We start from the raw sequence: 61,587 nt of genomic DNA, 5'->3' as shown, positions 1-61,587 counted from the left end.
GAGGCACCCTATGATTTTGGAAAATCAGATGTGACAAAAATCATGCTAAAAATATTTCAGCTGCAAAATATGATGCTTCACAAAATACCAGAAGGCCAGAAATAATTCACAAGGAAGCTTTCAAAATATTTCAAGAGCACTCATTATAAAATTGCACTCTGAATCATGAAAACCATAGGAGACAGAAGGGTCCCCAAATAAATTTAAAACTAACTGAAACTTTTTGTACATTAAAATTTAGAAAGAAGAAAAATGAAGAAAAACATTGAAGAGGCTTTCAAATATGCTTTCCTAATACAAAGAGGTCCCTGGGTGGATGTTCACACCTCCAGTTCAAAATTTTTATATATAAATTTTCAGAGAAAAGTGAGAAATTTAGGTGGGATCTTAAAGAACTTGTAAGATGTGCTACCCGAACAAACACTGTAACAATGGGATTTTAGTGTGTCATCATTTGTCTGCAGAGCCAGGTACGATGGCTTTGTGCTGCTTTGTTGCCATAAAGTAAAGCTTATGAACAGAAAATACCTTGAAAGTTGATTTTGCATTCACCCTTGACTGTGAGCACACACATGGTTAATCCCCCAGCTCAGCTGACAGTACTAATTCATTTCAGCTATGCTGCTCCACTGGCTGCATGGTCATGTGTGAAAAGCCAGTTCCTATTTTGTCTCAGGCAACTCCTTGACTCATTATTATTTTGCAAAAAGACCCAGTACTTCTGTTTCTGACTAATTCACTTAATTACAATCTTTTTATATGCTTTAACATGTCAGTTCCTCTGTGCCTTCAGAGCAGGCTGCATTTTTCACATGAAAGGAAGATTGAGATCCAGAAGAGAATTTTAGCTGTCTGCAGTCTATACTTTACAGCATCATTTCACAAGGCAGGAAGACGTTTAATGTTGCTCCTCCTGAAGCAGAGCAGTAAGGCAATATTAGAAACAATCTTGTAAGCCACACTTCAGTGTGCTACATTTGAAGTGCTCCAGAGCTGGCTCTGAGAAATACTGCAAAAGCAAGAAAATCATGTGCCAGGAAAGGGCAAAAGGCAAGCAAGAACTGAGAACCATTAAACTCACTATAGACTGCATTATTTTTGACTATTTATTTGTGACAATACCCCCTCCACTGCCTTTCTTCCACTGTGTGTTATTTCAAATGACAGCACGTAGAAAATATACTGCAGGACCCAATGCAATAACAGATTTTCAGAAAATTCTCATCTTACTGTACCAAATAAAGATGCAACCATTTAATGTAAGCGGGCCAAATTACATGGCTGAACAACTTAGGCCACCATGTGTTTAAAAGAGCCACAATAATTAACATGAAGTTTAAATTTGTAATTTTTAATCCCTTGCTACAATATACACTAAAAATTGTTCACATTTGTGCATGCCTTTCTAGGAAGCAAGCTGTCAACATAATTACCACATTTAAATATTATTTCTCAGATCAAATTGGTTTAAACCAAAGAAAGATATAGCAACTCACTAGTCTTCACTGTCTGCCGCTTCTGCATTAGCGTTGTGAAATGAGTTTTTCCTTTCAGCCTTTCTAGGTAGGAAACTCCAAGCTTTCCATTCCAACTTTCTACATGCACCCTGTAACAGCTGTTACAACGCCAATTAAATGTGCTACTGCTGTCCACGCTGTTCTTCAGCTAGAGCAGCCACACTAGGCTTCTGCAATTCATAGCAAGTCATGACAATAATGTTATTGTCTGTGGATAATCATCTGTGAGAACTGCTGACAGAGGGGAAGGAAAGACTCTCCATTATGTTAAATCCAGCTTGAAAGAGCCCAGAGGGAGGAAGAAGCACAGACTCATGGCCATGAGGTGCTTTCAGAGCACCCTACCATGCTCCATGCAGTATCTTCCCTCAGCTTTCCAAAGCTCTGACATGTCCAAGTATGGCCACACAGCAGGGCCAAAGTGCCTGTCTGCAGCAGCTGTTTCTTGGAGACTGTGTAATAAATTACCAGAGAGCCAGAAAGATTCTATTCTACAAGACAGAGGATGAGGGCAGAAAATGTTTCTTCTGTAAAATCACCCACATTGTGGAGAAAGCTTGGCTTGTCACAAGAGCCCGTGTTGTCTCAAGAGCATCAAGAGGAATCAGAAATTTAGATCTACAGGATGGTATGGTTAGACCTACAGGACAACCTTTACAGCTTGAAACTCTCCCACTCACCTTCAGTGGCATTTACTAATAAGTGAGAACTTTGTTGGTTTGAAGAATTTTTAAAACAGGTTTTCTTCTACAGGTATGTAGAGTAGTCAAAACAGAAGGGGAAGGATGCTGTGAAAAATTAAAGTGGAAAAGGAAAAGGAAAAGGAAAAGGAAAAGGAAAAGGAAAAGGAAAAGGAAAAGGAAAAGGAAAAGGAAAAGGAAAAGGAAAGAAAAGGAAAGGAAAGGAAAGAAAAGAAAAGAAAAGAAAAGAAAAGAAAAGAAAAGAAAAGAAAAGAAAAGAAAAGAAAAGAAAAGAAAAGAAAAGAAAAGAAAAGAAAAGAAAAGAAAAGAAAAGAAAAGAAAAGAAAAGAAAAGAAAAGAAAAGAAAAGAAAAGAAAAGAAAAGAAAAGAAAAGAAAAGAAAAGAAAAGAAAAGAAAAGAAAAGAAAAGAAAAGAAAAGAAAAGAAAGGAAAAGAAAAGAAAAAGAAAAGAAAAGGTGTTCTATGGGTATTTTCAGTTCAGTCAGAGAGAAAGGAGTTTCTAACCAGGCTAGAGCCTAGGAAAGAGTTGCAAAGGAATGTAAATAATTCTCTATCTCTCTTGTTATTCACATTGTTTATAGATATGCATCATTCTCTGCACACCAGAGATGTTTTTACTTTAAGACCAATAAATTAGTCTGCACAATGCTGTCTGTAAAAGAGAGATGTATTTGAAATAAAAGGTAGTAGCTGGAGTTCACATAATCTAGCCTTCTGAACTGGAGTTCTTTCGTTTCCATCCTGCCTCAACAGTGACAATGTTCTATTCCTTCACTGGTGCAGTTGTGCTGTTTTGCTTCAGCAATATGTTTCTTGCTGCTGTGAAATAGGACATTGATTGGAGAGAGTAGAAACAAGGAACCCAAAAAACCCTGAAATATCAGAATTAAGTATGTCAATTTTAGGAAATATCTAGTCTAGAATACTCCAAAGAGCATTTGATCTTTGTTTTTTTTTTTTCCTTTTCCCTCTCACTCACAGCTGTGAATATAGGTCTGGAAAAACAAGGGGTTAGTTGCAAAAAGAAAAAGATTAATTTTAGATGCTGCTTTATGACTCTTATTTTTGATTATCAGGTATGTAGCATATTTGCTCATATTTGCTTTTTCTTTGTCAAAGGAGAGGTCCAAATTCATTAACATACTGGACTTCTTTTATTCTACCCCAAAGAAGAAAAGCAGCCATAAACTCTGCTGAAGAGCACCTGATTACAGTGGCTTTGTATGGACAGAATGAAAAAAAATATCAGCAAGAATATATAAGTCAGGATGGACGTAAAAATCTATTTCTACTCTTAATAGATAATTTGCCATCCTAAAATGTTAAGTTTTAAATGGCAGATGCGCATCTTTACTTCTGACATAATTTCCATCTTTGATATAACATCGAAATACATCTTAAAATATACATAGTATGATTGTAGTTCAATTTTTTTTAAAGGTCACTTTTACCACCTTTCCAAATCTGTTGATGATTAAGCTTAAACACCAGAGGAATGATTCCTGTAATGACTTTGTCTGTTCAGTGTCTATTTCTCTCTACTTCCTGAGAGAAATCAAATCACAGGGAACATTTAAGTCTCTGGTCACATATGTGAAAAGTTCATAAGAGACTTCTGTATTTATTTTCCTAAGAGAAAAGGGATTCATCTCATCTGAATGACTCTGTTTATAAAGTGTTACATTCAAGGCATACAAAAGTCAATTCAAGTGTTCTGAATAACATTAATAGACTTAACATCAGGCCTTAAAATCATTTATGGGAGAACAAAGATGTCCCTGTATGCCTAGATTTTTAGATTGAAAGCTGTTGAACTTGTTCGTTGTGAATAAGTTGATGATTTAAACATAATGTTGTGCTTTCAACTTCAGATACAAGTCCAAGACATCTTGGATGGCCACTTCATCATTTTCTCCTCACCTCCCTTACTGTTACACTGTGCAGCCCAAAGACACTGTCAGGTCTATATGCAGCAACCTGGGGGAGTACTTACAAGGTATGTGTGTTATTCAGTTATTTTCTTTATAGTTTGCAGCACTTTTCCAGAGCTGTTAATGGAGCTGTCTGGGTACTGGCTCAGCCAGATCAAGAGCTGCTTACTTGTCTTTTTCTCTCTGCTGGATCATCTACATTTTCACAAGAAATAGAAACCAAAAAGTTCTCAAAACTTAGTGATTGAATACACTCACCTTTTAAAAAATGTAACACCTTGCAGATCTCAATGACAATCAGCAATGCAATGTAGAGATGCTTTAACTAGAATCCCCCCTTCACTAAAAGTCTCACAATATTTTAAAAAGTTTGGAAGGTTTTTAATTACCCTAGAAACAAAATAAAAAAAACAACTTTTTTTTCCTCTCTCCCAACAGGTAAGTGTCTTCATACCAATTTCAAGACACTATTTTCTTCAGGAAAGACACAGTCAGCAGACCATCAGCTTGCAGTGTTCAAGCAACAGAAATACATTGTTGGGAGCCCTTCCTGCTAGACTTCAGCTGTGCTGCCTATTTAATTACTTGATTTAATGATGCAATATTCCCTCTTGGACTCATCTGAAAGCAGCAATACAATATTTTGAGGACAGAATTTTAAGCAGACCTACACTGAAGTAGTAATGATGCCGGCAGTGCACGTGATTTACATAACCTTTGAATGTAGTTGAAAGTATTAGACTGCAAAGACTGAAGAGAGTTTCCAACAGACCAGGTGCAATCTTCACTTTGTAATTATTGGATCCCAAATCCCCAATACTGAACGAGTGTCAATCACCCTGAAAGCACCCTGAGTTAACAGCATGTGAAACTCAGATCTATTGGCAGGAAGGGTCTTTCACTGGATAGTCATCATTGCACTCTAACACTTGGATGCTGAAACCCTGGGAATTTCTTCCCTCTCATTCTTGCAGCTTCTAAAGGAGCAGATTTTCCTTTGTTTTTGAAACTCAGAGCCATTGTAGTTTATTAATCAGGCTTAATAGAGTTGCCATCAGACATGCAGAAACTCTGAGAGTCCTGGTGGTAGAAAGAGCCAAGTCAGAGCTTCACCTGACCATATTCAGTGTGACAGGACAGAGATATCTCATATGAACAGAACAATTATACCAAATATGAAATATAGATATAGGGCCTCCTGAAGAGGGAGTCATACACATACAAGTTTTGGCTCTTTGCTCAGCAAACTTGCCATAATCTACAGGCTTTTTGTCTTTTGTGTAGGACAGTGATAACCCTTAATTTCTAAATGTTTTTTTTTTTTTTTGGATTCTAGATCCCTCCTGTGTGGTGGGTACATATATCACCTATGTCGATGATATGGTATACATTGACACTGATTTCTGAAAACAGGACAGTCTTTCTGATTTTTACAGTAGGCTGATGCATTGCCCCAGTGACCATTTTCATTCTCCTTCAGTTTTTCACTAATAGGAATGGAATAACTATTTATTTTTTTAATAAAGTCCTATAACTGAATATTTATATATTTATATTAATAAATTCTATAGCATGAATAAACTCTGCAACACTGCGCTACCAATAATTTCTGTTACATAAGTATCACAGCATATTTATTTATTAAGAACTTAAGGATCAATAAGATTCATATGAATCTTGATTAAATATCTGCATTAAGGTAAAACACTTCACAATAATGTTAAAATGCACAGTACAAATGGTAACTGAAAATTTTCAATGCAATGAGGACAATCCTTCCTCTTAAGCCAAGTACATATGAATGTTAAACACTTCAAAAAATATAAAATGTGTCTATTGCTTGAAAAAAGGGAGTAAGAAAACAAATGGAATGTGTCAGGGCTGAAATTAATAATTTCTGAGATTAGAGTTCTATTTGGAGTCTTGTGTACAACCACTACACTCTTAAGCAGACCTGACTAACCTGCTTGGAGGAGGGAAAAAAAACCCAAAAAAACCCAACAAACTAGGAAAAGGAAGAAAATTCAATGGAATTTGGAATACAATGTATAATCTTTGTGCTGACAAAAATATTATTGCTGTTAATCTGTTTAAACAGGTTCATGGGTTACAAATTTCATTTGAAACAAATACCTTTAGCTTAAGTCAATGCACTGCAAAATATACTTTTTCATCTGTTAAAATTATAATTATCATTATTTTTTAGAAAATAGATTAATACAAAAGACACTGAGCTTCTTTTATTGGGACAATCGAGTAGTTTTTCTTTTTCTTCTTTTTGTTGTTTGCTTGGTTTTGCCATTTTTTAGAAACAAATAATAGTTCTGAAAGCCCAAAATTTGTCACTCACATTATCGCGTGATTTTATAAACTGAAGAAATTAAGGGAATAAGGGCCTGAAAAAAAAAATTATTAGCTCTGTTGACATAAGGAACACAACATTAAATACCTGGGGTTTACCACCAGCTTTATCACTTAAGAAAAAATCCTACATGGGTAGAAATATTTTTTTTTTCTTTCCAAATTACAACAGATATCCCTGAAGAAAGGCCAAATGACCCTGCCTTCCCATTTTAACTGCATATTGGCTCAGGCTCATTGCTAATCAGAGGTCATTTCTCTGAAACACAGGATTGTGGAACACAATCACTACTCCTGCTCTCAGGGCCTAACCCTTGCTCTAGAAGGGTGACATCACTGCCAAGCACCAGTAAACTGAAATAAGACCAAGCTGATTTCCTGTTACTTTGTGTACCTCCCTGAAAGATGCACTTTACAGTCCAAGTTCATTGCCTTGCAGGAAGAGGATGCTTATTTTTAGCAACATCCTTGAATGTTTTGACCAGTGTGCAGATATAGAAGCAGACAGGACAATTGCTAAATCTCATTGCTCTGAGGTTTTTTGTTACTGAAGAACAAAGTTAAATAGAATACAATGATAGATTTATATAGCACAATCAAGCATCAATGATGGTGAAAAAAATATAATCATCTTACGTTATTTTTGTTACCTTTCTATTAAAAAAAAAAAAGTAAGAAAACAAATTGAGGTCACAACTTATTTTTCTAAATGGTATGATTCACATCTACAGTTACGAAAACATTAAAAAATTCAGACTATGCAATCAAATCCTGCGGTAATGCAGACCAGATTCAGAAGATTTGACTTCAGAAACCTCCAGCAGCAAACCTGCACTTTTCCTTTTCTTCCCACACCAACAGCATCTGTTCTGCCATAGTATCTGCCATAAGATTCCTGAAAGGAATTCCATTCTGTTTCCCCAGAGTTTTCTTCATCCATCAGTTCAGAACCAGTATTTCCTGAATTGAGACAAAGACAGAAGTTGCAGATTCTCAGATTTGGCATTTGGCAGCTCAGAATTCACACTTCTGCGGTAGATTTCCTCTGCTTTGGGAAGTCTAAAGTATTTCACATGCTATAACTGCATGGACTCAGTACCTCTGAGGCCATTGAAGGACTCAAACACATCATCATCACCTTCCTCCCTCGGTCACAAACAGCCCCCCCAGCCCCATGATGGTGAGGCAAGGAGCAGGAGCAGCCCAGCATGGCTTGGGCTGGTTTGTGTGGGCAGGAGGATGTGCCAACAGCAGCTACCTGCTGGACACACATGGCAAGGATCAAAGCAAGCAGCTGTGGGAGAGGGACACCACAAAACACAAGTCATCCAGTATGGAAAACCCTATTACTCTCCCACTGGCATTTTCCCTGGCCTCCACACTCTACCTTCTTCCCACAAAACCACTCCAAGCTTCTAAGACTGCTTGTCCTGTACCAGGACAGCCCAACCCTGGTATGGATCCCAAATATTGACTTCCCCAGAAGAAGGAATACCAGTAGATTTTCCTGCTGTGCCCATGCCAAGTATTTTGCTGCCACCAGGAAGAGAAGCAGATCCCATAATCCCAGATGTGGTTGAGAAGAGCAACTCCGAGCAGAAGGGCATGTTTGCTCAAAGGATGATGTGGCTACTGTGATTAACGACAGAGGGAATTCTTACACCAGTGCAAAGGCAGCAATCCAATCCCTTCTGAGCATGCAACATGGAAAAAACAGGAATGGACCAGTAGTATCAAACCCTTCCTACAACAGACCCAGCCCAACACTCCCAACTGAGCTGCTTTTCCCACAGAAAAACCCATTCCAGGTTCCCATCTCTAGGCTATTATGAAAACAGAGATCATTCACACTGCACACAGGACACTGCCGTCCTCTACCTCTTCACGCCAAAGGATGTTTAGCAGTAGTTAGTAAATCATTTCAGTAAAAACCCTTCTCTGGATGGCCGATAGCTGAGTTGTTCACCTCCAGAGGAATTTGCTTCCTTCTGGCTCTGCCATAAATGACTCCTGTCACGATTTTTTCTTAGTTGAGTTATACTGACACCAGGGTACCAGTTGTGCGGCTCCTCGGGGCCTCTGAGACTCCCTTGATGGAGGAAAACTTCTTTTTAATAATTTTGTGTTAAAATTGAGACATGTGAAACTTTTTTTTTAAGTAGTTAGCAACAGGCATTTTACTTAAATAAATCTGCTTCTTGCAATCTGTGCTGCTTGCTATCAGGTATAGCCAAGGTGAGTGTGAGACAAGTAATCCATGAGCACAGGTGAATGAGAGACACACTCCAAAAAAAGCTGGAGTTGGTATTGCAGCTGAACCACTTCACAGCCCAGGCAAGTCCCTGCAAAGCACAAGCAAGAACAGCATGGTAACAAGCCAGTCTGCACGTACTTGGAAGGAGGACTTAAATGTACCCACAATGATCCTTACAAAAGGTAGCAGAGATACAATTCTCCACAGATTCTTTCTATTTTCAAGGTGTGATACAAGTGTTATGTTTTCCTCTAATGGATATAAAAAGCATATCATGCTGGAACAGGTCTGGCAATTTCAGTTTCAGTTACCAGCTGGTTTTAGTACCAGCTTTTATGAATCCTTGAAAAAGATGTTCAATTTTGCTTTAACAGGATTGCTGACAGATCATATTGTAAAGTGTTAGTACATAACATTTACTACCTTGCATCTGGGCTTGAGAACACTATATCTGAAGAGAAGCTATGAAATCTATTTTCTATGGAGAATTTAATACCACTCTGAAGTCAGCTATTTTTAATCAGAGAGAAAAATATGATAAAACCAACTAATTTAAGATAAGGTTCATATAAACATGTTTTCTAAAAGGAGATAAGCACACTTTTTCCCAGAAGAAGATTCTAGAACTAGTTTTTAAAGTAGTATTTCACCCTCTTTGGAAATTTTAGACTGCTTTTCTAACCTATGCCTTTAAAGAAAGGCTGAGTACCTTTCCAGGACATGAGGGTAATTAAATACTAAACACATGATCTGTACTACATCACTGCAGCTCAGAGAACCAGATCTCAGAAATGGCTGAGGGATAATAGTGCAGTTTTAGAGATGTCTAAAGAGTATGATTATCTCATACTCACCTGATCTGCCACAGACTTCACATGTAAGAAATGTATTATGACTGAGGTATGCTACGAAATGGTCTTTCAGAGATTCTACAGAAGTCAGTTGGCTTTTGTTTTCAGTAACAGAGTAATACTTTATGCCATTTCCATCAGTGGAAAAGAAGTTCTAGTTTGTTCTTACAAAAAATATCTTCAACACATGATAGCAATATTACAAAATGAAAAGGGACTGTTTTACAGGTAGAAGGACCCTTCTCATCTATACTGGATATGGTATTGTTTATATAATCATTCATAATAAATAAAAAACAACTGAACTCAGAATGAAAGGGGGATTTTAAAATATACAGAAGCATCCAGTTGCTAGAATTACATTATGTTATTGCTTATGACAGCATTTGGATTTTATTGCTTCAGACTAAAGAGAGACCATCTTAAATGCCCACTAGATACTAAATACCATGCTAAAAAGTTATGCTACTAAACCATTACACATCAGCCAATATCCATTATAAGTCCTGCTGTGTTAAAAGGTGGATGCTCACTTGACTTACTGGCCAGCATGGGGCTTTGTTGGTCATCACAGGTAAGTCAGCACTAGATTAGCTGGTCATCCTCTAACCTTAGTGGAAGCAGAATTCAGCTGTGTAGGACAGACAACGCTGAACACAAAACTCCCATCTATGTTGCCAGCAAAGCAATGGGCAGCACTGTCAAGTATGTTTTAGCATTGTATTTTAGTTACAATACCTTTTGCTTGGATCTTGAGCGAAATTATCAACCACTGATGCTGGTTTTAAGGGATGAAATGTGATGTATTTTGATGTTTGTGAGGTTTTTTCCAAAAGAAGATTTGTATCCCTCTCCAGAGCAAGCTAGCATCTCAAGCTTATTTGCATCAGTGAAACCCTGTCTGACTAGTAAATCATGCACTAGTAAATCTGACTAGTAAACCTGCACATGCTGCAGACTCCTTTGGCTGTGATTCACTTTGTGAAATTGCTTATACCTCTGGAATAACTGTGGGGACATGAATACTTATTCCAGACAATTCACCTCAAATGATCATTTATGGGAACAGAGCAAAAAGACATTTGCATTTGTGGTCAGAGCAGACATTTGTGTAGGAAATGAGGCAACTTCCAATTCAGGATGAGTTTGTTCACTTTAAATGGCAAAGATCTAGAAAGTCTGGTTTTGGTAGTCCTCTAGCTTGTCTTGGACCATCACTGCTTCATCCCTGATTTAGCATGGTTTCACACTCGGCACTCCACTGCCTTGGATCAGACTGACCAGCTGTGTCTCCCACCATAAAACAGCAGCCAGCCAGGAGTTTTTGTTCCATCAGCAGTGTAAGAGTGACTGAAAACAACACTTTTAAAAGTACCCACTCCAGTAAAGCCAAATTATTACAGTTTATAGTGGGGCATAAAGCATTTACGAACACAACACAGTAAGTGCTCAGAAACAGGTGCTGAAACCTTCTTTGATCGTACATAAGACATGTAGCTTAGGAGTTGCATGGAGGACAGTCAGAGGCTGTGTACATGTAATTTTCAATAGCACAAGGCTTCAAGTGCAGTACTAAAACAGAAAAAGAAAACATTCATGACATTTCTAAACTGCAGAGGAAACAATTATTGTTGTCCATAATAATTGGTGTATCAGCAAGACTGCAAGTACTTGTGGGGATTTTTAACAGTATTTTTAACACAGCTGCAGTACTATAGAACATAATAAAGAGTGCAACAGAAAAAAAAATAAGGAAAGCACAGAAGGAAAAAAGACCTCTAAATTAAACCCACTAAATATTTAAACTCATAGCAGGACAATGAGAAAGCTTAGTATAGTTATTTGAGGTATTTTCCACATACTGTGTAAGATTATAGCTCTAGAAGAGAGATAGTGATGAAGGAAAACTTTTCAACAACGACAGTGCAAATTTTTTTTAAAGCATTACAAACTGCCATGGCCACAAAACCACACACTTACCTCTTGAGCTGAAGAGCCTTCAGGGAGCAGCTCAGACCTAAAGCAAAGATCCATTGAACAAAAGCTACTCATATATCCCACAGAACTACTGAGTTCTGTCACTCGGCTCTAGCTCTTCCTTTATCTACAGTCTTTGGCATCAGAAGCAAAATAATCCTGGTGACAAAATACGTTCTGACTATGCTGTTCCATGATTATCATTCTCTGTGGCATGACCTCCATGTTGTTTCACAGCAATAAAAAACCAAATCAGATATTAAATATTAATCAGTATAGGAGAATAAATGATTGTTCCTTCTCATCATACTTCGCATGGCATTTCTCCTTCAAAATTTCTGCCCCACTGGGCACATAACAAAGAATACAAGTGAAGAGGTGTGCTTACAGAATAGCTAACAGAGTACTTTACATTGGTATAATGAAATGCTATAAACATCACTTTGCTGTGCTTAAAGCACAGAAGCATGTGTCGATACAATAACTCAACAATTTTACGTTCCAGATCAAAGCTCATAAAGATATGCCTTAGAAGCCCAGCTTGTACCTCCTGGGCCATTGGAAAATTGACTTCCTAAGAGTCTCTTTTTGAACACAGCAAAGATTAATGGCTCTAAAGCAGAATAGTGGTTGGCAATGAGGCGAAGAAATGCTTTTATAGCAACCTTTAGTTAGAGCCAATTCAGGCAAGGGACAAACACCTTGCAAGGAAGCTGCATGCCTTCATTCAGCAATTTAAAAGTGTTCCATTATCCAGTTAAACTCCTGCAGTCCTGTTTCATCATTCAGCCTTTCCTCAGTGTGCCACCTGAATTCTTCTGGAATGAACACAGCATTCTGATTTTGTCTGTGTTTCCCTGGCCTAATAGCATCATGAGTTAATGAAGCATCAATTAACTATCCTTGTCTGACCAGAAATAGGACAGAGGCAAAAAGGGGTTTTAGTAATTTGTCAGTCTTCTTTTCAATCATTTTTTTTTTAAAGTGTATTAGATTGTTTAGTAATCTATAAGCCTCTCAAGTAATGTCTAATCTTTAGGAATGGAAAATTTTGAAGCTTGTTGGGATGATTGAAACTGGTATTTTTTAGTAAGACACTAATTTCATATTCCATCTCTATCCACCCTACCATAAGGAAATTAAACAAAAAAAAAAACAGCTTTCCACTTTTAAACCCTTTTCATTTATAAATAACTTCACAATTCAAGATACACAAGGAGAAATGGAAACTGATTCAAGAAAAAACTGTGAGAATGAATGGACTAAAAAACGCATTGTACAGAAAGTCTCCTCAGGCCAAATCCATCCATCTCAAAAGAGAAACAGCTGAAGGATGACCAACTCAGCTGGTAGCTCAAAAAATATTAATCTCAAATTGAATTAGACATTGCGAACTATTACAAATGTTATCTGTGGGGGGAAAAAAAGTCTGTAAGGATGATTTTGTTATGATCCAAAGCTGAAGAAGGGGGACAGCAATATTCTCACATACCAGACCACAACTGGTTCAGGTCCCCCCTCAGGATACTGACAGAGTTCAGCTTCAGTTCAGAGCAAGGAGCTGAGTAAGGGTCTCACTGAGACCTTCTGCTGAACTTCTTTTACTTAGTAAAAAATACACATATTTGTTGCAAAGGAACAAATTATTAGTATTGGTAACTGTGACCTAGATTCTAGTCTTTGCAGTATCATATAAATAAAATCAAATCAACAGGACAAGGTAAAAAAAAACTATTTCAGAGTATTCACTTACCCACAATGCCACAAGGATTTTCTCAGATTTCAGCAGGCCAAATGTAATTCAAAAATCAGACTGAGCTTGAGTCTTAGCATCACTACAGCCAGCTGAACATCCTTGCAACTGGACTACAGAAAATACTATTAGTGCCATCATCCCCTCACTTTTGTAGAAAGTATGCCAATGAGAAATACTACTTGGCATAGATCTATTTCAAAAATTGAGTTTCTGAAATGCTGGCATAACATGATGATGTGTGTGTTATTGGAAGAATGAAAGTCTTAGTTACCTAATATGCAATTTTAATTTTGCAGATTATTTCCTTAGTGATCATGCCTTCCTTACTTCTCAAAAGTACAAGTTTTGTTGTTTTAAATTACATGAACGACACATTTGGTAAAGGCTCAGAAAATATATTACTCCATGTCAGCTGACAGGCAATCACTTGAGAAACTCTTTTAACTCACTTAAAAAGCTGAACATTAAAGTGGAGCAAATTATGCATTTCTAGCAGGACTGCTCATTGCTTTCTGCAGTCCTTTTAAGGTAATGGAACAGGTAGCTCCTTCCAAAGCCTTTTCTGAAAGCCAGTTTATGTAAACAACCCATCTGCAGCAGCCACCACAGTTTGGCCTCGAACGACCTGAACATTTGTACTCCTGTAATTTAGGGTCCTACATATTTCATACAATTCCAGTATTTTTTTTCCTCTTGGCCAAGCATGTCGACTATCAGTGTACTGGATTAAAAACACCAGTGCTATCAGGAAGTGCTATCAGTTCTCTGCTGTAATTCCACAGGAGATACAAATGCTTCATTCTGTTTCTCTTACAGCCCAAGGAAGCACTATATTTCAACACTGGTCTTGGGAAGACTCACACAGAGCACTTGGAGTTCTCTATCCATCTTTATTTCAGAGTTATGGGGGGAAAAATGAAGTGATATAAAATACCTTGTTCCTGTCTCTGCACTTTAATATTTAAAACACTATAAAACTCAACCTCAGGATTTATCTTTCAGATCATCTTTGAAATGCTGCAACAATAAAATTTCTGGTGGTGAAGACAAAACTCATTCAAGACTAGCAAACTATTACTCTGCAGCAGTAGTAGCATTTCTTTCTGGCATAACTTTTAAGTAGAGGAAGATCTTGAAGGACTGAGAATGTGGATAGGACAAGATGCTCCAAGTGTACAACATACCAATAACTGTCTCCTATTAGCACCCAAATACATAATCTCTACTTGTAAAACTGTATTAAGCCCTGATGGCATTCAAATACAAGCTTAATAGACATCACAAGTGCACCTGTGTCCCTCCTCCTGCTCCTCCACTTCTCTTCACTGCTGGAGGGTGCTCCATGTCTCCTCTCCAGGAGGATCAGAGTGCCTCCTGCCCATTTCTTTTTGCTGAGTAGCTCAGAACCCTTTCCCTCTGTGGATGCCAGCCTGGTCAAGGAGAGAGAAATAGCAATCATTTCTCACAGTGGCTTGTGAAAATTTTTAGGGAGTTGTAGGCATGTGATAACTTAGTATAAACAATCTGCAGGTGGTGTTTTTCCACCTTGTTTTTCTGTTCTTCTCAAGGACAGTGTGTGAGATATTTTTATTAACTAGCCAATCAAGCAGAATGTATCCTATCAGTCTATAAATGCTGGAGAATCCTTTGTATTAAATGTTCTTTTTTCCTCTTGCAATTTGGTCTCGTCTGTTCTTGTGTCACACTTGGAGCAAGGGTGACATCCCTCAATATATGGAAGATCAGATCCCGTGGGCCTTTAACACACAGACATTAACAGCCTCACCTGGGAAAGGGATAAGTAGCTGAGCAACTGCACATAACTTGCCATTACTGTCTCCCTAGAGCTCCAGACAACAAAAGCAGGCAAGAATATACTGAAAAACAACTTTATACCACAGCACTCTCTCAAAGCTGCTTTCTTCAAAAGTTGGACAGAGCCGTGAGGACCATTGCTGAATATTTCCTTCAATGCTTTCCCAGAACATTAATCTCATATATGCCCAAGTGACTACAAACATCTTGAATTTTTTTTTTCTCAGTAGATGATAAAATTTATTACTTTCTTCCATTCCTTGTATTGAATCAGAGGGCCAAAGACTGAGAACTTGACAAACAATTAAATCAATAGGTAGAAAAACAAGGCAAACTAATGACTTTTAAGCCAAACAAACATAATTTGGTTATGAAAGATATGGGCAGAATCTATATGCAACAACTTCACAATTTGATCAAACATACTCATGTCCATGTGCAGTCCCTAACAAATTTAAAATATTTTCAATAATCTGTCCAGAATTATGAAGGATTAAAATCACATTTTTGCTAAATGCCAAAAATTAGTAGAAAGGCTATAATTAGAAACTGGATGTAACAAAGTATCATTGTTCACTTACAGACCTACTGGCCAAATTCAAATCTTCAAGAGGTGTTCTAATGTTTACAGCAATAAAATCACAATGTAATTTTTTCTTCTGGTTGTTGTGTTCAGTTTTACATTCTAAATCATGTAGTTGATAGCTATAGTTCACGGTTCTTTTAATAAATTCACCTCTATTTCTCATTAATAAGAATAGAAATATAAGTTTTGGCAATTCACATCAAGTCAAAGTTAATAGTATTCTCACAAAAAATCTGTTTTAATAAAGCTCTTGAAAGTTAGACAAGGTATTATAAGTTTATGATTTATAGAATCAAAACAGGAATAGCTTCATCTTTGTTTTAATCTATTAAAGCAATCCCGATTTACAGGACAAGTATTAACAGGACAAGTATTAACATTTTTTTAATCAAAGCTATTTAACATTCTCAGGATGACAGTTTCATAGCATTTTTAGAATAGACTTTGTGGGTTGGGTTTTTTTTAATCATAATTCAAGAGAATCACGACATTGGAACAGAGAAGAGTGAAAATTTGTGACCGTATCTCCCAGTATTTTTTCTCAGAGGAAGATTTTATAGTTCCTGAGACAAATTATTATCAAACTATGTACAAAATAGATGGTTTATTAATTTGATTTAGTCTAGAAAACTGTTATTTTTTTGACAAATGGAGAAAACCTAGAAGTATGTTTCTATTTGCAATGTATTCCCTCTCAGTCAATTGTACTGTACTGTCTCACAGTGCCTTCTGATCTGCAGGCAGGAGGACACTTGTAAGAAGTATTTGAGATGTGTGTATCACTGTGGAACTGTAAACTACAGAACTAAAAAGCTTCACCTGATCAGGTTCCTGGTTTCCTAGACTTTTCTTCATGCTTTTCTATACAAGCACATGCAGTTTTAAGTACACTTATTTTCTAATCAATCTGCATATTCTCACATTACCATATTAATAATAATCTTGAATCAGGCATCTGCATATTCTTTATCTGCAGAAGAAAGTCCAGATCAGCATATTCTACAGGTACCCATTCCTCAGATGTCAACACAAATAGCACAACCCGTGAGGGAAAGTACAGTGACACCACCTCTCCCCAGACTTCTCTTAGTGGGAGGATAGAAAAGGAGGAAGGCTAAGGTAGCTGGGAACAGCTAGTTCTGTGAAGCTGCAGTGACTTCCAGTGACAACGTGTTTGGTTTTAAATGCCTTTTGTTCCACTGCAATTAAGAGTCAATTTTCAGATAGCACATTCTTATCAGTACAGCCTTGCATGCATAAATCTTTCTTTTGTAACAGATGCTCTGACATTCCTTTCAGAATTGACACATAGCGCTAGAAAAGTACAGTTCTACAGACATGTATTTCTACAAGGGGGGCTCAGTTTTTCCTGTCCTAATACCCAGAAGGGAGTATGATAAAAAATGGTATAGCATTACACTGCCCTATATAGATCTCACCCTACTGACTTTTAAGAATAAGCTTAACTAAGCCTTAGATCAAATAAATTACTCCTACAATAAACTGCTCAATAATCCCGATCTCTGTTGTGTCAGGTAACAGTCAAAAGTCTTCTCACTACCACAAAAAAGAAGACACAAGCAGAGCAGCCCAACCAGAAGCACCTCGTATGTAATCATGACCAAATTTGCAAAGCACTGCTTCCAAATACAGTAGGGACAAAAAGCTTGATAAATACATTTTAACAGCCATTTTTAAGTACAGCATATTTTCATAACTTGGAAATATCTATAACTAAGTAAAACTCTGGTCTGGTTCCCTCTATGTCAAGCCAGCTTCTTTGCAAGTACTCTAGAGATAAAAAACACAAAATTGTTTTCTTGCAGCTATGCAACTGAAATTTCAATATTGCTGTTCATCTAGAGTCCAAAAACTCAACAATTTTGCAAAAACTACAAGCAATGCTTATAGTCCATGACTGATTAAGTTCCTCTTTTACTAGTCTCATTCGCCGACCGTGAGTGCACTTCCACAGGCTATGAATTATTCAAGGATAGGTGCTTAAAGACTCTTGTTGCACCTTCTACACTTTTTAAAAAATGAAATATAGTCAAGGCTGTGAAGCTTACAACCCTGGCATTACTCTTTGACCCACAGGATCTTAGTTGCTAATATGAACTATAACAACTTCAAGACACATTCACACAGTAGGATAGCCAGCATCTTGGCAGGGTTTCCTTTTTGCTTGATTTGAAGCAGACAATTATCCTTTAATTTTCCCCAATTCTGAATGCACACCAGCAACCGTGCTGTTCAGCATGCTGGAGATAGATCTCTTTTGCTCCCTAAGGTTGAATGTACACTTTAAATCATGAAGCTGCTAATTGCCTACATGGAACCAGAAACAGCAAACCAGCAAATCTACATTGTTCCCATGCTGTGATCCTGGACCTTGTTTTAGTTAAAGAAAGATTACTACATTTAACACCAAATTAACCTCCAGATTCCATAGGTGGCATAATGAAGCCAAATAGCAAATTTTCCAAACCATGCTTACACACTGTTAAACATCTTAAAATAACTACATGTTTAATGACACCTGCATTTTACTGAGACTTCAACCACAGATGTGCACAAGACCACGGGACTGGAGAAGTCTCCACAAAGGTCTGGTTTTTTACATTTGGTACATTTACAATATCCTGAAGGAATTTCTTAGGTAATAGAGAGAGCTTCTTTGTGTCATGCTGGAGAAAGCAGTTTGCCTGCACACTCTGCAAGAAGAAAGCAGAGGAATGGGAAACTGGAAAAGAGCTCAGGCTGCTGAGGGCCCAGGCCATCCCCCTTGGTGTGCTACCTGCAGCATTTCCTCCATTTTCTGCAGTGCTCTGACAGAGAAGCAGTTCCTGATGGAACAGAGATGTGGAGCCTTATTACGGCTGCAGTGAAAATTAAGTGTATGGCTCTCACCACAACTGCATGGTAATCTGCTTGGAGCTTTTCTTAGAGCAGTGGCCTAGGCAGCCAACTTTATCTCTGGACAAAGATTGATCTAGCAGTGCAGCACCTCTACAAGGAAACACCTCTGCTGGCTATGCATCAGGTCAGAAAAAACAAGATTATCTATTGACTAGCAAGGCAAATTAGTTCACAATTTTGTTCTGTTAGTATACAAATACTTCATGAACCACTAGTTACAAAATTCCAAAAATTCTCCAAATGAAGGTGCTAAGAAAAGTATTAATTAATTAAAAAACCTAATGCTTCTAGCACAAAGTTTTTACGTTTACTCTTGACTTCCTATCTTCTCATTTTTACTACCTAGTTGCCTCCACAGAATGGATGCAAAAAGATTTCCATCAGCACATTTAATGAAAAACATTTCTTTCAAGCAAGGCACAAAATTTAGATTTATTTAGTTTGATTAATCCCAATTTTTGTTTTACATTAAGTACAAAAACCAGCTGGAACGTAGGTGTAAATACAATTCCACAAAGTAGTTCAGTGAGATTTAAAAATCATATCCAGAACCATAAAGCACACTTAAAAGCAGCCCAGGATATACAGATTGCTTACCATAACTGCTGAAAGAGCTCATAATGTATCAACATATTTAACAACCTCCAGCAATAACTTATCTCCTTTCTAATCTTTCATTTTAAATGCATTTAGCAATTCTGTACCTAACAAAGAAAGCATTAAAAAATGAAAAGGGCAGGTAAGTTTTACTCAAGCAGAGGCCTAACTTAAACACATACACAATCAAAATTTAAACAACAAAACAATGACTTTAATATTTTTAACATTTCCAAGAACATAAATGCTAAGATAACATAGAAAAATAGCCACAGGCCCCAAGACTTATTTACTTCTCAAAGAACTTGATGGTGTACTGTAGCTGCCTGAAATATTTTAACAATTATAGAAAATTGTATCTCCAGGTTTGGTACGTTCATGTTTTCTAGATGACAACATACATTTAAAACAACCATCAACTTATTTACAGTTACAAGCTTATTCTGTTTAAAAACTGTATTTAAAAAATCAGTTTTGGCACTATCCCTAAGGCAATGGATGATAGGTACCTAAGACAGCAAATCACATATTGAAAGCATAACCAGAAGAAAATAATCTTTAACTTATAAGAAACTGTGAAGCTATAATTAAAGAAGAAATTAAAGAATCAGCACTTCTAAGTCACTAAAACACCCTACCCAAAACATTGAAGATTCTGCTATATGCAACAGGAATCTGCTTTAATCTGTGGAGCTCCCTTGTCTTGTGGGGAAACTCAATTTTTCTATGGTTAAGTTATCCAACTAGTTTTATTACCAGAAAATAGCAAAAAGTTTAAGGAGAACAAGAATTTATGTTTTAAGTGAGGAGAAAAAACATTACTGTGAACTCCAGCCTTTGCTGTCTATTTAAAACACCCCAAAGGTTAATTTTTCCATTCAATCCACTGAGTAAAGACCACAGCATCAATTTTTTTTTATTGATATGAATAGTTTTAACAACTTCCTTTTTGCATTTCCATCAGCTTCAGTTGTAGCTGACTCTTAAACAACAATTCCCAGTGTTGCCACATTTCCACTGCAAAGACTGCAAGCCTGGATTTCATAAACTGTGAATTTCACTCAAATTTTAAAATAATCTTTGTGTTTATCCTAAATTTATAAAAAAGATTTTTTTTTCAAAACTTAAGGCAGAAAATAAGTTTATTGGTTATGTTTCTTTAAGTCTGAGAAGGTGAATGAGGCTGTTTAAATATCAAAAAAGCTAACGCCATATACAGTATTACCAACAAAAGTAAAGAATAAGGCAGCATGCACCCTTAAAATGAAAAGAAAATTTAATTTTACAAGATGTTTAAATAATCCAAAGGCAAAAAGTGGCTGTCTCCTCTAAGAGTATCTTCATAAAACATGGAAATTTTAGAGGAATGTTTTAGAGGACATCAAGTTACTAAAATATTCCGTTCAACATTTATACAAATACATTACTACAACTGTAAGTTTACATACAATCAACTGACATCTCAGTGTTAACTAATTACTTAAATTTACAAGACAAACATAAATAAAGCTGTTAAAACAGGCAAGTACAGTACTGATCTATCATTGAGCACAATGCATTTTGTACTTCTTTCACCTTGAAAAGAATCAGATTAGAATTGTGCGAAGTCTATCTCCAAACCTAAAAATAAAATAAAAGAGAATTAAAAGTATATCTATGCAGGTTTTACACAGCGTGGGCATATTCCAAATGTTTAAGTCCTGTTTTCAGCCATGTAATTTACCATTTAACAACCTTTTGTCTGTTCTCAGAAGAGGCCACAGTCTTTAAGGTTATTTTTAATAATGACATCAGTTACAGCATCAAAAACAAACTGCACATTTTTTGTGTCTGTGGCACATGTGAAGTGAGTGTAGATTTCCTTTGTGTCTTTCCTCTTGTTCAGATCTTCAAACTGACACTGAATGTACGCAGCTGCTTCTTCATAAGTGTTTGACCCTGGAAGAAGAAAATTGCTCAGTAAGCAGGTTTCCAAAAGAGGAAGAACAAGATGCACACTATCTTTGAAGCAAAGGGTTCTTTGGAAACAGTTAACCTAAACCTGAAGAGGAGAAATTCCACACCATTGCTTTAAGATACCATTAAAAAAACCTTGGAAGGGATCTTTTGGATGCATTTGAAATAAAAACTTAGCACAGTTCCAGGGTGCAGGAATAGTCTTTGCATTTACTCCAGTGCCAGAGGAACAAGTCATTAATGACCCATCACTTTCCTAGTTTAGGATATTTTGTTTCCTTCATTTAAGTTACTTGCTTTAAATTTTAATGTTTTTAAAAGCTTTAAGGTTTTCCCACACTCAGTTAAAAGACACTTGGCATACACATTTGTATCAAATTTTTTACCTCCAACATGCAATTTTCTGTTTGAAGTTACAATGAAAATGATACATAAAAATGCTAAGACTTGTTAAATGAATTAATGCTCTTTTGCTGTATATTTCCTGAATAAGCCACAATGTCAATATGTATGTACACTCCCTGTTAAAAAAAACTCTCACGCATCTCAGGAATTCCTCCTTATATCAAAGTACAAAAGTAGTTTCTTTTTTCTTAGAAATTAGAACAGGGTAAATAAATGAGCCTGAACAGTTGCAACAGTAACATGTAAATGCTAACAGTGGACCAGTTTTATTTCACCTGGTTAAAAACACTTAAGCACTGCTTTCTTACCTATCAAAACAACTCCCATCTTAAATTTTAGATCATATTAGAGAATTTTAGATGCCTAAAGTTATATAACTCCTCATGATCTTTGCATTGAAAAGCACATATAAAAACCTTGATATCTGCAACCCTCCAATACCTGCATATTCAGGGTAGCAAATCGTGAGGGGACTTCTTTTGATCTTTTCTTCAAAAAGATCTTTCTTGTTCAGGAATAGAATAATAGAAGTGTCTGTGAACCATTTATTGTTGCAGATACTGTCAAACAATTTCATGCTCTCATGCATCCGATTCTGTAATTGAAAAAGAAGACATCACTTTCTATTTTATCAGACTTCAATAGTAATATAAGGTTATATATTTTTGATTACTTACAAATGAACCAGTTACAAAACTAAGTTTTTAGCAAACAAAATCACATTTTACTGCAGGGAAATACAGAGAGGCCAAGACTACCACAAAGATCACTTCCAAAAGCAGGGTTTAAGCAACTACTTTTTTCTCATTTCCAGGTTTAAATTTTCAGTATTTCAGAAATTTGTGTGTTTTGACATTTTGCAGTACAGATATTCTATAAGAATTGCTGAGTTACCTGAATTTGTCTTAACACTGATTAGGTCTTCTGGAAACTGAAAATAAATTCTGCACCTAGCTGACATTCCAGACTAAGGAAGAAAGTTCTACAAAGCTAGAGAATCAAGTAAGCAAGTATTTTAACTCTTACCATAACATTTAATGCTGTAGAAAAATTATCCAACATGTAAGTACTTTGGCCAAGTTCCAGTCATTTAAGTAGCAGGATGCTAGCTATGACCTTCTTTGACACTATATTTGACTTGAAAGGTTTTCTTAGTTCTCTTTCCTCCCCAAATTATATTTTATAGAAAGTTGCAGAACACAAGGAAAAGCATAAGAGTCTGTTAATGATTCACATACAGAGGTAAGCATCACTTCAGACCACTCAAGATAGTGAAATGCACCCTGTGCACAGTGACACGGAAGAAGTAAACTCTTGAAAGAGGAGAAAGGAGCTCAGGGTGTTGGAAAGAAAAAGTAAGAGAAACATTTCTGCAACTAAGACGAGATTGGAGAAACACATTTAGAAAGAAACAAAAACTGAAGACTGAGGAAGGAAAGAAAAACAAAATATAGTAGAGCAGATTCAGGTAAGTAAAAAAATTTCTTACTACGTACTTCTAGCATCCATAAAGAGACAAAAATGAGTATTACCGACAGTGTATCCTTATTAATCTATCCTTCCTTTAAAACATGAAAAGTGTAGCTAAAAGAATACTTATCTCTTAGTATTCCTTATGAAAATATAAGGAAGTACTTTGGAACCCAAAAGCATGAATTCTATCACCATTTCACTGAGACCTTTTGCACAAACTCCATACATCTTACAAAGCAATAATACTTCAAAAGACCCATTTATAGCTTTCATTCAAAGCTTAGTTTCTGTCCAACAACTATTCCTTTCTTCAACTTTATGGTACTTGCCATTTCCTCATCTTCAGCCAAGACCAAGTCATAATCACTCAGTGCCACACAAAAAATAATTGCTGTAACACCCTCAAAACAATGAATCCACTTCTTCCGCTCTGATCTTTGGCCTCCAACATCAAACATTCTGCAAAACAGAGTAAAAAGCAGTGAATGAACTTTGGAATTTTTAGCTTTCTGAATATTAATTGACAAAACCTGCAATTAGCAGCTGTGTAAGTCTGAGAACAACATCTTAAAAAGAAGGCAAAAAACTCTGTATCTTGTATTTTCTCAATATAAACCGCAATTTTGATAAAGCTTTGAAAGTCTTCCTATACATTTTAGAGAACATGAGGAAATATGAGATGAAAGAGAAACAAAACCAACTATTCACAATATTATACTTCATTAACAAAGTTAATTGTACTCTGTATAAAATAAAAATATACAGTTAACTTTACTAAAAAGTCAACCATAATAAAAGATACTGATCAACAATGTGGACTGTCAGTCCTGGTGAGGTTTAGCTCCTCTCTCTTCTAAGTCAAATTACAACTTTAGTCTGTTCTTCAATTGGCAATGTTTAAATGGGATATTTTAAAGCCATTATCTTAGAAGACAAAATAAGCACTACATAGTAAAAATAACCCTTACTTTCCCTCCAATAAATGCATTTTTTGAAATGCAATTAAGTTTCACATATGACATTTACTGAAGATGACTAGTGTTTTTTATTAACCCCCTTTCCTGTTTTCCCTGAGTTGTAAGGTTGCAAGTATGGGGCAGGTAAAAAACCCTACCCATTTAATCTTAGTGCACTACACAAACACTGTAAATTGCACTTGAAGGGATTCAATTACAGTTGTTATTTTTAGATATCGTCAAGTGTTCCAAGTTGCTAGGTTTTAATTTGAAAAAAAAAAAAACCACAGTAAAAGTAAGTAGAGAAGGAAACAAATTAGAAGAAAAAGAAAGACCCTTTGCTTTCTCAAGGAAAATTGTCAGAAGCACTGTAACCTCTAACAAGGTCTTCTACTTGGCAAACTACTGCAGAAGTAACAATGCTCGTGCCCTTTTAATGTTCTACACTCTGATAATGTCATGTCAAAAACACTTGAAAGATAATTCCTAAGGATTCCTTAGAGGGTCTCTTTACCTTCAAAAAAGCTTTGAAGGGAAGTCTTTGGCAATCACTCTACACAAATGTGAGCTAGCCACCTACTACTTAGTTCTCAAATAACTAGCAATAGCTGTACACAAAGAATATATATATAAAGAATATATATTTAATAAAGTATTTTGTACTGTATCTTACTAATTAATCCCTTAAATCTTAGTAATTACTTCTGTCAATTCTAATGCTATGCTTTGTAACTTTATACTGAGACCTGATTTTCCGTAAGAATTAACGCTTCTACAAAAAAAGTGTTCTTTGAACATAAAAGTAGTAAATAATCAGACTCAACCTTCGGACTAGGCTATAGAAACAGGATGAAGATAACTTGCTATTTTTAATTTGGATTGAATCAATAATCAAAGCCATGTGAATTGCTTTATAGAGAAGCCTGAATTGAGGCCCAACCTGAAGGAATCTACACACACAGCAGAACAGGAAAGAAAACCAAAAAACTGATCCTGTGCAGCAAGTCATACTTATGTACCCTTGTCTTAGTATAATCAAGCCTTTCATGTGTTTGGCTGATCTTAAAAGTTCATTTCAAGGTTATGTAAAAGTACTTCAAGCCCTCACAATAACTCATTAAGTCTATTGCCTAAGGCACAGGTACAGGTGTTTGAATGTACAACACTACAGCTAAACAATTCCACAGGCCTGGCTCAAAGACACATTTTACAGAAGTGTAACCATATGGTCCTTGTAACAGTCCCAATAATCCATAGAGACTGGACCCATCTTGTTTCCCAGCAGGAAACAAGAAACATTGGAAAGTAAGTGAAAAGATGGAGAAGTCCTGAGAATATTGAAGTTTTCTATTCAGGCTGGGCTAAGGATTACTCCTTCTAGGTTTGCAAGAGATTCATTACCATTTATTCTTTTGTGGATGAATACAAATTTTGTATTCTTAAATGCTAAAACAAGGAAACAAAACAGATTTCCACAGTATTGATTATCCTGAAATATCCATATTTCAGTGTTTGCCATGCATTTCCTTGAAAAAAAATATTTTCCATGAAGATACTAAGCAAATTATAATACAGACATACTGAACAATTTCTGCAGAATCTAAATCCATATTTTGAGTGTGTTTTACTGTTTTCTTCTCATTCTTCCTCACCAGTAGGAGGTAGAGTCTGCTGATGGTTAACACTATCTTGTGTTTTCACATTGAATGCATCAGGACGTGCATCAGGACAAACTTTTTATAAGAGCATAGTGTGAGAGGAGAAGGGGGAACGAGCTCAAAGTGAAAGAGTAGGTTTAGATCAGGTATTAGAAATCCTTTATTGTGGGGGTGGTGAGGCACTGGAACAAGTTATCCAAGGGAAGTTATGGATACCCCATCCCAGTAAGAGTTCAAGGCCAGGTTGGATGGATCCTTGAGCAAACTGGTCAAGTGGCAGGTGTCCCTGCCCACTGCAATGGGGTTAGAACTAGATGATCTTTAAGGTCCCTTCCAACCCAAAAAATTCTTTGATTCTATGTCTTTAGACATAAAATGCTCAGAATATTATCATTATTTTCTAAATCTCACACCACAGAAAACATAAGTCACATTCTTTCATCTCTAAAATACTACTTTGAAGTATAGGACATATTTGAATTCACCTCTTTGGGAAAATGGATTTACTCTTTCATACAAAACTAGTAAACTCTTATAAGCTTCCAGTTCTCCAACAGAATTTAAAACAGGAATCCAATAGAACAGCTATTTAACATGGCAGAAAATGCAATAGTTTGTTTTGAGATTTAATTTATATCAAAAGTATCCTTACAAAACATTTTCAATGTAACAAAAACATTTATTGGAGCTCCAACAACTCTCACATGCCTTCCAAAAACTCAGTCAAGCATAAGAATTTTTTTTTTTTTTTTCATAAAAAGTGGGGGGAAATAATCAAACTTGTGGTTAGACAAATTTGTTAAATTACACCATTGAATGCCATATTCCATAATTTTGCAGGACAGATAACCATGCAGCATGAGTTACATACTTAAAATGAAGATCCTTGAAAGTAAAGTGAGTTTCCACTATTCCTGTAGTTTTCACTCTTGTTCTGAGAACATCCTGTTGAGTTGGAATGTAGCTGGTTTGTGCTATCCTGTCCAAGTCATTCAAGTAACTAAAGGTAAAAATAAACACTGCTTTCAGTTATTCATAAAACAGCAACAAAATAATTGCAAATAATTACAAAAGTTTTAAGTCCATTCATTACACTGTCCTTGAATTTTATAAGATAGTTTTCTCTGAGACACAAGACACAGTATTCTACTCAAATTCCCAAAGCTTATTTTCCACAATAAGCTTTTGAAGCACAACACTATTTCATCCTAGATGAAAGGAAACTTAAGCAATTTATTCCATTTCAAAGAATTCTTCTTTAGAAATTCTGAAATGCAAACATAGTTCCATAAACATCCATGTTATTGGCACTAATTACAATTTCTTCATCTTTGCAACCTACTGAACTGCGGGTTACTTTGAACCATAAATAAAGCCCAAAATCACTCTATTCAATAACAGACATGAAAAGAATAACTTGGTGTTTTGGCCAGAATTAACGTATCTAAGAAAATGCCTAATACATAACAATTAACTTTCTACTGAGAATTCCTAATTGCATGTATCTTTTACAATTAGTATGCTTTCACTGCCAAACTCCTTGCAATGTCCAGTGTTTCCAAAACACTATACAGCTCTTACTTGTACTTTTCCCATAGTAAATAGGGAAGACATTGTGTTCTATTTTCTCTGTAACAAGAAGTTAACAATCTTACAGATATATATTTATATGGCCAGAAGAACAGTTTTCTTATGAAACTTCAGTCACAGTTGTCTAAAACAACAAAATAAGTCCACAGAAGGTTAGCACAGGACAGTATGTGAATCTCCAAATCACTGTTCCATATAGAAAAGTTTATACAACTGAGAAACAACTTCAAGTGCTACAAAATACTTCAGAATCATAAAAAAATTGCACTACAAGGCAGTATCACTGCTATTGCCCCTCTTTACTATCTTGTATTTCCTTCAGTGGACTCTTTTCCTTTACTGACTTACAGTTACTTACTGCCACAGCATCTTATTTTTGCCTTTCTAGTTTCTTAATGTTCTGTTCTCTTACTTAACTGCCCTAGCATAAAGGATACATTCTAATTGTTTCTTGGGTCAACACATTTCCAATAGAGACCATTAATTAACAATGAAAACACAGTAATGTCGAAATAGGAAAAAACTATTACAAAAGAAAGTAGTATCCTTGGTAATACAAATCATGTAATCACATTTTTTGGACACATTCAGATACTAAAAAGGTACTTCAGTCATGCTTTTGTAATAGAAAACCTATTAAAGCACCTTAAATCAATCTTTGTCTTCTATAAGAGAATGAAACATGTGGTCAGAACATGACAAGTTCATAATTCCACTATGTATTTTCCTTTCCAACCTCAAAGTTTTGCTGCAGCGCTTTGACCCAAGCAGACACTATCTTTGTCCAGTTACTTCTGTGGTTTCCATCTACGTGGGAGCAGAATTTGTCAAAACATCACACCTCATACTGCTTTAGCTACTAGTTAGAAGGCAAAGAGAATTTTGTCTGTCACAGTGCACTTACTAGGCAGCAGAGTCATTGAGCTGGTATTCCCGAGATCTGTTGAAACAGGCTTGAACCCCAGTGTCTTTCCACAATCTCTTGATAACTCCCGCAAGCTCTGAAGTCATAAATCCTTCTTCTGCTGCTCCAGCCAATACAAAGAGTTGACGAGCATCATCCTTTAGGATGTAAACAGGGTGAAGAGAGAAATATTGAGAAATACAACAGAAGTATTATCACCTAAGAACTAGATTCAGCAAATGCATTACTTAACCTGGTAAATGCAAATGTAACCAAACAAAAAATGTGAAAGAAAATAATTTATTTTAGTGTTCTGCATTGGATATTAATTCCCACATTTTTCAACAACAGAATAAATCTAGTAATTGAATTTATCATTAGCTGACAAAGCTTCTGGTCTGTTTATAAGTTGAGCAAAGTTTTTATAAACAGGAGTAGTAACGTATTTTGTGCTCAAACCTAAAGTTAACCATATTTACTCATAAAATACCAAATACTGGATAAAATGGTTACAATACAAACTAGACTCTTCAGAAGGGTAGCTGTATCTTGAACAACTGAAGAAAACACATTAAATGCTTAATTTTAATTAATTACACTACTTTGAAAGTGACAAATAATTACTTATTCCCAAATCATGCATCAGGAATTGAAAAACACTTTTAAAAACCTTTCCAGATCAATCAGCTACAAATATCCATTGCCTCAATTATTCTACAGAGACCAAGTTCTCTTGGTAATGCAATATCAAGCAAATATCAAGATTTTTAAGAGTAAATACTGGATTTTAAAACTATATATAATAACTAGATTTGAGAGTGAGGCTAATGGAGTACATGATGTAAATCCACCATTCTCCTTTTATCAACATTTGACCAGCTGACCAGCAACATCCAACTTTGACTGAGCAACAAAACTTAGTGTTTTATTTTCTGAAGTATTTCTATTAAATTTAGACCTGTAAGGCACTGAAGGAAAGACAGCAGATGGGTATAGGGAAGATACACATTAGTATTCTCCTGGGAGTAGCTGCTTGACCTTGGTTATTAGCTGAACATGATCCAATGCCAAGGTATGTCAGCCAGGAAAATCAGCCTGTAACAACTACCCACAGCATGTACTGTTTGTCCAGTAATTAAAAGAAAGAGAACAATGAAACTGGAAAGGAGGAAGGAGAAAAGGGAGACTCAGACATGTCAGCTGGGAACTGAAAGTGTTTCAAGAAAAAGGAGGATTTAAAAAGGCAACATATAACGTTATTCTCACAAAATGCAAGTGAAGACAAATATGCAAATCTATAGAAAAATCTGTCACTTTGCTGTTCCAACACAAAGCTGTAGGAAAAAAAAACATTTGCAAGATAAGCACAGAAAGCAGAGATTGTTCTAAAAATACTGTCCACTGTAGACTTAAATAATCAAAGGTTGTGTGAGCTAACAGGGAAATTGTTTGGATGGATTGGGTAACACTGAATTTCAGAGGCTGAAAATGAAAGGCTTGCAGTTCAGTGAACTCAAGCCAAACTTGAAGAGATTTAAGCATATATATATATATATATATATATATATATATATATATATATACACATATATATGTATTTTTAAGTATACATATGAAGAACAGGTTGTTGATGTATAGTTGAAAGTGTCTTTTGAAAGCTAGAGTAGGTAGAAATCTAAAAGAGCATTCATCAGACAAAAATACTGATTACTATACATAAACAGAATGAACTGTGGACAAACAATTAAAATTTAACAGATTGTACTAATAATTACATATAAACCCCAGAGCTGTAAAGATCAAAGGGTTGGATTTCAGGGGCTTTAATTTGAACACTATGCCTGCATAAAAGAAACTGAATGACAGTTCTGATCTTGAATACTGTTTGTGGATGCAACTGCAAGGACCTACAACTCACAAAAGCAGCAAATCTTTAAGAAGAGACAATCTATTAATACACATGATGGAAACAGCTTAGAAACGGACAGTTTAGTCACAAAAGATGATGACATTTTTTACCTAAGATGGTTTGACTTGCATATATCTCTACATGCTCTCAAACAGGGGAGTGGGGAAATGGAAGGTAGAATAAGTAAATTGATTTCAGCTTTTTAAAAGACCAAACATTAAAATTAAAAATGGTCTCTGTTACCCCTTCTTCCTCTTGCTAAAATGGCAACTACCACAGACACTACAAGTGAGACAGTATGCAATGATCGAGTTCTATTTTAATTATTCATCAATGCTAGATACTTTCCTTTAGTTATACTGAAATAGGGCAACTTCCTCTACAGGTGTCACTTTTTAAACCAGATTCTATAGATAAGGTAATGTAAAATAACCAATTTAATAATCTCTCCAAGTAGTGCAAGTCTCACATGCAGAAAGTGGTCCATAGTCATTTGAAGCACATTCGCTAAATGCTTCTCAAAACACGGTTCCTACTTAAACTGTCCTGTAGCACAAAGGAAGATAGATCAGATTTACAAATGACCTGGTGGTGTTATCTGTGTTCCCTTAATTCAACAACTTGAAAAAAGAGAACATTCAACTCACTGCTCTACCATTAGTCTTATGACAGAAATAAGAGTATGTGATTTTCAAAGGAACCTGACCCTATTTAGGGCAAAACCATCAGAAATTCATCTCAGAAATTTAAGAAAAATTATCTGAATGTAACAGTTTATACCAAGAGTTACAATTTTGAGCTATTTTTTTCTGCAAAAGACCACAAAATTAAAACAAAATTAAAACAAAATTAAAAGTAATTAAGGTACGAACATACTACTACTAACTAACATCTAATGCTAATGTTCCACAGCAATGTTCCTCTGAAAAAAAAAAAAATGTTTGGACCACCAAGACCTGACTAAGTACAAAGGGCTGGACAGCTATTTTAAGATTGTTTCTGACACAAGTTTGCCTCATCATTTATACAGCTCTGAAGTCGAGAAACTCAGATGACTTCAAACTGACATCATATATAATAACACAGCCCTCAAAATCTTCTTGTTAGTCATTTTATGTGCTAACACCTAAATTTACTCCTCCTCCATTTTCTCTTACTACGCACTCAGTAACACAAGTCTACCATCTGCCTCTTTCCAGCACCAACTGCCAGACTCCAGAGAGGCCTGCACAAACACTGAACTAACACGTACTGAAATAGTGTTGCTTTGGAAGACTTTGGTCTCAAGGGCAGACTACAGCAAACATGAGAGCAAATGTTGAGAGGAATAACCAGTGAAATGGAAGCTTTTACTAGTTATGCTTGCAACTGAAGAGACATCAGGTAGAATTAACATATGTACATAAAATAATGGCCATAACTGGCTGTCAATCAGATTTGGACTTCAGATACAACTTTGACTCACTATACATAATTTTACAAACATCTTCCTTATGACAACCATACATATTGCATTTCACAAGGTTACTGAATGAATACTGTCTAACATTTATAAACTGCTTTTCAAACAACCAATAAAATCTTGAAGACTGTCAAGAATGAAGTATCTGCATACTGTTTATTACTTTTAAAAGCCCTCCTCTCCTCCCAAACTCTAATTCCACCTTAAAGGGATGGAAAAAACTTATGACAAAATATTCCTGACTACTTTACATATACTTATAAACATGTTAATGAACAACAAAATCCTTCCTCCACCTTTCCTGTGAGACAGCCACAACGTGGCAAGTTCTGGCTTCCAAAGCAGTACTGTAGAGCATTTTGCACTGTGACTGATTTCCGTGGGGAGGAGATAAAAGCATACATCCTGAACCAAGTTTAACTGCTGTTCAGACTAACAACTCTGGGGATCAATTCCAGCACTGCAGAACAGACTGTATAGAGTCTTGCAATGAGAGAACAAGCAAAAAGATGTAAACTGAGCATTTTAAAGAGATATTCCAAACATCTCCCTGCCTGACCAGATGTGGATGTCATCAGGTTCACCATAGGTAAGAGCACAAGATCAAAACCAATTGGTGGGATGGCAAATAAACTCAGAGATTAGATAAAATAAGATGAAAAATGTACAGAAAAGCCATACATTTGAAAAAGCTGAGACAAGAAAAGGTCTCATTTCTGGGGAAAAATCCCAGGATTAATATCATTAAAAATTGAGATCCCAGCAATAGGTCCATACTCACATCTCTTTGAGAAAAATAAAGATCCTCAACACTGGAAATCAGTATGAAACAGGATGCAGCTCAGAGGCTGGCAGTGTTACTGGCATTGCTATGTCTATGACCTAATAGAGAAGTGGAGGCAGTACAGTGCAGAAGTAGCGAAATGCCTTCCTATTTAAGCAGTATTTTTTTAAGATGTCTAACCTAAATTACCTTCCTAGTAGCATACAAGTCCATACAAATAGAGACATGACTATCATGACTCCTTAAGATTCAGATGCTTAGTTCTGCAAATTTAGACAGAATTCAGAAAATGGCATCTAAACCAAATAGTTGTGAATCAACCCAGGGCTGACTGCTCTACAGGTCACCTTGTGTGTGACCAAATGTCACCAAAGGCATTTAGCTATTAAACACTGTATCACACAAGGATTTCTGAAGGAAATAATATGGAGATTTCAGCTGTATGTCTGTGTGTGTACTTAATACTCACAGCCCTGATGGGATCACCAAAGTCTATCTTCAACCTCCCCATTGCTCGAATTATAGCAATAATAGACTGTATGGTGTTACTGTAGACAACAGCTTTGTACTGTTTACATTCTTCTTCTGAATAACCAGCTTCATGGATAATCCTGTGGAAGAAAAAAAATAATAAATTCTCTATTCAAATTAAAAAATATTTCTCTATCACAGTATTTCACCACACTTACTTCATTTGCTTGACAATTGTGCTTTTCCCCGATTCACCAGCTCCTGAAAAATAAATGTGTGAAAATTCACCATTAGGCATTTACTAATCTCTGAAAATACATTTTGATTCTACACTTCATATATCTAACCAATATAAAAACCTCCAACCTCCAACAGGTTACAACATGTTGAACATGTTGCAAATTGATTTTTAATAAAAAATGCACCTTCACCTGGAAGTTTTAAAATCAAGCCATTTTAAGAACAAATCTCAGTTCTAAAAAGTCTTTTCTTTTACAGAAGTGAGCATAATCTTTACACTGCCTGATGGTGTTTCTAATGAGAACAGGTGATAGTTGCTCAACTTCAAAGGGATCTAAAGCTTAAGTCCTCCATCTTTTTAATCAAAACCTAACCAAAATCCATCCTTCACACTGTATTAATGGTCTTCCGAAATTGCAAAGGAACACATTAAAATTCTTTAAGGCTTTAGTCCTTGTAACTGTCTTTTGACCCTTGCATGAATAAACCAACAGACAGCCTACTTTTTGTTAGAACTGATGGCATAAGGTTTGCCAGTCAACCTGATATAATTTTAAGTGCTTAACAACAAAACAAAAAGCTATGTTAAAATACAAAGCTTAAGAAAATAGTATCTGTCAACAGACAGGGAAAAATATGCAGTTTTTGCTGTCTCAACAATCTATCTTTCATCTGCTTCTTACTCTAAAAATATGTGGAACTCTTACAGCTGTGGTCTAATCCCTTTAGATAATACACTCCCAGTTTTTCTGTGACTTGTGCTGAATTCTCCCTCTCTTCTCAATATAGCTTTGCAGAAGTGAGTACAATCTTCATACAGTCTACAGGTATTTCTAATGCAAAGAGATCACCCACTGTCCAATTCCAATATAACTAAAGAAAACTCTGACCACAGAAAGGCACTGATAAAGGCTGTACTTATTTGTCTCCAAAAAAAGGGCAAAACCTGATGCATTACAGTCAAGCTCATCTTAGACAGAATAAAGGTTATTGAGATGTGCGAACACAGGTTTACAAAGTACAAACTGCCCATAGTAAGGAGTTTTGGGGTGAAGAACATGAACAGATGTAATTTACTCTGACTCTATTAAGGCTTCCAATGCCACCTTCCATGGCAGCCCTTGTACCAAGCTGGACAAATACCAGCTTCAGGGTATCTGAAAATCTGCCTAGACAACCACACTTAAAGGCTTGTGTTAAGGGTTCAAACATTTAACTGGAAGGCATTTATGAAGTCTCCACGAGACAACACTGGCTAGCACAGTTTAGCACCTTCACCAATGACCTGAAAGTAAAGGTAGAATGCATTGACATCAAGGTTCCAGCTGACATGAGCCTGGGAGGCCAGGAAGTGCTGGTCAGTGTTAGATAACAGAAGTGCTACTCAGAGGGTCTCCTTAACACACTAGAGGACTGAGCTGAAGAATCTCAGAACACAGACAATCATGAAGTCCTGCAAGTGGCACAGAGTAACACATCCAACACATATAATTTGGGACTAATGGGTTAGGAAAACTGTGGGGCTCAAGAAACTGCAGAGTCCACAGTGGGGCCTTGTTGATTAGGGTTAAGGTGAGTCACAATCCAAGCTGCTGCACTGGGTCTGTCTAGGACAAAGTTAACTCTCTTCACAGTAGCCCTTATGGTGCTGCACTTCATGTTTGTAGCTAAACCAGCACTAGTAACATTCATTAGTAAGAGAAAGTGATGGTTCTCTTACAGCTGAAAAATGCATGCACAGCATCAAAGTATTTTCCCTTTTCCACAATGGCCCCAGCCCTAGTGAGCAGGCTGGGTGTGGACAAGCAGCAGTAAAAACTCAGGTAAGGAAGGAAGGAAGAGGGGTAGTAATTTCTTGTTACAGTGTTTGAACCCTTTTTTGTTATAACCTTTGCAAGTGTGGTTATAGTGAAGGGTCTGGGACATAATTCATATAAGGAGCAGCTCAGGGAACTAGGGTTTTTTAGCCTGGAGAACAAGAGGCTCAGGGGAGACCTCAACACTCTGCAACTACCTTAAAAGAAGGTTTTAGCCAGGTAGGGTCAGTCTCTTCTCACAGGTAATAAGTGATAGGACAATAGTAAAGAGCCTCAGGTTGCAACCAGGAGAGGTTAAAACTGGCTACTAGGAAAAAGGTCTTCATCAAGAGAACTGCCAATCATTGAAACTGGCTGCCCAGGGAAGTGGTGGACTCACCATCCCTGGAGGTATTTAAAAACTATCTCTGCAACCTAAGGACATGGCTTAGTGATGGGCTTGGCAGTGCTGGGTTAACGTCTGGAGACAATGATGTTATAAGCTTTTTCCAAACTAAATGATTCTGTGATTCTTTCCACACAACCATTATGCATGCCAAGTTCCTGCTTTCCAGGAATTGGCCAAACACCTGCCTTCCAGTGAGAAGGAAAGAATTCATTCTGCTCTTTGCTCTGCTAGTGTGTGCAAACCATGGCTTTCCCTACTAAAACATAATCTTGATCCATGTATCTTCTTACCTTCCTTCTACTTTTTCCTTATCCCAAGGGAGAGAAGAGTGATCACACAACTGTGTAGGTGTTTGGGTTGACCCTGGCCAACAGCTTGCACTGTTGCAGTGGCATTTGTGCAGACAAGTCAAAAGACACTGTTATTCCCCAGCAGTCAGCATTCATTATGCTGTATCCAAGTACTGTATACAATACTCCCCCCTCAGCATCCAGTAAATGAGACAGACAAAAAACAATTAGTTGAAGGTCACTTAGTTGTTTAGAGGGTACATAACATTCAAGGAAAAGCTACAAGGAACTGGGCATTTTAATCCTAGAAAGATTGGTGTGGGGAGAAAAGGTTGGATGTCTGTATATTTCTGTCCTTTCCATAACATCCACTTAAGACAGCTTAAAGCAGAAGTAAACTTGTTAGACCTACACAACAAAGAGATATGAGGCAATTAAGAACCTCTCGCACAGCCAGTTTCAGAGAGACAGGGGAAGGAGGTGCAGGGAACCTGTTCATGAAGAGGTTGTACTGCCTGCAGAGGAAGTAGAAACTTGGCCTTGGAGATCTTCCAAAATTCAACTGGACAAGGCTCTGCTCAGCCTTCTCTATTTTGATGTTAGCCTGGCTTTGAGCCAAGGCCTAAGCCTCTAAGAGGTTTCTTCCAACTCAAGTATTTAATTTCTATAGAACAGAGTATTTCTATACTTATACACTATAAAGTGATGCTTTTAGGATATCCCTCTTATTAAACCAAATATGTAGCTTCAGGACAGGCTCAGCCCAATTTCAGATTGGCTGCCAAAGGTTGTCCCACCTTCTCCCCAGCACTGCTCCTGATGTAGTTACACCTCTCTTCCTCCAACACCACAGAAGGAGTGCTAGAAGGAACCTAGAGGAGACATTGAGCTCAGAGGAATAGAGCAGGCCTGTCAGCATCAAACTAGATTGCTTAATGCCATCTTTAGCTCATGTCAAAGCAAAAGACTTAGATCTTTATAAATTTGCAAGTGTCTTTATAGAGCAGCAATAGTTCCCAAGAATCTAAAAATCTGGCCATGGAAGTGCATTAATAAACAGAAATCAGACGCCAGTATGAAAGTCAGATGTTATTTACACACCTGAAGCACTTATAAACCAAATAATCTCAAAATAGCTAATTATGCACTTAAGCACAAAAGATGACACAAGTTTAAAGATTAGCTTTATTAATGAGATTACTATATTGCTTTGGATTAATAGTTATTCAAATAATTTGAAGATGGTATATTCCCTACATTGAACAGCAATTTTAGAGATATTAAGAAATATACTACAGCATTTAATTTACATAAACTCATAAAATGTTCTGTTAAAAATTTATCACATTTAACTAACCAAGAATGTCAATATCAGGGCTAGTTACAGAATAAATATCTAATTACACTTTGTACTCCATTTTTATCATACTCTTTGTACTCCATTTTTTGAGTCAGATATATATGTTTCTCTAAGGTGTTAGAATCCACATGTACCAAATACCTACAATTATCATAAAAACATTCTCAGTAACAACCACAAACACCCATAATACATGTAAATAACAATTAAGTCATTTATTACAGAATACCTAACATCAGCAGTGAGTTCCCGGAAGGTGCATTCCCCTATGGTATTTAATGGAAAACAGAAATGGTTGTTTGGTTTGGGTTTTTCCTTTAACAGCACACTGAAATGACTTCAGCATTCCTAATAATCTTTGAAAAGTAAACAGGAAAATTTAACCTTATTCATTGCACCGTACTGAAAGGAAATTCGTTAATTTTGCACTCCTGAATGCAGAACTCTGCCAGGTCTTCTAACAGATATACTTTGTAAAATTCCCTCCTTTATCTCAGCATAAATAAGTTGCCCAAACAGCAAAATGAGAACTCAGGTTAAAAAAGTTTTAGACAGAAGCAAGCAGTATTAAATATTACATGTGACAGCTGCATGTAAAATGCCAGAGCTAGCTATACTGTCACAACCAAATACTACCTAAATTTAGAGATATGTGATTGAATATTCCTCAAACATCTAGCAAATGGTGCTATTCATTGCTCACTATTTAAGTGTGATACTTGATTTTAGATCACTACTGTCAATAATCTGAACAGTCTTGCTGGCTCTGTTACAATTTATTTATAATAGAAATATTATTTAAAAGACATGACAGTTCTGCTTAGACTAGAAGAACAGCAGCATGTTATTTCTGAATTTAAAAGAGTAGTGGGCATTTTTTGTTTGTTTACTTTCAAACGGAAATTTTAAGTTGACTGTTACATCATTTCATTAATGGAAGTTTTAATAACTGATTAGTCCTTTCTTCCTCTTGCACGCTTTATGTTCTTCATGTGCTCCTCAAAAAGAAGGCAACACAATCTACAAAAATCTAATTTAAAGAATTTTATAACTTTTCTTCACATATTTGAGTAAGAATATAACTTGAATTAAATCTAATACTCTTCTTACACCTGCTTGCCAGAAAGCAGGTAGATACTTATGTTTCATTATGCAGACTGCCAAAGTATGGGAGCAAAGCACAAGCAACTTAAGTAGCAAAATCTCACATTATCCCCATAAATCCTACTATAATCTGAAGGGTCATCTGCATCAAAGTTTAATGCTCAGGCTCTACCTTCACAAGTCATTATTTCCCAGCTAGTACTGTGCTATCCAAAGCAGTATGTGCCTGGATCCAGCATGAATTCTGACAGCACTCCATGAGTTCAGAGCCAGCACGTAAACCCAGGCCTGTGACCAACCCTACCACACCACCTGCAGTATGGGGAAGCTGACACTCAGCTAAAGAAGAGCGATTACACTCATATTATGATTTTTCTTTCAAGGCCAGTTCTCTACTTTGGAAACAGAAAAAAAAAAAATCAAAGCATCTTCATGTTAAAAAAAACACAAACAATCAAAAAACCATTTAACAGATCAGTCTCAATGAATCTTCCCCTTGAAGGAACCAAGAAAGACAAGCAGAGCTCAAATAAATTTAAGAAACAGCTAAAGCATTATTTGATTCTCCAAGCTGTGAATTGGTCAATTCCAAAAAGAAATTTAAAACAAATTAAAAAGACTGGGTTGGATTCAATCTTAAGTTTCTTTTCTAAACCTAAATGATTTTATCACCCTATGACTCATTGCTATGAAATCGTAGCAAACACCATCTTAAATTGAATATTCTTTCCAAATGCAGCAAATCTGTGTTTAAAAGTAATCTAAACATTTAATAATTTGATTAAAATTAACAGGTAAGCAAAAAATGTTACTTTAAACTACTTAGAATACCTCATGACTTATTATCCCACACACTGCCTACATAGGAAGCATTCCAGAACTACTAATATCTGGAACAAATGTTTTATGCACCCGTGTAGCAAAAGGAAAGGCTGAGATCTTAACAGTAACATTTGTGACACATTGCTAATCGGTTACTGAAGAAACCAAAGTAAAAAGCAAGGCAAACTTCAAATTCACAGTATCCCTCTTTGGACAAAATCAACTCTCAAGTACAACCATTTCTTATAGAATAAACATAGTCCTCATAATACTAAAAAATACAGGAAAAAAAAATGCAGACTAAATTAAAAAAACTGAAGTGTTAGATAAAAACTAAAGAGAAAAATTGGGCCAGCTTTGAAATAACACTAAATAAGTCAGACTAAGGAGCAGAACCCACAAAAAAGTAGAACAGCCTTGCCTTGTATGTTGCCAGGAGAGAGTTCAAGTATGGACAAGAGTAATTAATTTAAAACTTTCAACAATGTTTGCCAGCTTTTCAGCCTGTAGAATAAGACACTTAGACCAGATTGGCTTAAGAATAAAGACACGTGTGAAATTTAAAATAAAATACACAGACTTGTAAATTTTTGGATTCAGGTACTGCAAAGTTCTCTCTCCACAACTTTCCTATCCAATTCTGTCAGACACTTGAATTTTACAGTACAAAGCACAAGCTGAATGGTGCCTGTTTCTCAGCTGCCACTGGTCACAGCACAAGCTAAATAACCCAGTGATTTCTACTCTTTCTGCTCTGGGGTCAGTAATCTCATACAAAATCACGTGGCTTTGTAGCTTGGAAGTCTAATCTCTTAAATTTATCACTTCATGACACATCATCAGACATGAGATTAAAATTAGAATGCAAACTGCTAATCAGTGTTACTATTCTCAAATACATCAATGCTAGTACAAGAAACCCACAGTGGAAACTTAGCTACAACACACTCTGGACAGGTTGAACACCAAATGAAACATTCTCCAAACCCACACTGCTCTGCCCAAATTTTCTTATTTTGTCTACTCCCCATTTTTGAAGTCACCTAACAGTAACAGTTACCTACCACCATTTATTCTGGGGCAGCTGCTAGCCCTCACAGTTTAGGTCTCTTTTTCCCTTCCCAACTCTTTTCATACAGTCAATCAAAGGTAGATAGTACTCATTACTTCAAAGGTGGCATTAGTCTTGGAATTTCCACAGCTACTGTAATTTGAACATGCCCAGAATCTTTCAGTGAGTTAAGAATCTGTATGATTAGAAAATATTTCAGTAAATTAGCCATGTAGTAATAGAGTGAATCCCAGATTACATCACTGATCTAAACCAAAGTGACAGATTCTAAAATTATGGCACTGACTCAGATAAAAGAACTGAGATAATTCTCACAGTTTCAGTAGCTGCATGCTTATTCCTACAGAAGCAATACCATTTACACCCATATCCCACTGTCACTTTTGTAAATTCCCTAAGAAATAAAAAATTAATTACAACTAACTATTTATTTCCTAGGTCTTCAGTATTGCTCTTATTAGATGTTTGAAATCAACTGTATACAATAAAAGAGTCAATCTATTATACATGAAACATAATTTTAGAAAATTGTTAAAGTAAAATGTAATCTCAAGAAGAAATAAAAGTATAAACTCATGGTAGCATCCTGTATGTTTATTCAGGTCTAGAGATCTAATAGACTGCTCTGTTACTAGACTGGTTTAGATTGTTACTAGAGCAAACACATAAGCAAGTGATAAAGACAGTGTTAATTAGTTTAGTATTGAAACAACAAGGAGAGAATATGGGTTTACATTCAATATAACCCCTGGAACCCAATGAATTCTAAAAATAAATCTTATAGTGAAACAAGGAGGGCACAGACTCCCATTTTGCAAACCTTAAGGTAATGTCTATTCACATCTTTAGAAGTATGAATTGAGTTTTGAGCTACTTGCAAACTTCAATTAGTGCTTCATATCTTTTTATGACAAAGTGTTATGAAGTGTTCTTTTTGCTTAGAATTTAATAATGTAATAAGCAAACACCTAGCAGAAATTACATGCAATTTTATGTACCACACAAAATTAAATGCATGCAGTTTTGAATACAAATTCTACCCAGCTCCTCAAAAACATTTCTATATTCCTTAGCTGTTTCAAATTACTAGCTGCTGCTACATAGTAGGAACCCTTTTATCATTATGCGCATCACTTATAACTGCACTGGGGAGTCATCACACTAAAGGAGAGCACCAGTACAATGCCAAGTGTCATATTTCAGAAACTTTGTGAAACATTCAAAAGGAAACATGGTATGCTGGAATTGAAGCTACTTTAAAAAGATGTATCTGCTCAAAATGTACAGGAGATCTCTTAAACACCAGTACCACTGCCTTAGACAGTGACAGTGCCGTTGTAGTTTTTCCTTCACTTAAGACAGAGGCCTAACTTCCTTCGTGCAAAGTGCCAAACCCAGCAAAACCATAACAAGCTGAGAATCAAAGGCTTAGAAATAAACTTCTCACTTATGCCAGAAATTAAATACACGTGCTAATGCACCTTTGGTGGTGAAAACCACTTGGTAATCACATTTGCTGCCTGACAACTACATGGCATATCACCAGCAGCTAAACATTTGTGGCTTCAGGTTTATCTAAGATGTCAATACTGACACCGGCTTGGTAAGATTTGCAGTTGGCTACTTAAATGTATCAAAGGCCAGCATTCACACAACTGTTATCTAAAATGCTTGGAAATCTCTTCAAAATTCAAAGCCCAAATACTTGTTTGTATTTTGAATGGAACTTCAATATAGCAATAAACTATGTCTGCTCTACAAAACTGAAGTAAGATTTCAATTTCCCACTTAAAAAAAATATCAGGGGGCTTTCTTCTTCCATACGAAGTAGTATGCTCAGAAACAATTACTACCTAATTTAAAATCATGGTATGAAAGAATATGAGTAAAGACTTTCTTGAACATGAGCTTCAGTGGTTGCTGTATGTAAGCCAATCTAGGAGATAAATGCTGACTGCTCCAACAGAAAGAACCAAGTCCTTTACTCTTACAATGTCCATCAAGAGAGTTACCATCAATTCCTGTCACAGAGTACAGCATCCTGATCCAGACTTTCAAATACACATCTAATAAACCTTCCAAAAATCCACAGTGCCTTGACATTGCTCTCCCCAGTGTGGCTGGCCTTCATGGCCTTTTACAGTGCACCATGCTATAAATACGGTGTGCAAAGATGGCAGGTTCAGAGACACCAGAGCAAACTTACTAAGCAGGCTATCATTAATCACAACCAAAAATGCTTTATAAAAAATTCTCCTCTGCAACAAAGGCATACTCTATGGAGGTTGTTCTGACAGAGAGATACAACAAAAGAACTTGGAATAACATACTGTCATTGCAGGCCCCACTTCCAATTCAAAACAACACTACTGTTGGTCTATCTACAGTTTTGACAGAACCTACTCTCCCAGCTACCTCATAACTATGCAACTTCACAGAGTTGGGACAATGAGAAAACTGTGTGCATTTCTAGCAAAACAGGAAAAAATATCTCTCATGTAAATCTCAGCTGATTTTATTCAAAGTTCAACTTGTTACATAACACCAAGGCATTCGTTGCAAATGTGATAAATGGGTACTGTCACAGTTTATACCAGGGATAATGCAATTACACTAAAAACTGTCCCATTATTGTAGAAACAAAGCAATAAACTTCAGTTCATGTAAATTTTCAGTATTCATCCCCACCTAACTTAAGAGTTTTTCATCCTGGAGCTCAAGGACTAAGATCTACAAAAATAAAGAGAATAAGCATATTGATAGTTGACCTAAATTCACTTCAGTGTCACCAACTCCACTAGAACTTGGATGGACTTTAAGGGACAGATTAAAATGCAAAAATATCCTAGATATCAGTGAATAATTTCTTTCAAATATAAATGTTTTCATAACTCCTATTTGTTTTTAAAGCAAGAAAGAAAACTTGGGAGCATAGTCCATCTTAATTTTTGTTATATGCACACGCATTTTGCACACAAAACTGCCCTGATGTAGGGTGAAAAGTACTTTTAAAATACAGCTCTTTTGGAGTTCTGTTGTTGTTTAAACAGAATTTGTATTTAACCGGTCTCATATTAAACTAAGACAGCTTTGAAGTATATAAAAATTTCAACCCCCTCCAAGACACAGTTGCACCCAATTATCCCAGAAGCAAAGACAAAGACCAACACCTACATAAACAGGCGTTGGGCTTCAAACAAGTATGTAATCAAGGCTGATCTAACCTAACCCCAAACACTTCTATGTTCCAGAACAGCAGATAAAGAAAATAATATATATAGACCCTCATCTAGAAATTAGATAACAGCTTTTGTTAGCCAACACTGCAGCCCAAAAGCATATTAGAAGGGATCCAAGTCAATGATTTAAGAGCTTTATGCTTAAGCATTTATATGCTTTAGAAAGAATATAACTGTTTTGCCAAGAGTTTACCAGATTTATTAAGGATATGCATAAAGCTGAGAAATCCACTTTCAAAAGGCTTCAAGAAAAATGTAATGCATCACAAATACAGTCAGCACTTCAGTGAGACTTCACAACTTATTTCACTTTCAACTTATTATTACTGTATAGAACATTACTAGCAGACATGAAATCAACAAGATTCAAAATAACATTTCTTTAAATAAAATCTATAAATACTCAGAAACAATTGTCTGGTTTACTCCTAATTTGTTTATTACAAGACCCATATCTCTAGTAATAGCAAGTTTTAAAATTGCATTCCAATACTGCATTCACACTGTATTCTATTTTAATATTACTATGACTTTACTGTTGCCTCCATTCTCTTCTCTACTGTTTGGAAACTGGGCTGGAAGTTCTTCACTACCACTACTTCTTCACTTCTTGCCCACTACCACCTTGCATTCTTCACCAAGAAGCGCTAAGTAGAAGAGGATTCTTCCAAGTCAAGCCTACAACCACAAAATAGAAGAGCATGAAGCACAGATCTGATGCTCCCTGGATTTGGAATGGAAAGAAACTCCTACCTCTAACTGGCAATCAGCACATTCCTTAATGGGGGCTGTCTCTATCTCCCATTGTAGCAAAGAAGTCTTAAAAAAGTGGGTTTTGAATAGAGTTTAACATGTGTACCAACTGGACCTTGTGGGTCCTGTAAATTTCACATTATTCCTAATCCAATTCTAATGTGAATTGTGACACAAATACAGCAATTGAAAGCATCCTATTCTGCATCCATTTTCCCCTCCACCTGCTACTCTGCATTTCCAGCACACATTTCTGCTCCTCATTATACTTTTAGTCAGGTCCTCCTCAGACCATTATGAAATACCAGTTGAATTGACCACTCTAGCAGCAAACTAAGTCTAATCAGGACAGCCAGTTTGACTACTCAACCAGCAAAAAAACTGAATTAAACATTTAAAAGTGACAGGGAGAGGGCAAAGCTATTCAGCAAGATGCTGCAAGAGCACTTTCCTTTTTAGCAAAGCAGAGCTTCAAGAATAGCACTGCTGCTTGTAAGACAACATCCACTGCTTATTTCCAGCATTCCAATACAGATTTAGAAAGTAGGCAAGAACCTCTTTAGTTTTATTGGAAACTATTTAAAACCCCCAGAGATTCAGAATGTCCTTACAACAGCGATCAATAAAAAAACTTGTAGTATGATTCAAACAACTACAACAGCTTCATCCATGTAAAAAACTCAAAGTCATATGCAAAAAATTATTTTATCAACTTATCAAAAGGAAGATGAAATTACAGATAGCCATTTGATTGTACCAGTAAATTCAATTCAAGAAACAGGTCATATTAAATTCTAGACTATTAATTATAAACCCACTTCACAGTTTCAACAGGAATTTTCATTACAGTACATTGATTACTTCTATAAAAACAATTGCTTAGAGCAATGATTGTTAAGACTTCCCATCCATTCTGGTTGCCCAGATATTGTTATATTTCACTAAAGATTTAATCAAGTACCTTTGCCAAGTATATTACTCACTACAAAGGCAACACTACATTTCTAATTAGAATATTTGAAAAAGTAATGAGGTACAGTCTATTTCAGAAGTTGAAGCACAGTATATATGAATGGTGTTGATTCCTTTAAATAAGTTGCTTCACAAAAAAAAAATTTCTAATTTTAGTATCAATTTTATAGGTACATACAATATTGACGTTTACATGTATTGGTAAGTATAAATACTGAGTACTCACGTAAGCATACATCTATATGTCAACACAGCAACTTGATTAACAAGTTGTTACCAAAACATTCAAGAGGTGGTCTTATTTAAAGCTTCAATGACCCTTCAATTACCAAAGCCAGAAAACCAATTTACTTGCCTATCAAATATTTAACAAGAATTTACTTGCTTATCACATATTTAACAATTCTCTTATTTAAAGAATTGGTTCTTAACTGTTTTATGTCAATTAGCCCCATCAGCTTAGATGCTGAAAGAATTATACCAAAAGTAACTTAAAAAAAACCCCAGAAATATGTTTCAAAGGAAGGGGTGGTCAGCAGTTGAACCAAAATGAAACAGAGTCAAAATTGGTGCATATGGGCATCTGTGACTCGAGGTGATACATGCGGCTCCATAGCTTTGCAAACTCTGGTAAAGCTGTGATGATGGGAAGTGTCTTCCAAAACCCCAACTCTAATACTTCTTACACCTGTACTGTAAAAGTACTATAAGCAGACATAAATATGGGTAGTTAGTCTAAAAAATCCTTTACTTCCCATCCATATTAAGAAATCTTGTTTTATCTTGTCTGCCCCTACTTAATGGTCAAGAATGTTTAGCATTAAGAGTTCAAATCTCTTATTGAAGAGGCATACAGTCCTGGTACACAAGTGTCCCAGCAAAACCAGTTTATTTTTGTCCTAATAGTCTCATTTCAAAACCTTAGTTATCCTTCCACTCAGAAATGTCACTATATTAATTCACTTAAAAAAACTGGACTTCTAGGAGTGAAAAGGTTTGAGTGAGAAAAATCCAAAGTTCAACTCTATATACCTTACCAACTTCAATACTTTGCAGATACAGAATCTCTCAGGTAAAGCCAACCACATTCCATTTACAGAATAATTGTGTAATTTACACAAAGCCTGAAGTAACAGTAGGGCACTGAGCAAACAAGGCAAATAAACAGAACAGCAAACTTAAGTAAAAGCTGGACAATGACTAAGATTCAGAATTGGAAGTTTTTATTAATACAGGTTCTCCTATACATGTCTTGGGAAAAAAACCCGCAAACTTTTAATAGCAAATTATCAAGCCAGTTAAGATCTTTATTTCAGTGTTTCCATGGCAATAAAAAAAAAAAAAAAAAAAAAAAAAGCAACCTCACACCTAACAGAACATCTTAAATACCTATCTTCTACATCCAGTTTTGCTGTACCACATTTGCCAGATAGCACGGTACAGGAAATGCTGCAGACATCCATCAGCTGAACAGCAAAACTGACTTGACTTCAGAATTTTATGCCCTCTGAGCCAGACTCATGGCTTGGTTTCAAATTATTTGGCCAGACTTTCAGATGTGCTGGCTACTTAATTATTCCTTCTCAGAGTACCAAAACAACTAAAGGGTAAAAGTGGCAGCAAAAGAACAACCCACTTTGGCAGTATGAGGATATAAATCACTACAGCCTAACCACAGCACAAAACTCCAAGTTTAATTTGTGCCAACACAACTATGCTGGGAGCTGCACTGTAAAGTCTAGTTCTGATGTGAGTTAAAAATAACTTCACAAAGGGGGCTAGCTGAAATACACAACAACTTTGGTAATATAATCCACAGGACAGAATAAACTGTCATATATGATAATGATGATACAATAAACTGTGCTGCAGAAAAAAGTAAGACACTAATTACATCATAGCTTATTACAAAATTTATGAGTGGCCTTGAAGTACCCCTGCTGCTAGGAGTGGACAGCTTATCAAGAAGTACCTTACTAGAGCTTCCAATTCAGAAAGAAAAGAACAACCAGCAGCAACTTTACACTGTTTTTGAATGAAAAGTTGAAAAAACAATTTCTCAAGCTTAAAATGCTTTCTAACTCTTAAAATATTTTAAAAAATCCTTACTATCTGGTACAATTTTTATGTATACATAACTAGACTTTTTAATCAAGATTTTATAAAAGTATACCACTGCTGGTATCACAAGATAGCACATAATGCAGTTTCTCTTTAACCCTTTCTAAAACAATAGGTACTGAAGTAAATTTTGTCTTAAGAATGCTAAAGAACTAAAATCATGATATAATCATAAACAGTGATTTTATAAAGTAACTTCCAGAAAGAAGAAATATAATAATGCAACAGAAGACCTGAAATCAATAAAGATAATTTGTACTGAAGTCTATGCATATTAACGACCGATATTATGATGTTGTGAACTTTTACACCAACATTCAAATAGATGGAGACAAGCATAAAAGAACTCACACTGCAGTAGTACAAACACAACCATAACTAAATGGGTAAGCTTTCTGCACATCCCTGAGCCTCATTTCGCAAAAGCAAGGGGGATTATCACACTACGAGAATCTAGTCACTCCACATAAGTAACATCCTGATTGGCAGAGTCCCATTGTACCATATGAAAATGCAAGAGAGCACCTAGTTCAGAGTTCCTGCTAAACCTAAGGAGGCAGGCAGGAATGGGGGGCGGGAGGGGGCAGGGGTGTTCACACTAACACAGACAACACCAACAAGCAGAAAAACAAACCCAAACATGAAACACTCAGGTGTCAGAAATCCGCTTTTAAATAAGGGGTACTTCATAAGCATCTGTAGATCTTATCTCTGAAGGCATGACAGGAAATACTTTGTTAGAAATGTTTTAGACTAGGCTGGCATAATTTACAAAGACAAGGTCAACAACTCTGAAATGTGCAATACTTGTTTGTGAGAATAAGGCTTTTTTGAGAGGTCTCAAGTTCAGATTCCTAAAGTCTTTCTTGTCTGCAAGTGTGGAAAAGTAATTTTATGGAGGAAAGGCAAGAAAAGTAATGGTACAAGCAAAGTAAACGCATTTTTTCAGTCCAATGTGCAACGGGGTATGGAAGAAACCAGGTACTGCCGAGCACTGTGAGGATCACACTGCTGAAAAGATGAGTATGCAGCAGGAGTCAGTTTGGCTGAGCAGACAGAAAAATACAGGTCTGGAACAAAAGAAAAGGAGACAGAAAAAGATGCCAGAGATGTGAAGAACTAGAAAATGAAATAGAATTGTTCTAGTTACCATCTTAAGGATCAGGAAGCTGCAATGGAAAAGATTAAATGCAGCACTGCCTGCTAAATGTCACTTATCTTTAAGAACATGACATGCACACACTCCAGTATGAATCACAAGGATCTATTCAGGAACAGAAAAGTGGCTCTGCTAGTCATGAGGACGAAGGTATCCACTGAACTTACATCTACAACTGTGATTATCCAGAAAGGAGACACACAATGACAGCTGTGACTTCCTGGATCCCAGAACCCACTCTGAAGAATGTTTAGGACATATCTATTGACTTTTTCATCCAAGATACAAAGAATCTCAACAGCAAATTTGCTATGCTAGGTGAAGGATGTGATAATTCAAAAGACAAAGTGTTAATCCTATAAACTCATGGTGCCAATTTGAATGTATTAATACAACCTGATGAGTTTAACCTCATACCAGAAGGCATTCTACTAAATGAGGTACTGCCCATTCTCCTGTAGTTGGCATAAATTCAGTCTTATGTGTTCCAGCTAATTCAACAGAAATGTGCTTGGGGATGCACACCTGACCAGGATCACATGTCTATTAATGCAGCCCACAGACTGGCCACTCAATCACCACCTCCCAACATGAGTAGAATTACATTCATTCTGCCAGCATCACTAGAACTTTTATTTGTTGAATATTACAAGTTAAGATGAGGAACCATGGAAGAAAAAAACCAACTTGAATCTACTACTTTCTCTTCCTGGAAGAAAGTAAAAAACAACTTGGATCTACTACTTTCTCTTCCTGGAAGTCAGCCAAAATCCAAACTGCTTTTTAAAAATCTTACACTAAGTATATGAGTTTATCTGTTAAAAAAAAAAAAGAAAATACAAGAGAAGAAAATATTACTTAAATTAGGACATAGAAGTTTAGGAACTGTCAACTTGTCACAAATAAACTGCTTAACAAAAAGTATATACTTTTGTAAGTTGAACTTTTAGCCAAAATACTACATTGCACTTATATTTTTTGTTCAGGTCTCATGAAATTTAAGTTAAACATTGATTGAAAATAGCATTAAAGTAAATAAGCTTGTTTATGTACTGGTTTTAAAAGATAAAATCATCAAATCCCATGTATAAACAAGTATTTTCCATCTGGCTTACCAACTACAAGGTCAAATTCAGCTTACTTCTAAGAATGATGGTTCTCAGAAATTTTCCAGGAAAGGCTCTGCTGCTCCTGGGGATAGCACATTGAAGTGCACAGAATCACAAGGTTAAAATAGCTATACATGAATAATGTTTAGAATCCAGTATTTTTATTCCTAATACCTGCATTCAAAATTTTAGGAAGTGATGAACCAATTTACATATATGACAAAAAACTCAGACAATCCAGTTCAATAGTATTTTGGGTAGATTAAATATATCTGCTTATTCCTAGAGACAGGACAACAAAATAGAAACTTAACAGGTATCAGTGATTTTGTTCACAGTGAGGGTTCAGGTACAGCAATGTCACATCTCTCTCAACTGAATCCCTACAATTTCCTGTTTTAGAAAAAAAAAAAACTTAGAAAAGCACATGATGGAGTAAATTAAGTTTCCAGTCTAGAAATCGATTAATTTTATGAACACATCTCCCCTCAATTGAGCATTCTAGCTCAAACTTCAGTAGGATTCTCTAATCACCAGGCAAAAATAGATTTTTTATATATGCTGGAATAAATCCAATTTAATGGGTCAACTATAATAATAATAATAGGTATACAGTTACATGACCTTTTTTTACATAAATAAGGTTGTTTCAGCTGCCACTCGCTCATTGCATTTGCCTGGCAGCAGACCACAATTTTTACTTTTCCTTTTATTTCAGTACCTTTTTAGCAGAACAAACCCATAAATAGATGTAGGAGTACAACCAAGTGGATGATAAACTATGACATGTGGGCTGAACAAGCAATTGGGAAAGTGAGTGGTGAGAAGAAAGTGACTCTAGTGGAAATAACTTTAAATACTTTTGCCACCAGATAAAGCATTCACATCACATTCAAGACACCTGACAGACTTGCAAGGAAGAGGAAGGCAAAAAACTTTCATTCCAAAACATGTGAAATAAATATCCATGGGTGCATGCACAAAGGCTCATCCAGAGTTCACTAAACATTTAGGCAATCATTGTTAAAACAATAATCCCAGCACTGGTCCCAGGAGAAGCCAGGCTGCCAGCCTTCACACCTCTTTTTAGCAGGGGAAAGGGAAATGCTAACCCAAGAGAACTGCTGCTCAGGGCACCCTGAGAACCCACATGCAATTTGACCATTTGTTCCATGCTCTTAGCTCTCCTGAGAGCCCAGCAGAAAGGCTTTCCAGCATCAGAAACAGAGAATTTATAAAAATTAAGCTCATAACATAGGACTTAGTACGTAAGAGCATTAAAATAGTGACAAAATCCATTCTTAAGTTTAAAGCATCTTTAAACAGATGTCATCCGTAGCCAAGAATTATGATAAAAATAGGAAAACAAGTACCAAACTACAGGCACTACAAGTTCCATACAGAACAGCAAGAAACTGAAAATTAATTTCAAATTCCTCGCCAGATGACACAAAGTTTTACTTTGCCACTTTTTAAAAAGGCAACAACATCTGCAGCATTGCTATTATCACATACAGGAAAAGCTTTCCACAAATAATCTGAGGATTCCAACGATGTTCAGGACTAGGCACAGTACCAGCCCAAAACTGAGCAGATTTAGGTTTCCACCAATAGGCTTCCACTTCCAATTCCTGGAGAACAATTCGAGCTTTTGTTTCTGGCTTACCTCGCAAGTTAAATTTTAAATCTAGAAAGTTATTTTAGGATCTTTGTTTTTCCCATTCTGGATTTGTTTCATTTCTTCATCTACAATAAATTTTTTGTCCCTTTCTGGAGCCATCTTAGAATTTAGCAACACAAAGTTAAGAGGTCTACTACGTTTGTAGAGCACTACGGGAGAGCAAAATCAATGTCAAGGAGAGTGAGATATTGTGCATCACTTAAAAAGTTTGCCTGAAACGGCACCTCTGAGAGAGAAGCTGCAACTCAGCAGCTATTTTAACTGGCTATTAGATCCAGTCTGGTTTAGCTATACAGAACATACTGCGAAACTTCCTACAACATTAATTCAATGCAAATCTTGCAGCACTCAGTTGTCTCCAACCTCCAGTAGTTTTAATCCTTAACAAATGTACTCTATTTAAAATTCTCACTTCCTATTTTCTTGTAATTTTAAAAATAACCTTTTCTTTACACACAAGAATATCTTAAAATACACAAAAAGGCAAGTTTCAAGAAGAAGAACACACGATGACAGTAAGTCATATTACACACGTAAGTAGCTCCATCAAGCTGGTATTTCCCGTTGTAAGATCCCAGAAACTGTTCCAAAAAAAAAAAATAAATAAAAAAAAAAAAAACCAAAACGAAAAAAAAACCCCACCCAAAAGTTAAATGGTGCTTTGCCTTCTTTTGACACTTTTTTATACTTTACGCTGCAGCAACAGTTCAGGAGTTGTTCGGGTCTACAAGAAAACATGAAGAGCAAATATCCCCCCAACGTAAGGTTTCCTTCCTTTCATCAGAGGAACAGAGACTGCAGGTCAGAAGTTTCAGGCGTTATCCCGTTCCTATGAAAGCCAGGGCCCGGGCAGCCCACGCCGCGCCGCTTCCCCGGGCGCTGCCTCTAATCCTTCCAGCAGCCGAGGCTCCACCTGCTCCAGGACGCTGCTGCCCCAAAACCTCTGAGGGGCCCCCAGCACGCACCCCGGGGTCCGAGGGCAGCACCGCCCCCCGCCCAGCCCGGAGGCTTCCTATGAAACCGTACCCTCGGCAGGCGAGGGAGCTCCGGGCAGCGGCCGCCTCAAGAGCAGCCTCCCCTCACGGCATCCCTTACCTAAGAGGAGCAGCTTGACCTCCCTGGCCGCCTTCTCGCCGTCCTCCCGCAGGTTCCTGTCGATCATCTTGCTCCTCTCCACCGCCGCCTTGTCCTCGGCGCTCAGCGTGCAGCCCATCTTGGCGCGGGGCTGTGCGGCTCCGCCGGGAGAAGCGAGGCAGGGAGCGGCGGGGCTCGGCGGCGGGGCGGCGCTGAGGAGGGAGGGGGACCGAGCGCTCCCCGCTCGCTCTCTGCTTCCCCCGCTCCCTCACCTGGGGCGCGGCGGCGTCGCGGGTACCGCGCGCCGGGCTCGGCTCAGGGCCGAGAGGGGAGGCCGGGCCGGGGGAGCGCGGAGCGGGGGCAGCGGCGCTGCGGACGGGCGGAGCGAGGCCGCGCTCCGGGGCCGCCGCTCCCGCCGCCGGCCCTGAGGCTGCTGCGCGCGCGGCACCGCCCCCGCCCCGCCGGAGGCGCGCGGCCGCGCGCGCGCCGCCCACGCCGGGAGGGGAGAGGGGAGGGGCGCGCGTGCACGGCGGGAAGAGCGGCGGGCGCGGCCGCGCGTGCGCACGGCGGCGGCGAGGCGTTTTGGGGCGGGGGGCGGAATGGGGGGGAGCGCTGCGGGAGCGGGGCTGGAAGCGGAGATGCAGCGGGAGCGGAACGGGAGCGGAACGGGAGCGGGGGTGGACCGGGGCTGAGAGCAGCGCGGCCCGTGACGCCCCCGCGCGCGTGCCCCAGGCAGTTGCTGGGGAGGAGCTCGAATTTAAACTGCTCGCGCGCGGGAGGTTCCATTGCTCGGCGGGGCGGGGGAGAGCCGGGCTGGGCTGTACCAATGGAGTACCCCGGGGGGGGAGGGGGTCGAGCTCCTCGTCCCCTCCCGCTCCGTCCCCTTGTCCCGCTCCGTCCCCTTGTCCCGCTCCGTCCCCCTGTCCTGCTCTGTCCCCCCGTCCTGCTGTTTGTGCTGCCGGGATGCAGCGAAGCACCTCGGGGTGTAGCCCCGCCGTTGCTGGCTGCTGGCAGTCGGCTCTCGGGCGGGCTCTTACCTGGACTCATCCGTCAGCTTTACCCCACAAACCCAAAGCCAAACGAGCTATCCCACCTCACGGCTCAAAGCTGCTCATCCCGCTCTCTTTCCTGATGGACCTTTCTTCATCCATGTATATGAGTATTTAAATGGGGGAGAGGGTGCCAGGAGGATGGAGCCGGGCTGTTCCCGGTGGTACCAAGCAGGAGGACGAGGGATAATAGGGAAATTGGTGCAGACATAGTTCTACCTGAACATGAGAGAGAGCTTCACTGTGCAGTGACCGGGCACTGGAACGGGTTGCCCAGAGAGCCTTCCCCACTGGAGATACTCCAGAACCATTTGGATGCCATCCCGGGCCATGTGCTCTGGGATGACCCTGCTAGAGCAGGGAGGTTGGAACAGATCCCCCCAGATCCCCCCTCCAGCCTGACCCACTCTGTAATTCTCTGTCCTAGCTCAGAACCCAGGCATGGGGCTGTCTGCACATCTGTGACCTGCCAGAGGTTGTTTTATGACTTGTTTTGCTCTTTATTATAAAAATCCGAAGGAAACTATGCAATGTTTATGAGTCTTTCCCCACCACACACATGTTGCTCTGTTTGGATTGCAAAAGAAAGATCCCGTTACCCGATAATAGGATCACAGAACAAATGGGGTCGAAGGGACCTTGGGATAATCCAGCTGAGCTGCGGTGCGACTGGGACCCACAACCCCATCTGGGGAGCACTGATAGGGTGAAGCAGTGATTTCACTGAAATTCCTGGATAGAACTCTGCACAACCGATAAAACTTTGTGAATCTCAGGATAAACTTTGGTCCAAACATAAGGCGCAAAAGCTGACAAGGTAAATCTGTTCAAATTAAGATTCATCATTCCAGTGAGTCCAGGATTTTTTATTTCTATAGAATCTCAAGAACTTCTGCCCCCAGAATGAGCTCAAAAAGAGCAGCATTTTACAGCACAGAAGGTGTTTTAGCATTAGAGTGCAAAAACTTTAAGTCAGACTCAGCTATTACTATACTTAGCAAATTAAAAAGCTTTTTTCCTGTAAAACTCAATGGAAAAGTTGTAGTAGCAAACGTTCTATTTTTATTGGATGTGTCAGATTTTCTTCTTTGCAGGGGTCTTTGAGTGCTGACAATGAATAAACCATAAGTAATGATGTAAAAAATGAAGTAGATAACACTCAAACGATAACTTAAATATTTTTCTCATCTTCTGATTGGTAGGCATACTTTCAGTCCTAGTAAAGGATGTTATAGAATTCTTTCTTAAAGAACATCAGTTCTCAAGATTTTATTAGACCTCAGAGACATTTTATTTGGTCATCTTCATTGTCCCACTGCTATGGAGAATGCCAGGGCACCTGAGAGGTGTTTGTTGCTTCTCTGCCCTCCTGAGTTGTTGAGGTGCTTAGTCCATTTTGTGTTCTCTTGGGCAGACTTCCACACTGGTACTGTGTGGGATAAAAGCTTTTACAAAACAATTCATGTCACTTATGGAAACCTAGTCTTGTTTTAGGGTTCCTGACCTCTCCTGTGGTAGAGGGAGCAATGTCAACTGCTGCTCAGGAAAGAACAGAGTTAGTGGAGATAAAAATTAATAAGTTTAGGGATATTTTTCTGATTTGGAAATCAAGGATAAAGAATGATTTCTGAGATAAACAACACGTGGTTAGGATATTTATAAGTGAAAGTACAGATTAAGGGATAAGAAAGTAGTAAACAGAGATTATGGTAGGTGGAAATAATGTGATAATGAGAGCGGCAGATGTTACAGAAATGGAGATACTACAAGTAGGACACCTCAACTTCACATGGATTTTGTTTCAATTAATCATGTGCATAGAGCACACATTTCTATACTTTTCACCAGGAGTATTTCTTAGGGTGTTCTCTCTGTCCTTTTTCCCCTTTAACACTGTCACTACATTCATAGGCAAAAAACATGAAACAGCCCCAAGTTCCTGTTCTTTTTATCACCCTGTATCTGGAAAACACAATTGTATGGTATGTCCTCTTCTGCACATATAACTTAGTCTTAAAAATAAAGGTTGACTTATCTTTTTAGTTCTATTTAACCCAAACCCACTTTATTTCATAATTAGGACTTTTCTACTACCTTTTCCTATTACAACCCTGTGGATAAATTTTACCTGATTGTACATGGACAATATTACAAAAAAACCAGTGCAACTCCTGAGCATTCTAACATGCATTCCTTTGAAATTTGAAGCCAATTGGTATAGATTTTTAATTTTTCAGAAGTGGAAATACTACATGGCCCAGGTTCACCAATATTTCCTTATGCAGTCTTTTTTGAAATAATAAGAGAGCTTTTCAACAGTTCAGCAATGTCAGTTGTTTACTTCTTATGCAGCAATGGTGCAGGGGATAAATTATTGTATTCTAGTTGCTTCACACACATAGCAGTTCTTAGGATCATGGAATAGCATAAACTCTTTTTACAGTGCCCAAGAGGGCTGAGGAATGATTGTGCTAGCTCTGTTGTGGCCAAGCAACTCCGTCTATTCAGAACAAAGGTTGTCAGTGCAGTGCTTTATAACAATGTCTTACATGGTGCTGTGGAGCAGTGCTGCCCTGAATCACTACCTGGAACAGCCACAGATCAGTACCTGATGTCTGAAAGGATTTCCTTCTAAGATAAAATAGTCTACTAGACAGTGAAAGAAGCTATAGTTAAGTAGATAAATCTAGTCTATATTTGGACAGTACACCCATGATCCCTGTGTTTTATTCCAAAACATAGGGAATGTGTAAGCTCTAACTCATTGATTAGCATTGCCTCACAGCAGTATGGTTATGTGAGACAGAGTATTTCATCCTTGTAGTTAGAACTGCACAGCTTCTACCTTCATCTGACAAATTGGGATATTGCTCAGGAGCTGTGTGTTTCATGGCCTCATTCCTGAGAGGCGATTATTCCAAGAGATTTTGTTGTTTTGCTTGGTTTAACAACAAATAGCTGTTGTTTGATATGACCTCCTTTTGAGTCTGCATTCACCAGCTCCTGGGCTCATTTTTCTGTAAGATTATCTTTAGCTGCTGCTGCTGCATGGACTTAATAGATAAATTTCTTGTGTTTGGTATGGAATGCACAGTGTTTTATGGAGATGATGATCAGCCTTAAGCCTTCTATTTTGCTCGTTTTCAGATTTTAATTTAAATTATCTAATTTAGTCATCTTATTTGCTCGTCTTTAACCAGACACAGTACACAAAAACATATATGAGAAATTGAATATAGTTGTTAACAAAAGAAACAGAGGAAAGTGGGTAAGAATTTTAATTTCTGCCTTTGAAAAAGTAAATAGAGCAAAGCAAAATTCTTTCTGAATAAAGCATGTAACTGTATGCATAATTATATCTCAATACCTGAACTGCAATATTTTTTAAGTTATTTAATTTCCTTTTGTGCTAAGAAAATATAATGTTCCCAAAGTATGATGCAAGGTATCTTCTTCCATACTGATTATTCCAACCCTTCTGCCATGAGCAGGGACACCTTCCACTAGACCAGGCTGCTCAAAGCCCCATCCAGCCTGACCTGGAGCACTTCCAGGGATGGGACATTCACACCTTCCCTGGGCATGTTGTTCCAGTGTTTCACTGCTCTCACAGTAAAGAATTTCTTTCTCATATTTAATCTAAACCTGCTCTCTGTCAGCTGGAATCCATTCACCCTTGTCCTGTCACTACATGCTCTTGAGGAAAGTCCCTCCCTCTCTGTCTTCCTTGTAGGCTCCCTTCAGCTGCTGAAAGGCCACAATGAGCTCACCCCAGAGCCTTCTCTTTTCCAGGCTGAACAAATCCAGTTCTCTCAGCATTTCCTCACAGGACCAGTGCTCCATCCATCCAGTCAACTTGGTATTCCTCCTCTGCAACTGATCCAGGAGGTCCATTGGTCTCCCTGTGCTGGGGACCCCAGACTGGGATGCAGTGCTTGCAGTGGGGCAGAATCCCCGCCTGGCCTGCTGCCCATGGTGCTCCAGACATCTCCCAGGACACAGCTGGCTTTCTGAATCTAAAACAACAGCTGTATTACACCATTTGAAACTTAAACAGATGAAAAAAATAATTAAACAGAGGAAATAGAAGCCCTCCATGTGAATTGAATGTCAAAGGCCCCTCTGCCCCACTGCTGAGTGTTCTGGCACAGTGCTTGCAGTCCACCTGTAAGAACCTCTGGATTACACTGTATGCATACACAACGCTGATTCTTCTCTCACGTTACTGTGATTAATTAATGGGTAGTGGATACTTTAGATATTAATTAGCTAGGATAATGTCCCTGTTCAGCAATGTCACTAATGACAGGGCAGAGCTCATGCAACACTCTGTGAAGGGCCTTTCTGACTAAGAGATTTTATATGCTTAATTCAAAATGAATTTTTTCTTGGAACCACAAAACAAGTTTGGCTTTAAATTTTCCCGATGCTTTAGATGAGCAATACTGAATTGATGAAGCTGTAGCTCAGTAGCATGCTAACACCCATAGTGCTTGTTAATATGGATGCAAATAATTATTGTCAGCACCTTGGGAGATTCCAAGGTGTATATTTTGTGCAGGAGGTGCTGTTGGCAGGGAGAGGAGACGTGCGCTGTGTATGCCAGTGAGTGCTATGCACATCCTAGTACTCACTGTTGCCTTGAAATAAACAGTGAGAATTCTGTTAATTTTAATGAAGGCAGTGTAATTACAATGCTGCGGGAAGAAAATCAGCTTTGTGTATGCACGCTGTGTAATCCAGAGGTCCTTGGAGGTGGACTGCGTGTTCTTTTGCTAGGAGAAGGCTGAGCAATGGGGAAGAGAGGAATTTGACTCTTCATTCATTCCATGTTAAGCTTTCCAAGAGACCAGGTTTTCAACAAATTGTGCAAATATCTAAGTTGATGATTGCAATGTTCAAAGCACTGTAGATAGGCCCTCTCCTAGAATATGACAGAACCAGATGTAAATGCTCAGCAAAGGAGATTTCTTTTTGTGCAGTTGGCATGTCTTTGAAATATTACCATCTTAGATTTAATTCTGAGTAGTTATAGCAGAAGAAACTACATAATCTACTGTCTGTTCTACCCCTGACCTGCAAATGAACTAATCACTGTACAGACTTCATAGTAAGAATAAACAAAGGAAAAACTCATTGAAAAATTGAGCTCTTTATTATGAAGATTGCATTAATCTATAAGAAAAAGAGAATTAAGATTGTATTAATCTATAAGAAGAAGAAACACACACACACACACACACACACACTGATAGTGTGTTTCCATAGTGCTAAGTGGCCAGCACAAAATCCAGAATTAGAATTTCAGGACATAATGTCTTTAGTTTATCCATAGCAGAAATGGATTATACCACAAAAAATCAGGTAAAGCTGTAATATTATGAAATACATGGCTTTTTGGGATGTGATCCAAGAGGTTACATTATGTTTTGTTCCTTTGTATGTATTAGTAAATTGAAATTATTTCCCAGTTAGTGTGAAACAGCACTGAAACACTAAGTGTTGTATTTGTAAATGTTATTGCGTGTTAATAAAAATTAGATACATAAATAGGTATATTCATGCACAATTGTCACGTTAGCAAAAATTAAATTCTGAAGTTGAAATAATTTAACTCCTGTAAACTCTTTTTTATAGTGTCTGTATCAATTTTGAATTGTAGGAAGTAAGCATCAGCATATATAAGCAAAACTATGAACCAGTATAATATTTCCTGTTACAATGCTAGGTATTCATAAATTGCTGTCTTTTTAATTTACTTTACAGTAATGTATATTTATTTAAGATTTGTACAAGTACAGTAAATGAAACAACTGCATAAGATGCTACACTAAATGAGATATTCAGGAAAATTGCTGCAGGAATGGTAAATTTTTATCTCACATAAGCACAAATTAGGACAATACAGCACCTTTTTGACTGTCATATCTAAGTGTCTTCACACAAGCTCTGAAAGGTAGCTCATAACAGTAGATACCTTGAATAGTCAGGGTTTTTTTACTGCATATTGAAATATTACTTATTATGATAAATTAATTATATAATGTATTAATACAAGCATTTAATTCCAGTTATAAATATAGTATAAATCCAGCAATTATTTTGCTAACAAAGCATATCAACAAACCACAGACCAGGACTGATTACTTACAGAAATTCAGAGAGTTTTCCAATTATTGCGATGTTAGAATAATTTGTAGGTAAAGTGTATTAATTGAAAAGAGTAGATTTTGACCATGTTATCCAATAAATATTATTTGTTTTGTTTCAAATGAAAGTTGAATGATATTTATGTGGAAATGAGAAGTGCTTCTTTAATACATAGTCCTTTTTATTTTTGCAAATCTTTATGTATGGACTATGGCAGTAGTCTTTCCATTTTAGAATGCTGAAGAACCATGAGTGCTGATGGATAAATACCAAGTAAAATAACTTTGAAATATTTATCAAAGTGGGTTTGTCCTTCTCCCTAGGCACAATGAGAGAGACCCTAATACTAGACCTTGGGATTTTTATTTTACAACTGTAAAAGATTCTCCTGATTACAAAAGATGAAGAAGAAACAAAATGCTAAAACTGCCTGCCTTCTTCTGTGATTGTTGTGAAGCAATGGCATGAAGGAAGGCCTTTGCTGTGGTTTTGTGTTTACATGCTTGCTGAATCTTCAAAATATTCCTCTTCATTCTCAGTCATACTAGGTCCCAGATGCAATCCAGACTTATATTTACACCTATACATTCTTTTACTCTGAGCCTGTTATTACCTCTGAATTCTTCAGCTTTTGAAGAAGTGCTTGTGTATCCCAAATATTTTCTTTTTTTCCTTAGTTACACCAGTTAATCTAAATAAACCAACAAGCCTTAGTTTTAGGCACTTTATTAGAAGTAATGAAGTTTGTGGTTCTGGGTACACTGGAGTGTACCCAGAATGTGACTTTTACTATTACTTTATGTAAATTACTGTATGTAAATACAGCCAGAATTTCTCTCTTGGAGCTGCTCAAGTGCTTCAAGTTACACATGTGTTTAAGTGCATTCCTGATCTACAGCCAGACTCCTCAGCATCTTTCAAAATGGTTTTGTAGTTATGAAAATTATGCTGACACTGTGATGCAAAAACACTGTTTTTACTGGGTGAATGAAAAAGTTACTGTACTTTTTGTCTAAAATCCGATCCCAAGTTATTTGGTAGGAAATATGCAATTCAAGTTTAGGACTTGAAATAGTAACATCTAAGTTTATTTCCATTCAAAATGTTGTGGTTTTGATGACTGAGTAATTGTCTCATTTAATTCTCCTTAAATGGCCTAAAAAAATGCAGAACACTTCATGTCATCACAAAGACCTGAATAAATCTGCAGGATATTCTCTAATGCAGTGACAAGACTGGTTATATCTTGTTTATCTGAAAGTAGTAATTTCAGTAATAATTTCAGTAATAATTTCTCAGAGCAAAGCAGGTATGAGCCTTACTGCAGGAAATAGTGGTTTCAAATGTTACTTCCTTTGTCTTGCAAACAGGAACACGTAAACCCAGCACATATTTGGTTATATTCCAGTGCCCCTTTGTTTTAGCATTTGCTTTGCTTTTATATAAATTAGTAGAAGTTGCCTGGGTAATGTTTTTCATTCTATTGTTTGTTTACATGTCCAATGTCCTTAAAGCTTGTAGAAATCATGGGCTGTTACTTTTTTTTTTTCAAGTAGACTATAGTTCACTTTTCTCATATCTATGCAGAATACAGAAAATCAATGGTTGCAAAGTTATTAATTTTTAATTTTTATCATGCATTGGATACTATTATGGTGTTCAGCTGAATAATACATTATGTCTAATGGTTCCTGGTATTACAAATTACATTTTGAACATAATATTTACTTTGAAAGCTAAGCAGTTTTGTCTTGGAGTATTCTGTTTATCTGTTTAAATCTCACCCCACCACCCCCCCAAAAAACCTACATATGCCAGAGGAGGATCCTGAAGGAAGGTTTTATATTCTTGAGTAAAATTTGTAGAATCAATTGCGTGAACAAAATAAAATCAAGAAACACAAGCAGTGGGTTTTTTTATAAAAATGCATAGATGAAACAGTCAAGACATCTGTTTGTAAAAAAATGTGAAAATATGTTCAGAAATTTTTTGTCTTAAAAATGTTATTATTAAAAATAGAAATAAAATGCATTAGCTAAGCGCTGTTAACATTATTAATACCAAATCCGAGGTCTACTGTAGGGAGAGATGATCCCTGTCATCAATATCCATAAGACTTGGTTGTAGCTTTGCATTACACAATGTTGGAGACAGTGGTAAAAGAAGCTAGAAATAAAATAATTTGTAACAAAATAGATTCTTCTCTCCAGTGTGCAAAAATAATTCTTTCTTGTCTGTCACAAGATCTCCTGATAGAATAATCTGGCAGACTACTCTACAGAGTTTACTCCATCATGTTGAATTCTGGCTAGTACATCTAGAATTCATTCCCAAGCAAATAGATGCTGTTTTCAG

The 61,587-nt window shown here is 37.1% G+C and overlaps 1 protein-coding gene across 2 annotated transcripts; it reads right to left on the bottom strand.

The window, feature by feature from the left end:
• Window positions 1-19,084: 19,084 nt before the first annotated feature.
• LOC110469766 (guanine nucleotide-binding protein G(i) subunit alpha-1) lies at window positions 19,085-52,489 on the bottom strand. 2 transcript variants are annotated; one of them, XM_085568372.1, is made up of 9 exons: window positions 52,055-52,489; window positions 33,051-33,093; window positions 32,831-32,972; window positions 28,207-28,364; window positions 26,584-26,712; window positions 23,428-23,557; window positions 22,067-22,220; window positions 20,988-21,202; window positions 19,085-20,884 (listed from the first exon to the last, which is right to left on the bottom strand). In XM_085568372.1, exons 1-8 carry the CDS (start codon window positions 52,170-52,172, stop codon window positions 21,012-21,014), a joined length of 1,065 nt encoding a protein of 354 aa, XP_085424498.1. In that variant the 5' UTR covers window positions 52,173-52,489; the 3' UTR covers window positions 19,085-20,884; window positions 20,988-21,011. The 2 variants fall into 2 exon arrangements, with proteins under 2 accessions (XP_085424498.1, XP_021384510.1); XM_021528835.4 differs by having other exon boundaries at window positions 19,085-21,202.
• Window positions 52,490-61,587: the final 9,098 nt, after the last annotated feature.

This window comes from Lonchura striata, chromosome 1A (assembly GCF_050655825.1).
Source record: "Lonchura striata isolate lonStrDom1 chromosome 1A, ASM5065582v1, whole genome shotgun sequence".
NCBI classification, from domain to species: Eukaryota; Metazoa; Chordata; class Aves; order Passeriformes; family Estrildidae; genus Lonchura; species Lonchura striata.
The sequence above is the reverse complement of the archived record's forward strand: the minus strand, read 5'-3'. Positions and strand labels throughout refer to the sequence as shown.

Bases quoted from the DNA above. Each gene is read 5' to 3' on its own strand.
- LOC110469766 (XM_021528835.4), bottom strand. From the start codon at position 52,172: ATGGGCTGCACGCTGAGCGCCGAGGACAAGGCGGCGGTGGAGAGGAGC. The intron at 28,365-32,830 runs GTGAGTATTAAG...TACATCCTAAAG, and splicing joins TTGGTGATCCCATCAGGGCT to GATGATGCTCGTCAACTCTT. The intron at 23,558-26,583 runs GTATGTAACTCA...TCTGTTTTGCAG, and splicing joins TTCAAGGATCTTCATTTTAA to AATGTTTGATGTTGGAGGCC.